The 72,089-nt window shown below is 40.9% G+C and overlaps 1 protein-coding gene across 5 annotated transcripts; it reads right to left on the reverse strand.

Annotated features, from left to right (window-relative positions):
- Nucleotides 1-27,615: 27,615 nt before the first annotated feature.
- FAM204A (family with sequence similarity 204 member A) lies at nt 27,616-55,831 on the reverse strand. 5 transcript variants are annotated; one of them, XM_042238942.1, is made up of 10 exons: nt 55,793-55,831; nt 55,256-55,477; nt 50,266-50,303; nt 49,574-49,812; nt 48,964-49,051; nt 48,807-48,837; nt 48,522-48,621; nt 40,146-40,235; nt 28,123-28,229; nt 27,616-27,817 (listed from the first exon to the last, which is right to left on the reverse strand). In XM_042238942.1, exons 4-10 carry the CDS (start codon nt 49,805-49,807, stop codon nt 27,766-27,768), a joined length of 702 nt encoding a protein of 233 aa, XP_042094876.1. In that variant the 5' UTR covers nt 49,808-49,812; nt 50,266-50,303; nt 55,256-55,477; nt 55,793-55,831; the 3' UTR covers nt 27,616-27,765. The 5 variants fall into 5 exon arrangements, with proteins under 5 accessions (XP_042094876.1, XP_042094877.1, XP_042094878.1 ...); XM_042238943.2 differs by lacking the exon at nt 55,256-55,477; XM_042238944.1 differs by lacking the exon at nt 50,266-50,303 and having other exon boundaries at nt 55,432-55,477.
- Between the last annotated feature and the right edge of the window lie 16,258 nt (nt 55,832-72,089).

Raw genomic sequence — 72,089 nt, forward strand, 5'->3', positions numbered from 1 at the left:
GGGATTGGCAGTCTCAAGTGCTGGTCCAGGCCCAGCCACCAATGTGCTCATGGGCACAACAGTTCCCCTCTCTGAACTTCTGTTTCCTCAGAGATAAAAAGAGAGATGTCCTGGATTTCCCTGGTGACCCAGCGGTTAAGGGGCTTCGCTGGTGGCTCAGATAGTAAAGAATCTGCGTGAAATGCTGGAGATGTGGGTTTGATCCCTGGGTTGGGAAGATCCCCTGGAGAAGAGGATGGCCACCCACTCTGGTATTCTAGGCTGGAGAATTCCATGGACAGAGGAGTCTGGGGGGCTATAGTCCATGGCATCGCAAAGAGTCATACATGACTGAGTGACTAACACTTTCTTTTCCAATGGTTAAGACTCTGTGCTGCCAATGCAGGGGGCGTGGGTTCGATCCCTAGTCAGGGAACTAGGATCCCACATGCCATGTGGCATGGCCAAAAGATGAAAAACAAACCAAACAAAAAGAAATAAATAAAATAATATAGTGTAAATTTTATTTTTTTACAGAAATTATAAAAACAAAGAAGAAGAGAGACGTCTCTCAGCTTGCTCAGAGTGGAGGGAACAAGCCACATGGCTCATTGAGAGAACACAGCATCCACTGAGGCAAGCTCTGTGAACGTGACCCCTCCCTCTTCTCTCTCCATTCTTCAACTCAGGGGGGCAGCAGTACACAGCTAACATTCAGTAACACTGTGTTCACTGAATTTATGTTCACATTTCCTTTCTACTTATGGCAAACGATGCTTTTTTTCATCTTTAGTAGGAACATCAAGATTCCTTTTAAAATGTGTGCTGTGTGTTAGTCACTCAGTCATGTCTGACTTTTGCAACCCTCTGAACTGTAGCCCCCCAGGCTTCTCTGTCCATGGAATTCTCCAGGCAAGAAGACTGGAGTGGATTGCCATTCCCTTCTCCAGAGGAATTTCCCAACCCAGGGATCGAACCCTGGTCTCCTGCCTCGCAGGCAGATTCTTTACCGTTTAATTAAACATAGTGATTAATTCAGAATGTTAGGTAAGTGACATTAGAAGCGGGACACAGATGTTGCAAACTAATGAGAGTCATTTAGGAGAGAGCAGTGTTTGGGAAACCTGGGTCAGATGGCTTCAGGGATCCTCCTGCTTTAAAGCAATAAAGGATGGTGGTTACAAACATGGGCTCTGGACTGCCTGAGTCTGAGTTCCTGGCCCTACCATTTACATGCGGATAAACCTGAGCAGATAACTTAATCTTTCTGTGCCTCATTTCTCTTATCTATGAAATTGGAATAAGAATGCATCTACTACTGCAAGAGACTGCTACACATCCCACTTTGAAGACAGCCTGGCTCCGTGAAAGTACTATGTTCTGTGCTTAGTCGCTCAGTCATGCCTGACTCTTTGCTATCCCATGGGCTGTAGCCTGCTAGGCTCTCTGTCCATGGGGATTCTCCAGGCAAGAATACTGGAGTGGGTTGACACGCCCTCCTCCAGGGGATCTTCCCAACCCAGGGATCAAAACCCAGGTATCCCACATTGTAGGTGGACTCCTTACCACCTGAGCTACCAGGGAAGTCACAATAAGCACTATGAAGTAGAAGTGAAAGTCGCTCAGTCATGCTCAACTCTTTGCGACCCCAAGGACTACGCAGTCCATGGAATTCTCCAGGCCAGAATACTGGAGTGGGTAGCCTTTACCTTCTCCAGGATATCTTCCCAACCCAGGAATTGAACCCCAGTCTGCCGCATTGCAGGCATATTCTTCACCAGCTGAGCTACAAGGGAAGTGCTGTACAAGTGCTTATTATTAGGCTCTTCTTATTATGACCTCCAGCAGTCCTTGGTTGGACCACAAGCTAAGGGCTTTTGGAAGAGAAAGGGCCCCAGTGACACGGGCCCCAGTGACCATGTCCATATTCAATGGCTTACCAGGGCTGCTTCTCGTACACACTCTGTCCTGTCCCTGAACATGAAACTCCAGTGTCCCTCCCTCCCTCTCTTGTCCTGTTGAAAAGCGAGTGAAGCCTTTCATAAATAAAGGGGGTGGAGCGGAGAGGCCATCTGGCTCCATCCTCAGTCTGCACAGAAGGAACAGTATAAAGGTACCCAGGTGTTATTTTTCTTCTCATCATTTATCCGAGATCCCCACAAGAGTCAGCTGTGAGCCACATGTTAAGTCATCTCCTGAGCCAAAAAGAAAGAAAGGATAGAAGGAATATGAAGTGAGAGCCGCAAAAATGGCAGCGTGCCCACTCACTGTCCTCTGAAGGCTATTCCCTCATGTCTCCACCCTGCTCTGAGCCACACTTTCTATTTCTTTGTGAGAAACCCTGTGGGTTTTCCTGTCCAAGCCTGGCACTGCAGTATCTTCTGAGGCACCAAAACCGGACTGAGAGCCCAGGAGGAGGTGGTCTAATGTTGCAGGTGGCCTCATACAGAGCCTCAACTGTCTCAATATACAACTGGTCTACCCCAGTTCTGTTCTGCTTTGGGAGCCTCAGAGGCAACCCCAGAAAATCCAGTTACTTTCTTCTGGTGCAAGTTCATAACCTCCTGGGGTCAAGTGTACAAGAGTGGGCCATTCTGAGCAGGTTGAATTTTTGTTTATAGTTTACAGCTCAATGTTCATTAAACACCTAAGTGAGGTACTCCCCACTCATCTGCACCCCCTGGCAGCAAAGAGCAGATAACTAGTAATAGACTGGCTTGCGAAGTTTATTTAAAAGGAAAGTTAATTGTGTTCCTTTCTAGGGAGGTGTGAAAATGCTTGGGCATCTTGGTTGTGGCATGTACTCCATAGCAGCAGGCATCCTGAGGATGGCACCAGGCAGTGAAACAGGGAGCCAACTGTCACCCTCACATTGTGCAGAGAGGCTCACTGGCTGGAGCATGATCTCTCCAGTAGGGCAGATGCTTCTGGATTCTGGAATTGCTATTCTTAGTACAGTAGCAAGCAAGACACCCCCACCTCTCTTAGCTCCCTCCTATTCTTGTTATTTCCACTCCCACTCCTACAAAATAATTGCAAACAAGCTGTAGTGATAAAATTTTGTATGCTTAAGGGGCAGGATAGTGCAATGCTTACAAAAGTGTGGCTTCTGAAGCCAGTCCATACTAAATGAATGACACTGGGTAAATTACTCCAAGTCTTAATGCCTTAGTTTCCTGGTCAATAAAATGAGGATAATAATACCTACCTCATAGGGTTGTTGGGAAGGTTAAACACATGTAAAGCATGTTCAACAGGGTCTATAACATAGCAAGACAGAATAAATGTTAGTAACTATTGTTTACTGGAAAAATTCTTCCACTAAGCAAGTATCTCATACACAGAGTGTAGTAGGCAGCCTCCAAGATGGCCCTCAAAGATTCTTGTCTCCTGGCATTCATGATTCTTGTATAGTTGTTTTCACAGGGAATAGAGCTGACTATGTAACCACTAGGACATTGAAGAAATGATGGAGTGTGACTTCTGAGAGTAGGTTGCCAATTTCATTGCACCTTCCACCTTGCACTCTCTTCCAACAGCCATCCTCTGAAGCCTGGAGGACCCACTTCCAAGATGGTTCATGCACAAAGCTGGCAAATTAATACTGGCTGTTTGTAGGAGGTCTAAGCTTCTCCCCCATGGACCTCCCTATAGGAATACTCGAGTGTCCTCACAGTGTGTCAGCTGGCAAGTGAACCAGAGTTAAGTGATCCAAGAGAGTGTGTATTCTTAATACTGTCATCTTATCTTACATTTAGCTTATTTTCAAAAGTCCATATTTTCTCCAGTTTTATTAAAGTACCAAACAGAAGCTATCTAAAAGTTTTGCTTCCTTTGGTAAGTGATTTTTTTTTTTTTTTCAAAAGAACGATGTTCTTCTGCATCTTCAGGCAAAGTTCCCTTCCTTTTCTTAAGCTGTAGGCTCATTTCTTTTTTTCTCAATCAATTGCCCCAAATTCTCTTCCTTCCTTCCTTCCTTCCTTCCTTCCTTCCTCCCTTCCTTTTCTTTCTTCCTTCTTCTCACTCCCCTTTTCTTTTTTTCTCTTCCTCATGCTCCTCCTTGTCCTTCTCCTTTCTTATCCAGGAATAAAGCAGGGCTCTATCTATGTTAGCTGTTTGTTTCTAACACAGTAGGTGGACTTGTCCTGACCCTTCATTTGGCAGCTCTTTTGCTTTCTGATAGACCTTTCTTTCAGAGCTTTTTGGAGGTTGGTATCAGTTCTGCAGTGTAACAGACCATCCAACTCTCAGTGGCTTAAAGTATCAATGATTTATAATTGCTCACGTCTTTGGGTCTTCTTGGATCTGGCTGATCTAGTCTGGGATCAGCTGCTGACTGCTTCAGACATCTTGATAACTCTCATTGTAGGTCTGTTGGCTGGTTGGGACAGCCACATTCCATATGTCTCTCATGGTCTGTTGATCTCCTGCCTAATGTAGGTATATTTCTCTTATAGTGACTGTAGAGGAACCAAACAACAGGCTCAGGATCAGAAAATACAAGCTCAGGATCAGAGCTGGCAAACTGTCCTTTCACCCATATATCACTAACCAATACAGGTCACATGGCTAAGCCCAGATTCGAGGAGCATGAAATGATATTCTGCCATTTTGCTTGTGGAGCTGGTGAGAGAACTACAAAGTCACTAAGAAAAGATGAACACAGAGAGAGGTAAGGAATTGGGGCCAATAGTATGATCACCCATGGTGGTTCAAGGATAAACAAGAGATCTCTTGACTTGGGGATCTGCCTTTAAGGATTCAACAGAAAAGACTGCAAAGAGATGGTCTGAGAGGAGGAAGGGTATGAAGGTGGAAGACCTCACTGAGGAGCAGCCCAGTCAATCTTATCTGTCTCTCTCCTTGTCCAGGTATTCATCCCATCCTCCAAGGAATTCTCAAATCAGTTATTATCACAGCCTCTCATAGAGCCAGCCTGGTTCCAACCTACTGATTCTTTCCCTTGGAGTCTTGCAAGGGAAAACCTTGCAATGTTAATTTCCAAACCAGTCCAACCAAGCCCATTAAACCCTTCCTTCTGCATATGGATCCACTCTTACACATCTGAGCACAATTTTTTGACTGTGACTTCCTAGAAACCTCATTGCTTTTAATTGCAAATACATGCTTCCCAACTGGTACAATGAGCAACTCCCTAATGGGCTTCACTGTGGCAACGAGGAGAACTTTTTGTGCAGAATAAAATTAGTTTCCCCAGAGAACAGAAAGTGGGGAGATCCACATTGCTGAATATTTACATGGCCAAATTACATATATCTGATGATGATGCTTCCTGAAACTCAGCCACCCAAAATGTAGATATAAATTAGAGTAGAATTGTGTATCTCTACTTTCTGTAAATAAATTGTACAGAAAGAGTGAGTCCTGGGACAAGAGCTTGGGAGCTTGGGTTCTGGTCTCAGTTCTGCAGCTAACTAGTGTGTCACCTCCATTGGTTCACTGCTTTCTGGGTCCTCTTTCCTTTGTTGAAGACATAACCTACGTCAGCTAACAGCTCTAGCCACTAAGCCATTCTCTATACTGTGGGATGGTATTATCACAACCACATGATCACAGTCTTTAAGGATTGATAAGTCTATGCAGTTGAACAGACCCCATTTCTTTATACTGCAGGCTATCTCATTGGTAATTATGAGTAACAGAAGGCAGCAACTAGACACTGTGTGGTCAGAAATGACAACCTAATGGAGAAAAGAAATAAAAGTACAGCTGTATGGGGATATTTAGTGAAGGTGTCAAAGTGCTGTATACATCCACCCCATGGACATCCCTGACATCACCATACAGATCTACAAATGATGATTATAGTGATTACTCTGATCCATTACCCAGTCTCAATTATGTTCAGTTAAATCTGGTTAAGAAGGAAGAGACATTTATCACTCATTTTAGGAATACTTCCATAATGTGTTTATTTTCAACACTAACTATTTTAGGCTACCTGGATAACCTATCTGTTTTATTTCATCTCCCAGTGATGCAAGATACATTGCCTCCTGTTAACTATGTCTTACACACAGAGTTAAAATTTACCCACATGTTTACTCAACAGGTAGAATGCCACCTCTGTGCAAAGCACAGTCAGTCCACGAGGGGTATACGAGGGCTAGTGGAGAATGGAAGCTGAGATCGATGGCCAACTTGAATTTCATGGAGGCAATAGCCCTTCTTCCATTGCTGTAATAGCTGTAATTCCTGAACAGCTCATGAACAGTGATAGGGGAGGGTCTTCTGGAAGAGGAGGGAAGGGGAAGGTCCAGGGATCCACGAGTGTGAAGGGGGCTTCCGGAGAGTGGGTTTGATGTGGTCAGAGGAGACGTAGATTATGAGTGATGTGAAAAGATATGTGAATGCTCTTGGCAATAAAAAATATTGACTTTTACTTATAGACTATGAGACGTCTTTAAAGGTATGAGATCAGAGCTGTGCATTAGGAAGAATGTTCTGGAAGCAATGTGCAGGCTATACTGGCATAGGGAAAGGTTGCGGACAGCAAGACCCAGTAAGTGGCTATTGAAATAGCTAAATTAAGAATGAATGAGGGGCTTCTCTGATGGTCCAGTGGCTATCTGAGCTTCCAGTGCAGGGGGCCCAGGTTCAATCCCTGGTCAGGAAACTAGATCCCACGTGCCCCAACTACAAAGTTCACAATCCACAACTAAAGATCCTGCATGAGATCCACGTGCTGCAACTAAGAGCTAGCACAGCCAAATAAATAAATATTCTAAAAAAAAAAAAAATGAATGAGAGTTTCCATGCAAAGATTGGTGCACAAATCTTTACAGCGGTTTTAGTCATGATAGCCCCAAACTAGAAACAATGCCCTTTAGCAGGAGGATAAACAACTGGTGGTATACCCACACAGTGGAAGACTACGTAGTAATACAAAAGAGTAAACCACTGTCTATGCATCAACAGGAATGAATCTCAAAATCATTATGCTGAGTGAAAAAAAAAAAAAGCCAAACCAAAAAAAGAGTAAATATTGCATGATTCTATTTTTATAAAGTTACAGAAAATACACACTAATCTATCATGATAAAAACACTATCCCCACGTGAGACACTGGAGGGAGGTTTGGACTGCAAATGGGGCACCAGGACTATTTGGGGGTGATGGAAATGTTTTGTATCTTAATTATGGTAGAAGTTTCTAGGTATATACTTCCGTTAAAACTAGTGAATTGCACATTTTATTTTTTAATTTTTTAAAAAAATTGATTGATTTGGCTGTGCCAGGTCTTAATTATGGCATTCAAGATCTTTAGCTATGGCATGAGGGGTCTAATTCCCTGACCAGGGATCAAACCCAGGACCCCTGCATTGGGAGCATAGAGCCTTGGCCACTGGACCCCTAGGGAAGTCTTTGAATTGGACATTTTAAATGGATGAAGCTTATTGTACATATATCACATTTCATGGAGCTGATTTTAAACAACTAAGAATTCTGGACAAGAACGGGTAGATGGAACATATCAACTTTTATTCCTTTCACCAGATAGTAGTAAAATCATTTTTCAAAGGATGTATCTACAAGGACAATAAATAGAAAAAGAGTCATTAGCAACCAAGTTAATAGAAGCTGAAAAGAATAAAGTAAACCTGAGATGATTAGATCCTTAAGGGGCCAATGGTGAGAGCCAAGACCCACTCAGTACACACAGGGTATAAGACATTATAATAACTCCAGTTGCCTCTGGACATGGGGGTGAACGGTGGTTGGACAAGTAAGGGGCACAGATGGAAAAATCTGTTTATAAGCATGTGGCTTTTATGATATCCTTCCCCACCCTGTCTGTGGAGAAGACAAACAGAATGTCTTTGGACTGAGAGATATTTGACATGGTGGTGGTGGTGTGGTTTTTGTACTGGGCAAGTCATACATGACTCTTTGTGATCCCCTGGACTGTAGCCCACTAGGCTCCCCTGTCCATGGGATTTTCCAGGCAAGATTACTGGAGTGGGTTGTCATCCCCTCCTCCAGGGGATCCTCCCAATCCAAGGATCACATCTCCTGTGTCTCCCGCATTGGCAGGCAGAGTCTTTACCGCTGCGCCAACTGGGAAGCCCACTGGACATGGTAGGGGGAGGGAAAACACACCAAACCAGGGGGATAAAGGGAGGTACACATGCCGGAAGCTGAGATGCCCACCCATTTAGTCATTTAGGTCCCGGAGTCTCGGTAGGCAAGCCTTCAACCTCTAAGGAAAGAAAGGTAGAGTCTTCAGAGAATTCGACTCATTTGGAAGGAAAGACCTAAAACACTGTCATTGAAATCACAGCCCAGTTGGGTCATCAACATGCTGTGCAAGTGGGTGGGACTTATACTATACCTGACCTGCAGCTTTGCCCCTGACCTATCCACTCCTGGATTTCTCTTAGTTACCCCAACAGCCTCAAGCCTCCAAGTGTGCCACTTCCCTGCCCCAGGGGGCCTCATGCAGACGGTCCCCTTGTGTGTCCCCTCGCTTCCATGGACTTGCCTTTTCAGAGCTGAATCCCACTCCCCTGACCTCAAGGATGTCTCACAGGTCCTCCTGGATCTTGATCCAGTCATGTCCATTCATTGTGGCCTCGCCTAGAATCAAGAGTTCCTTTACACCATTTACCCCAGTTTTTGTTTGTTCTTTTAGTTGCTAAGCCATGTCTGACTCTTATGACCCTATGGACTATAGCCCACCAAGCTCCTCTGTCCATGGGATTCCCCAGGCAAGAGTACTTGAGTGGCTTGCCATTTCCTTCTCCAGGGGATCTTCCCTGCCCAGGGATCAAACCTGCATCTCCCAAGTCTCCTGCATTGGCAGACAGGTTCTTTACCACTGAGCCACCAGGGAAACCCCTTACCCCAGTTTACTCTTAATCTATTTGAGTGAGTCTGATAACTTTTTTCTCCTGCACTGGACTGTAAGCTTGCAGAGGAAAGTGATGGCAAGAGGGAAGCCTACATTCTCTTTTCTTTTTTAATGTAAAGATAATTTTTTAAAGAGCAGTTTTAAGTTTCTAACAAAATTGAGAGGAAGATTCAGAGCTGTCCCATATGCCCTGACCCCACACCTGCATAGCCTTCTCCGTAATCAGTATTACTTCTCAGAGTGATACATTTGTTACCAGGATGGACCTAGACTGTCACATCCTAATCACCCAAAGCCCACCGCTGACCTTAGGGTTCACTCTCGGTGTTCATTCAAACGTATGACCCAGATCCGTCATTATATCATACAGAGTGCACTCACTGCCCCGCAGGTCTTCTGTGCTCCACATTTTCATCCCTTTTCGTGTCCCTCAGCCCCAGCCCTGGTAAACCCTGATTATTTTTATTGTCTCCAAATCTTGGCCTTTCCCAGAATGTCATATAGTTGGAATCATATGGTATGTATACTCTTCCAGTCCAGAAGAAGTTGTGTTTAGAACACTTGATACAGTCTGGAAGAATAACAGACATCTGAAAGGGGCAACGCGACCCAGCGCCTCTCTACAGTAGAGAAGCACTGTTGGTAGTGCCGGTGGCTTACTAGCAACAATAAGGTAATAATAATGGTGACTGCAATTTACTACCCATCATATTGTTTAGTTCTCATAACAGCCCCGATGAAGTAGGTATTATTACCCTCACTTACAGATAAACAACACAGGAAAGCTGCCCAAGGTCACACAGCTTAGGAGCAGGAGAACCAGGCTTGGGATCTAGTTAGCCGCATGTTTCACTCTCCCAGACCTTATACCCACTCTCATCTCCTTTATCCTGGATATGTATGGAAGTGAGAGAGCCAACTTTATAAACGCAGCTTTAAGTGTTTGAGCCCCCGTCTGTGGAATTCACCTTTTTCCCCCGAATCCCTTCCCAGATAGGTCCCCTGAGCCAAACAGTGAAACCACTGAAATTCAAAAAAAGACCCTCTGTGCATGGTCCATTGCAGGCTAACAGTAAATCTCCTAGTTCTGATTCTGTACCCTTTTTGCTGAGTACCTCCTCATCCTCTTTTGTAAAAGTCACAAATGTATCTCTAAAACTTGAATGCACATGAGTTTCTGAACCAAGACTCATATTGTCTTTCAGGTACTTTTCATTTTTATGTTCCAGAAATTGTTCTTTACATAAACAGGTGGTCTTTCCCTATCTCTCTGCTCAGATACTGTGAGTAATGTGATTTCAGTTGCCTGCAAAGCTGAGCAGAGCCAGAACTCCATTTCACCACCTTGAACAGCCATTCTTTGCTGATAAACTTGCTTCACAACAAGCTCTAGGTTGGGGTAGGTCAGAGCAGAGCACTGAGAGAATGAATCAAACTGAATCAATGTTAAAACCTGTGACCTTAAGGTTTACAACCTTCAGAGATTATCTTCTGTCTCCAGTGTTATTTTTGGCACTGGGAAACATGAGGTCAAGTGATGAAATGTTTGAGGGAAGAGGTTTTAGTCAACGGTCACTAATTTTAACATCTTACCCAAGAGTGATCTAACCTTTGCAAAAACCTTTACCTCAAATGCATTTTTAGTGTTAGGTCACACTGATAATTCTCTGTTGTCTTACCTTCCCTGTTTAAAAATATAAATTAAAACAATCTAGGAAGGCAGATAATGTTTAATGGGAAAGGGCAGAGCGATGAGCTAATGGTTGCCTAGCAACTACTAGACATTGTTTTGCCGCTTCACTCTAGAGAAGCCAAAATGGCGGCTCTAATCCTCCTCCAGCCCCCTGGACAGTGCAGGTATGAGCGACAGTTCCCTCCGGGCCCAAATCATTTTCTTCTTTGTCTTGAGCAGTAGATCATTCTCTTTTTTTAAGCTTCCAAATGGAGAAAATTCGCTGCCTGATTCGTGAATACGTGAAAGCCTATACTTTCATCCTAGAAAATCTATGCCTGAACTCTTCAGGTTCTTCCTTTGGGCAGTTTTACGTATTTTCATCCATTCCCCACGTCTCCCTTTGAGTTTCCCTGTCAATCAGTCACCAACCCTGGTGAAGTGTTTTTTGAGGTTAAACATGGCACTGGATGTGATGTGTTTTAGAAAGTCTTCTCCCGTTCAACTCTCCTTTCGGCTTCCAGAAACGTCCTGACTGCCCAGCTTTCTAAGGCCCAGAGAAGGCTGATAATTCTTTGACCGCTGGGTGTTCCCACAACTAGAGAATGGAAGGAGAGGGGAAATATAGAAAGTACATTAAGACTTCTCGGGATGATAAGCATGATCAGTGAGACTGAATGAACCTATTTTTACAAATAACATTTCCATGAGCTTATTCAAAGATCACAAGCCTATTTTAAGGAACCTAAAGTATTGAATTCCTTCAGCTTGGCTCCCCTAAATCACAAGTAGATGGGAAGTAGGTTTTATGTAGACTTGGCTTTTGCTGTGGTTCAGTTGCTAAGTCATGTCCAACTCTTTGTGACCACCCACCCCACCCCCTGCACCCTGCCATGGACTGCAGCATGCCCAGGCCTCCCTGTCCCTCTCTATCTCCTGGAGTTTGCTCAAATTCATGTCCATGGAGTCAGTGATACTATGTAACTATCTGAATCTCTGCCACCCCTTCGCCTTTTACCTTCAGTCTTCCTCTTCACTATGACACATCCATCTTGGGTCATCTTGGGTGGCCCTACACAGCATGGCTCATAGCATTATTTGAGTTATGCAAACCCCTTCACCATGACAAAGCTGTGATCCATGAAGGGTGCAGACTTGACTAGAAGGTTGAAATGGCCACTGTGTTATATAGGTTGTCCATAATAGCTTGTTGATTTGGAACAGAGGGGATGGGCTTTCTTGGCCTTCTTATCTTAGTGGACTGTGTCCTGCAGAACAGAAGTGTTTAAAAGGGGTCCTCTAAGTTGGATGGGTTTAGGAGAACCAAGAACCACTGGGCTCATGCCAGAATGCTGTGTATATGTTCACATGTGTGTTTTTTCACAGAGAGGGTCTTTCTGTGGCCTCCACAAGTTTAAAAGCCCAGCGGCAGAGAGGAAGTTGAGGAAATGAGCTTTGTCAAGAATTTTGGATTTCAGAAAAATGTACTGAGGACATTTTAGAGCAGAAATGTCTCCAAAGGAAGAGAAAATAGGAATTTATTAATTAGGGACTTCCCTGGCTGCCCAGTGGTTAAGACTTTGTATTTCTAGTGAAAGGGGTGTCGGTTCGATCCCTCGTCAGGGAACTAAGATCCCACATGCCACATGGCATGGACAAAAACCGTTTTTTCAGATTTTATTAATTATATAGTAGATACTTGGGTTTGTTCAGTCAGTCTTTTTTTTTTTTTTTTAATTGAACACCTGCTATGTGCCAGCCATTATAAAAAGTCTTTGGGACGCAGTCATGAAAGGGAATGGTCCACTAAACCACACTGTTGTAGCCAAGGGGAGTGAATAACATTGACTGAATATAAATTATGTGCTAGAGTTTTATGTACAGTAATAAAATCTTTACAAACAACCAACCATATAATTGGGAAAGGGGTAAGTTAAGGCTGTATATTGTCACCCTGAATATTTAACTTATATGCAGAGTACATCATGAGACATGCCAGGCTGGAGGAAGCACAAGCTGGAATCAAGATTGCCAGGAGAAATATCAATAACCTCAGATATGCAGATGACACCACCCTTATGGCAGAAAGTGAAGAGGAACTAAAGAGTCTCTGGATGAAAGTGAAAGAGGAGAGTAAAAAAGCTGGCTTAAAACTCAGCATTCAAAAAATGAAGATCATGGCATCCAGTCCCATCAATTCATGGCAAATAGATGGGGAAACAATGGAAACAGTGACAGACTTTATTTTCTTGGGCTCCAAAATCACTGCAGATGGTGACAGCAGCCATGATATTACAAGACTCTTGCTCCTTGGAAGGAAAGTTATGACCAACCTAGACAGCATGTTAAAAAGCAGAGACATTACTTTGCCAACAAAGGTCCATAGTAAAGCTATGGTTTTTCCAGTAGTCGTGTATAGATGTAATAGTTGGACCATAAAGAAAGCTGAGCCCAAAAGAATTGGTGCTTTTGAAATGTGGTGTTGGAGAAGACTTTTGAGAGTCTCTTGGACTGCAAGGCGATCCAACCAGCCCATCCTAAAGGAAATCAGTCCTGAATATTCATTAGAAGGACTGATGCTGAAGCTGAAGCTGCAATATTTTGGCCACCTGATACAAAGACCTGACTGACTGGAAAAGACCCTGATGCTGGGAAAGATTGAAGGCAGGAGGAGAAGGGGATGACAGAGGATGAGATGGCTGGATGGCATCATTACTAACATTACTTGACAAATAAGATATTGAGGCTTACAGAATTCCCATAGTGAGTAAGAGTCCAGAACCTAGATTCAAACCTGCTTTACCATCTTTCATGTCATCTTTACATAGACAATTTAACCCCTTTGGGTCATTAGGAAACTCTTTGAAGGCTGGAGTCACCAGGTATATTTTTGTTTATTATGAAATTTGGTACATAGGGGAATAACAGCAGCAACACTAACACATCTTCAGACAAACATTCATACAGTATCATCAAGAGCTCTGAAAGGGCTGAGATTTCACCCCACTTAAAGCCAGCAAGTCAGCTTGCTACTGTTTCATGGATGTTGGTATAGGATACTAGACTCCTGGGTCAGAGACCAAGGACAATTTACTACAGTAAATCCCCTGCATATGAATGAGTTCTGTTCTGAGAGTGTGTTCATAAGTCCAAGTTGTCCATAAGTCCAACAAAGTTAGCTTAGGTACCCAAATAATACAATCAGCTATATAGTACTGTACTGTAGTAGGTTTATAATACTTTCACACAAATAATATATAAAAAGAAAAAAAGTAAACATTTTTAATCTTATAGCACAGTACCTTGAAAAGCACAGTAGTACAGTATAATCACTGGCATCCAGGAGCTGGCAGTGAGTGAACAGGCAAGAAGAGTTACTGACTGGAGGAGGGATAAGAGGTGGGAGATGGTAGAGCTGAAGGGTCAACAGCAATAAGAGACAGAGGGCAAGCTGCAATCTCACTCACAACTGATGTTGATGGCATAAGTTCTGGTTTCTTGCTAGATTCAATTCTATCTATCCTGTTTTTTTAAAAAAGAAAATCCAGTATGTCTGAATAGTAGCTTTTTCTTCTCATCATAGAAGACACGGCAGCACTGGATTGCATTCTGTATGGCTGTTGCAACCTTCATGTACAGTTTTACGTTTGGGCCCTGTGTCTCAAAAATCTAACAGTGCCTCCTCAAGTCAAGAAAATCCCTTTGCCATTTCTTGCATCGTGAATCTCTTTGGTCCTTCAGTTACTTCTTCTTCCTCTTATCTCTCTTCATCCTTCCTCAAGGCCTTCAGTTTTATCAGATCTTCATTAGTAAATTGCACATTCACATCTTTGAAAGTCCACAACTTGAAGGTTCTTATGTAGGGGACTTATTGTACTCACAAGCAATAGCCACTGTCTCAGCACTTTTTGCACAGATTCCAATAGTGTGATACTAAGAGGGCGCAATGACCCTTGTCCCTGCATGGCTTTCATTAAAGAAGTTCCTTAGAGAACTGGATCTTTATAAAGAGAGTAAGCTTGGCTGCCTCAGCTCCAAACGAGGACACTTTTTTATTATACTGGACAGTAAGCATGGCTGCTTTTTGCCCCAGAGAGAGACATTATCTCAATCTTCTGAGGCTGCTTATACACAACGTGCATACATGTGTGGGCGTGCTCAGGCATGTAGGACACTTTGCAACTTTGTGGACTGTAGCCCACTAGGCTCCTCTGTCCATGAGATTTCTCAGGCAAGGATACTGGAGTGGGTTGCCATGTCCTTTTCCAGGGAATCTTCCTGACCCAGGGATCGAACCCATGTCTTGTGCATTGCAGGCAGATTCTTTACCTGCTGAGCCATCAGGGAATCCTATTTACATATAAACACTCTCACACAAATAGTTTGCAACAAAGGGTAGTTAGCACCATGCTTGCAAGATGGCAGTAATGCAAGAAACCCCCAGAGAACTGTTTGCCTACAAGGATACGATTTGCTATGTGTCAGGATCTTTAAACGATTTTAAACTATTTATTTATGTGTTTATTTATTTGGTTGCACCGGGCAGGACCTTATTCAGTTTGCAACATGCAAACTCAGTTGCAGCATGTGGGATCTAGTTCCCTGACCAGGGATTGAACCCGGAACTCCTGCGTTGGGAGTACAGAGGCTTAGCCACAGGACCACCAGAGAAGTCCCCTGAGCACTTTCATATCCATCATTTTCTTTAATCCTCACAGTCCTATAAGATAGGTACTATTCATATCTCCATTTTTCAGGAGGAGACCCAAGACATAGAGAGGTTGACCTGTTTGAGGCGACATAATTCATAGTGGGAGTGCTGATATTGAAATCTGGGCTCCTCCAGAGTCTGGGGGTAATGGCTTCACTATTTTAACATTTGCTGGTATCAGCCACACCCACTCTGGATGCTCTCCTTTTCTCCATAGCTTCTCACCACATGAGTACTCAAACTTGAGTATACATCAGCATCACCTGGAGGGTTTGTCATATCAGTGTCTGTCCTAGAACTTGAGAACATGCATTTCTCCACCTGCCAGGGGCTGCTGGCCCAGGAGCTCACCCTGGGAACCCCTGGGATGCTGTCTAGTTTGTTTGTGATCTGTGTTCCCCACAGGAGCTCCATGATTTTCAGGATTTGTCTGTTTTGCTCACTGCTGTATCCTCACTGCTTCCACTTGGACCTGGCACGTGACAAGCTCTCAATACATATTTACTGAAAGAATCAGGGAAGAACATACTAGTCCATTTCTTCTGGATTCTGTCATTTGCACGTTTGGAAAACACCCTACTGCCTCCTGGAGCAGTCAGTCCTTCCCGCCACAAGAATGGAGGCAAAGAAACCAGGACCGAGGTCCTGAAGAGGGCGGTAAGCTCCTGATCCACTGACGTCAGCTACAAAGCTTTTGACCTCGAGAGTTGTTGGAGCCACTTCTAGTAATATATGAATTTCATAAAAACTGCCTTCCAAGCTGCAGAGAAACATCTGAAGATTTTAATTAAACCCTCCGCCATGGGGAATGGAACTTTTATGCACACGGACTTCAGATTTTCTTTTCTTTTTAAGCACTGCTGGCAAGGAAGCGAGGACCAAGCGAGGATTCCAATTGAGTTCTTTGACACGGAACCTTCCTTTTTCTGGCCTTTTTTTTCTTTTTCCTTTAATGAAAGTGGCTTATGAGTAGAGCCAGTCTGTTTGGGGATATGAGCATTTATATTAATGGAATTAGACTCAGTATTTATACTGAGGTATCCCTCTCTCCCTATGGTTTGTGAGAAGTGAAAGAAAAGTGAAAGTGAAAGTCGCTCAGTCGTGTTCAACTCTTTGCAACCCCATGGACTGTAGTCCATGGAATTCTCCAGGCCAGAATACTGGAGTAGGTAGCCTTTCCCTTCTCCAGGGGAGCTTCCCAACCCAGGGATCGAACTCAGGTCTCCCGCATTGCAGGAAAATTCTTTACCAGTTGAGTCACAAGGGAAGCTCCATCTTGTGATAAGATGTGCAAATTTCATTGGCTTGTTTTCATCTCTTCCATCCCAACTTCCTACACGGGGAGGTTTACATTTCTAACAAGTGATTCTTCTGCTTGCTGGTAGTTCATGGATCATACCTTAAGAATCACTGGAAGAGGGAGAAAGAGCAAAGGCCTGGCCAGGGCCTTAACCCAGGCTCTTGTATGCTATAAAGAGGGTCTGCTTGCTCCCAGCCTCTCAGTTTCCTCCTCTATAAAAAATATATAACATGTATCCACTTCTTTAGAGAGATGTTTCCAAGAATATAATGAAAGTATAATGAAAAGCATTTTAACTTTTCAACCTGCTAGACTTTTATATGATGCACGTAAAATTAAGGTGTCTCTTTAAGGCAGGAGCATATACAGTACAGTAAGTCCCCTACATATGAACCTTCAAGGTGAGAACTTTAAAAGATGCAAACGTGCATTTCATCGACATCAGGCGTGAGTGAAATTGCAGCTTGCCCTCCGTCTCCTACTGCTGACGATCCTTCAGCTCTAGGAATGAATTTGTTTGTATGTAGGGGACAAACTGTAATGATTCTCAACATGTTTAAAAGTTTTTTTCACTACAACAGTAACAATAGTCCCAAGGCTTATATTCTCAATCAGCCATGATTATTTAATAAGGACATCAAGACTTCAAATGGTTTGACTGGAAGGACCAGGTATGTATACAATCACTCATCCAACCATCCACCCATCCACCATCCTTCGATCCACATAAAATATCGGCCTGTAATTCTGTGCCAGTCTAGCTGCATTAGAAACCACAGAGATCTTTAAAATCAAACAAAACAGCTCCGAGCCACATGCTCAGAGATTCAGTAGGTCTGGGTTGGACTCAGAAATCACACACTATAAGGGTACAGAGGATATGATCTCCATGCCCTGGAAAGAAATACCAAGGAAAACTCGGGAGGAGAGGATGGAAATGGGTGGGATTGGGGCAGGGGTGTGGTTCAGTGAAAATCCAAAGGCAGAAAGCACAGAGGCCCTTCCCAGACAGGTTTCCCCCAGAGCAAGAGAAGCGTTATATACTCTAAAATGTTACTATTCTAGATGTTGTAGATAGGTTTGTGTTTCCCAGAGTATTGTGAGTAAACATGTGGATTGTTAATAAGTGGTGGGTGGAAAAAAAAAAAAGATCACATTGTTCAACAAATTTGAGAAGCATTGTGATAAACACCAGCAGAGGGTTACTGACTTCTCAGAGGCCTTGAGGTGCCGATAAAGTCACAGCTGTCAAGGTCACAGTGGCAATAACATGCAATGGTTCCCAAATGCATTTGACCGCAGAAACCTGTTTTTCTTAACTGCCCAAGGTTCCACTGAACTTACTTTGGGAGCTCTCCTGTCTGTAACTATGTGTACATATCAAAATATGTACATACATTTATCTACCTATCTGAGTGCATATTTTAAGTCACTTCAGTTGTGTCCGACTCTGCGACCCTGTGGACTGTAGCCTGCCAGACTCCTCGGTCCATGGGGATTCTCCAGACAAGAATACTAGAGTGGGTTGCCATGCCCCCTCCAGGGAATCTTCCTGACCCAGGGATCAAACATGTGTCTCTTGTCTCCTGCACTGGCAGGCAGGTTCTTTACAACAAGCGCCACCTGGGAAGCTGGAAAAAGGATAGAAATTGAAATTATCTGCAACTATAAGATATATACCTATTTAAGCAAATGTCTTCTAGTAGTAGATGGTTTCAATTTTTTCCAGTGTCCAAACCCTTGTACAGCACCTGCTGTACTCACAGTTGCTCATGGGTGTGCTTGCAAGTGCTGAGCTTTTTTTTTTTTTTTTTTAATCTTTTTGCTGTGCCACAAGGCATGTGGGATCTTAGTTCCCTGACCAGTACCCCCTGCACTGGCAGCACAGAGTATTAACCACTAGACCGCCAGGGAAGTCCCTGATCATGAGTTTTCAAAACCTTTAAGCAGCTCAATTTTCACACATCTCAGGGACAGTTATTAAGGGGTTTCATTTATTACTGGAATCAATAGTCACTTCTGATTTCGAATCCAGCAGGCTTCTACCCACCACTACTAGGCATCTCTGTTTCTCATGTAATCAAGATATCAGACAAGTGAAAGGGAAAGTCACTCAGTCATGTTCAACTCTTTGTGACCCCATGGACTATACAGTCCATGGAATTTTCTAGGCCAGAATACTGGAGTGGGTAGCCTATCCCTTCTCCAGCAGATCTTTCTGACCCAGGAATCGAACCGGGGTCTCTTGCATTGCAGGCGGATTCTTTAACAACTGAGCTATCAGGGAAACCCTATCAGATAAGGGGCACATTCTTTAAACCCTTCTGACTTCAAGCCACCAGCCCACGCTGTTGGTTCAAATAACCTCCCCTGGGTAGAGCTGAGCCCACTGCCAGGATCAGGACTGACCTGCGTCCACACACACATCCACTCACTTTACTGTGCTTGTGTGTGTGTGTGTGTGTGTGTGTGTGTGTGTGTGTGTGCATGTGTATGTATGGGACTGGTGGGGTTTATCCATCCCCCAGCTGCTGCTACAGCCAACAGCAGTGCCAGGCTGCCCCTCTTTGACAGAAGTGCCCTCCAGCAAGGGAGGCCCCCTTGCCCAGGGAAGTGGTGCACCAGGAAAGACCCACAGCCCCCAGCTGACTGGGTTGAGGGTGTGAGGAGCCAGCTCCTTTGAAGTGAGTGGTTCACAGAGCCATGGCCTGACCAGCTCTTTCACTTCCTCATGGGCTTCACTCTCTCCCTCACAGGTGTTTCCAGAAACGCACACATTTATAAATTGCTTTCAGAAGACATCTGGGACATTACTTCTAGGAAACCTGATCTGAGGCACCACCTATTGTGATGCAGATTTAAATCTTGGATTTGACCCAGATCACCAGGCTTTCTGATGCCACTGTTACCTTGCTCAGTGGCTCAGTGGTGTTGTGTTGCTGTTGACACGCCATCTTTTAAATAAGCCTCTAGCTGTTTTCTTCAACAGCCTTCTCCTCTGACTTTCCAGAAGGAAATTCCATGGGTGTTTTGCTTGACACAGTGTGTCTAAGTATCATCTACATTACTAAATATGTTGTTGTTGTTGTTGTTCAGTTTCTAAGTCACGCCCAACTCTTTGCGACCCCATGAACTACAGCATGCCAGGCTTCCCTGCCCTTCTCCATCTCCTGGAATTTACTCAAACTCACATCCATTAAGTCAGTGATGCCATCCAACCATCTCATCCTCTGTTACCCCCTTCTCCTCTTGCCTTTAATCTTCCCCAGCATCAGGGTTATTATTAAATGTCTGATTTCACACAACTAAATTACTAAACTCTACCTATATTACCTGCTCTCTGCTACCTGCTTCACTCAACCCACATTACCATCCATGGGCACCCAACCCTACCATACCCCTGTGTAGTCAACGAATGTTGTCAAGTCTCCCCCCACCCCAAAACTTCCAGCAGTCACGCTCTCCCCACAATCCCCATAGCCTTGGTTTAGGGTCTCATCAGTTCCTCCCCAGGATACTGAAATACCCTAGCTGTCCTAGCTTCAGGCCTGACTCCTAAACCACCATCTCTCGTATGCCAACATGTACATTTCTTGTTTAATATATGCTGATGCATCCTCACTCCCTAGAGACCTAAGTCCAAGCACCCTCCCACGTCTCACGGTCCGTGTGGAGGTGGGTTCCAGCCACCCTCTCCAGCACCATCATTCTCCAGCTCCGCCGCCACCCTCCCACACAGCCCCACCACTTAATTCCCGTGCTTCCTTCTTCCTGGGATGATCTTGTCTCAGTGGGTCCCCGTATGAAGTCCCAGTCTTAACCTCTGTGATTTAAACTAAGCATCGCCTTTAATATGCTGTCTAGTCAAAGCTATGGTTTTTCCAGCAGTCATGTTTGGATGTGAGTTGGATCATAAAGAAAGCTGAGTGCCAAAGAATTGATGCTCTTAAACTGTGATGTTGGAGAAGACTCTTGAGAGTCCCTTGGACTGCAAGGAGATCCAACCAGTTCATCCTAAAGGAAATCAGTTCTGAATATTCACTGGAAGGACTGACACTGCAGCTGAAACTCCAAAACTTTGGCCACCTGCTGTGAAAAACTGACTCTGGAAAAAAACCCTGCTGCTGGGAAAGATTGGATGCAGGAGAAGGGGATGATAGAGGATGACACAGTTAGATGGCATCACCGACTCGATGGACATGAGTTCAAGCAAGCTCTGAGAGTTGGTGATGGAAGGGAAGCCTGGTGTGCTGCAGTCCATGGGGTTGCAAAGAGTCGGACATGACTGAACAACTGATCTGACCTGACTGAAGCATCACCTTTCTCATGACCTTGACTGACTTTTCAGGTGGCAACTACATTCTCATTTGGGCCTTGCTGAAATGTGACTCTACTTCAGCATTTCCCATACATCGTGGGAGATGCTTGAGACCTCTATCTACCATGCACATTACTTGTCAAAAATGAGAGGCTTTTTGATCAGCTCTGTCAAAATATCCAAGTACAATGCTTACATCAAGTCACAAGTAGTAGTTTGTGGTATTCAACATCATGTCTTACCATCACCTGGATACCACACATCAAGGTCACATGTGATGGTCATGGATGTGGCAGACACGGCTGTTTACTAAATGTATTTCCCCTCCTTCCAGGGAAAGTCTATGTTTTCCAGCCTCTGATGCAGTTAGGTGAAGTAATGAGGTTCTAGCTGGTACAGAGTGAGCAGAAGTAACCCATTCCCCTTCTAGGCCAGGCCCATAACCTCCTCGAATGTTCCTCTGTGGCTTCTTCCCCTCCTGTTGGCTGGGATGGTGACCCCCAGATTTATTAGGAAAAGAAAGTCAGAGAGCTGCTGTCAATCTGGATATCTGAACGACTGTGAGGAGGAGAGCCCCCCACCGATAGGGATGTCCCCCTTTGTCCTGTGAGCAGGAAATAGACTTCTACTGTTCGAGTCATTGTAGTTCAGGGGCATATTTACTGCAGTAGTTTACAGTTCCCTACCCTGGGCAGGCACTGTGACATAGCCATGGTAGAATGAAGGACGTGCTGATACAGCCTAAGAAAAACTAAGCTTAAAATTACAGAGCATTGTGCAATACAGCTGCATTCATTCCCAAGTTTCACCTCAGTGAGCCTCACCTCTGTGTGAGGCAACAAAATATGGTGAAAGTCAGGGTGTCCGTCCCTGTAAGGTGAGTGCTAAGCTACTGGATGACTGTAGCCAAGCTGACCAGTGAGACTTCACATCCTGCAGAGATAAGAAAGTGTGCCCATGTAATTAAAAATTTTACATCTAGGTTATTTATTACATGTAGGGTATTTCTTGGGCTTCCCTTGTGGCTCAGCTGGTAAAGAATCCACCTGCAATGCAGACCTGCGTTCAATCTCTGGGTTGGGAAGATCCCCTGGAGAAGGGAAAGGCTACCCACTCCAGTATTCTGGCCTGGAGAATTCCATGGACTGTATAGTCCATGGGGTCGTAAAGAGTCAGATACAACTGAGTGACTTTCACTTTCACTTTTCTTCCGGGTTATTTCTTGGGTTTTCCAGGCAAGAATACTGGACTGGGTAGCCATTTCCTCCTCCAGGGGATCTTCCCGACCCAGGGATTGAACCTGCGTTTCCTGCCTATGTGTCCTGCGGTGGCAGGCGGACTCTTTACCACTTGAACCACCTGGGAAGCCCCTTTGTATTAACAGCCTACCTGAATATCAAGTTGTCCAAAACACGCTTCCTAAACATTTCCCAGCAGACTGCGCACATTCACTTTTGCATCGGCATGAGTTAGCTTAGTGTCTAACAGGGTAGGTGTTCAGTGGATGTCTCTCAGATATTAAGTAGGAAGGAATCTGAAGCAACGCAAGGCTTCCTTGTTTCACTACTCCTTGTGACATCCATAATTACTTCTTCTAGTATCACTCACATTACAAATGAAAACTCTTTTTATTCTGGGCAGTTATAATTGTATACTATCCATCAAAAAATATAACGTTTATAGCTGAGGCATATTCAGCCTGAAGATGAAGTGATATATTAACTTCTTGATCAAATGCCAGAACTTACAGATGATTATGAAACAGACATCAATAATTACAGCTTGTACCATAGCTGTTGGTTTCTAAACCTTTCAGTTCAATGAACAAGTAATAACTGGACAGACACACCTTTCAGAAATTAGAGGTGGGAAAAGATTACCTCATTCCATACCTGTCACAGAGCAGGCCCCCTGCAGCAATTCAGCAAGAGGCGGCCCATGGGTCTTGGGCAGGGGTGTGGGCTGGGCCTTCTAGAATGATGTCAGAGAGGACACAGGAAGGACCCTGGGGCAGGAGCAGCCAGGGGCCAAGGCTGTTCTTGGACACTATACCTTCCCTTCCCTTCAGTCCCTTTTATTCTGTTTCCTTAAGAAACCTGGTCTGGACATAAAAGGTATGTACTTTTTTTTTTTTTTTCCCTAAATTCCATCCTACTCAGAAAATCTTATGCTTTCTTACTTGAATGTAAAAAGGAATTACTAATGCTAATAAAAAGATGATTCTCTCTCAGCTAATTCTTGATCTGAAAAGCACGTCTAAACACCCAGCATACTGCATGGCATTTAATGGATAGTCCTATCAAAGGCCTGTGGTTGTGTTCCAGGGATCAAGGTCACAAAAGCTAGAGTGGCCGGAAGCTCTCTGATAGCACTGCTGTGTTTGAAGAAATTCTAGCAAAATGAACACACGTCTCTAGAAGGCTCACGGTTCGGAGGAGATGAAGAAACAATACACTTCACTGAGACCCAAGGGCACAGATGGTTTGACTCCTGAGTTTCTCCACAGCATCATGATCTGCTACACACTTCCATGTTCTTAACTGGAGTTGAGAATCCTGCCCCCAGTCGCTCTTTGTGCTCATTACAGCTACAGCATTGAATGAGTGCGTGCGTACATGCATGTGTCTTTCACAGTGAGTAATATGGCGGGAGGACGAGACAATCAAGACTGAAGAATGCAGCTCTATTCATTTTATCAAAGTCTACAGAGCACCCCAACCTCAAAAATGGAAAAGCAGGTCTGTCTCAGAATGTTATCAAGGTCAAGAATACATACATAGATCAATAAAATAATCTTTTGACAGTTCACTGAAATTTACTCTATAAAGATTCCATTTCTTAGCAGTTTAAAAACCTGAAAATCTAGAAAGATGCTCTGATTATTTCATAATAAAAATTAACTCCTTGAACTGCACTGTCCTGGCTTTGACTTGGCCTTTTCAAAGTTCTTTTTTTTTTTTTGGATCTATTCTCATGATAGAAGGCATTGATGCCACAAATACTCATCTACATTTGGTCTTGGAAAAAGAGTTTCGTGCACATATTTTGTCCAAATATTACTATTTGTTTCATGGAAGTCAAGGCAAAGACTTTAGTAGAGTGTAAATTTTAAGCCAATGAATAAACAGTTGGCTTCAAAAAACATTAAATTGACATGCAGAGCATTTGCTGCTCTGCCAGATACTAAAAATAAAGCAACTTCTGCCAACATGGAAAAACTTGAATTATTTCAGTTGGTTCTGAAGTTAACCAGGTTTCACTAATTTTCCAAAATGGGGCCTGACTTAAGGTTGTTGTTTCCTCAAACCTTATCAACTGTCAGCAACTTTTTTAAGGATAAACCCGATAGTTTTTTATAGTTTAGTAGGACATACCTTTCTAAAAATGAGACACATTTACCCAACAGATGAAAACTTGAACATCTGAAAATTAATATTCATCTTTGAAGAATTAAGTTCAGGGCTCCCCTGGTGGCTCTGCTGCTGCTGCTGCTGCTGCTAAGTCGCGTCAGTCGTGGCCGACTCTGTGCGACCCCAGAGACGGCAGCCCGCCAGGCTCCCCCGTCCCTGGGATTCTCCAGGCAAGAACACTGGAGTGGGTTGCCATTTCCTTCTCCAATGCATGAAAGTGAAAAGTGAAAGTGAAGTTGCTCAGTCGTGTCTGACCTTCAGCGACCCCATGGACTGTAGCCCACCAGGCTCCTCCGTCCATGGGACTTTCCAGGCAAGAGTACTGGAGTGGGGTGCCATCGCCTTCTCCGCCCCTGGTGGCTCAGTGGTAAAGAATCCGTCTGCCAGTGCAACAGACCCAGGTCCAATCCTGGCCTAGGAAGATCCCACATGCCTCGGAGCACCTAAGCCCGTGAGCCACAACTACCCAGCCCATGCTCCAGAGGCCCTGCTCTACAACGAGAAGCCACTGCAACGAGAAGCCCACGCACAGCAGTCGGGGCAGCTCCTGCTTGCCAAATAAACAAACAGATAAAATATATAAGTAAGAATTAAGTTCAAACTTGTCTTATCAGAGTGAAGAATAAGCTAAGTTACTATAATATTTACAAGATAACATTTTAGACAAAAGGCATCAGGGAACTCGGTACATTTTAAAGATGAAGTTTTAAGCTGTTAGCCAAAGTTCAGGTAACATTTTATTCCTGTCCTTGGCCTGCTCCTTCCTTAGCTGTCTCTCAAAAAAAAAATAAGCGCATTTAAAATATGGAGTTTGAGATTTATGATCAGTTGCAGAAACCTGTTTAACTACTGATTTACAGTTTGGGCCATGGTATTTAGGTCTGTCATCAGAACTAATTATAGCAAACCTGAGATTATATATTCAAACTCTCCTTTTGGTGAAAGAAATGAGAATGTTCTGCGGAAAATCAGAAACATCCTGAGGGCTTCCAAAGAGGAATGCATTATCAACTTTACTTCTCAGAACCAGGGCTGCGAAGCCCAAAATTATTGTTCTTTAGTAAGGTGTTTTAGCCTGAAGTACTCAAACAGTAAATCACAGTTACATTAATGGCATACCCATGGCCTGAAACATATTAATCTCAGTTAACAATAACTGACATTTACATTACTAATCTAATTCAGGCATTCTGATGGTAGTAAATGCACATGTTAAAGCTTCAGGAACTGAAATTATTACTGATCCAAAGAGAATCCTTATTTCACTGTCACCAGATGGAGAGGACAAATGACTACACTTTTGGGGCAATCTAGGTTTTCTAAGAATAATGTCTCCATTTTAATGCTTTAATGAGGAAAATTCAAATTAAAGCAGATGAAAAATAAAGTGGTCCCAAGTGATATGCCAGCAGGGCTAACCCAAGAAAACCAGTGCCTTCCTCTTCCTCAAACCCTCTTCCCCTCCCGCTCCTTCTTCTGCTGGATGATCTTGGACTCTCACAAGCCAGGACTCGAAGAGAAAGGGACTTCTGCAACATGGCTCCTCTTATCCAATGAATCCCCTGAGACCTGATTCCACCATAATGCCGTCCACTCAGGGAAAATGTCCTCATCCATGTGGGACTCCTGAGTGGAAGGAATGAGCGACCGCTGGCCCCAGGGCAGGTGGAAGAAGGGTTTAGACAGCTGGACTTTGGGTCAGGGGCTCCCAAACCAGACCCTAAAGGTGACCACTCTGGCCAGGCCTCACCATGAGAAGAGAGGGGAAATGTGCCCACAGGGGTCATGAAATGTGCTAAGGAGGTAGCTAAGCGGGAAAAGGTGAGCAGACAATGCAGGGAGACGACTGTCTTGGAGCCCTGTATGTGAGAACGTTTTCCATGTTTCAGACAAAACCAATGGATTGTGCAGTGGATATTTCCCCCATGATGAATCTTCTTTTTAGAGGAAAATCTCCTATAGTCTAAGTTTGCATTCACCTGCTAGGAGCCTGAAGTAAGATGTTATAGGTAAAGGCTATATGATTATATCTATAAAACTCAACAGGGAATACTGTCTTAAAATATAAGAGTTTCCAATGTTTGGTCTGAATATTTTTCACAATGAAGTCCGTAAGTAGGGGCACAATTTCCTAAAATCTCACTTTCTCTACTGTACTAATTTTCATCATCTAAGTGGAAGCAAGATATGATTTTTGTTCTTTCAAATAGCAACAAGTTGCTCACTTATTCCAGAATAGGAAGAAAACATTAAATATTTCACCATAAATTAGCAAAATTTGGTTACTATTTGTAAGTCTAAAAGTAACAAAATAATACCATCACCATGATTCATTTTCTATGTTCCTGAATTTATACTACCAACCGAGAGAAAGTTTTTATCAGATGGTTAGAAAACTTCTGATGAAGTAGCAGGAAGGGACAAGATGGAAACCACAGTATGCAGTTCTTTACCTCGACTGGGCACCAAGAGGCAGCTGCCAAAATAACCCAGGCCTGCCCCCCACCGCCCGCCCACAAAAAAAATCACAGCATCCAGCTGTGGGCTTGTCCACCAGCTTGAGACAATTTCTCAAAGCCCTTTCTAGTTGGGACTCTGAAACACATCTGTAGTGAAAACCACTTAGAAGGGCGCCAATCTTCTTTCTCCTTATGCAATCATTCAGTGCTTCCCAGAGCAATGGGGAAGAGGAGTGAAAACAATCAAATCATGTTTGTTCTTAGAAGGTTCAAAGTTACAATGTCTTGAGTTATAACTGTCTAGTACCATTATATCAATTTCTCCAAGAACCATCTCATAATTTAAAGAATGACACAGCTGAGAGAGATATTTAAGAAGACATTTCCAGGCAGAGGACCTGAATTTAAATCATTCTCCAAATACTGTTAGATTCTGTCCTTTTTTAAAATGGTGTTATTTAACCTGAAGGTACACAAAGATTAATCAACTGCCTTTATTATGTTACTATGAAATATCAACTCTGCTGCCTACAATAAAGAACCGATAATTACTTTTGTAACATTAAGATAAAGACATTTGTAAACACAGGCTCTTTCTTGCACTTACGACTAATCCATCATAAACAAATGCCCATCTTAAAAACAACTCCAGAGTGAGTGCAGTCACACTGAGTGCAGATAAGAAAGTACAAGGAGCTCACCGGCTAGGCTCCAGCAAACGGAGGAAGAGCAAAACTGATTTTATGCTGGAGGTCTACACAAATAAATAGATAAAACCCTTTCTCCCCCCCCACCCCCCCACTATATACGCTTAGATTACTTGCACAAATAACGGGATGGTCCATTTCACTCACTTCAATGGGACGGACTCTTTAGAAAAAGACTGAAAAACGATTTGATAATCAACTCCCAGATTTTATGCTGATTTTTTCTATTTCCATCAATTTTCTGACATAGTTAACATAAGCAGGAAAATCTTTTGTAGTAAATTGACCAACTGAAGACTCGAGTGAAGCCTCAAAGGTCTTGAAGAACTCTGGCAAGTCACATATATCCCATGTTGCTTTTGGTTTCCCACCTCTTCTTTGCTTCAAATCTAAAATGAAGAACATGAAAATCTTGATTCATTTCTAAATACTTCACTGAAGTAACATGTTTACTAAGTGCCAAAGCAAAATAAACTTAAAGAAGTTTTCGCACACTCCATCAGTTACAAAATAAATATCAAATAGGATGAAGACACGTCTATATTTATAATCTGATAAACACGCAGCAAAGATCCAAAGAATAAAATAAATAACAAGTATGCACAAACTGGATTCACAAAATGTATCACAGGATTTCTGTAATTGCTATGAAGTTGGTAGAATCACTAATTTAAAAAAAATCCTTAAAACTCACCCCCAGGCAAGTTTCTTCTTTTTTCGTGCAACCTGTGAATTTTCAGCCTCCTTTTTGGCTTTCACAAAGTTGTGGCAGGCAATAGCTTTGGCAATTTTTACACCAAGCTAAGAATTACAAACAAGAAAAAGTGACAATAAATATTCTAGCTGATACAAGAATTACAATGATACAGATACTCGAGAATTTTGGGTTAAGAATGCCAGGTCAGCCTTACTTTACACGTGCTAAGAATGGAAATTCTTAATGCTTGGGCCTCTGAAACCGCCAAAGTGCCACCACAAATCAAAGACGCAGTCTCTTTTCTCCTCTGCTCCCTCAGCCCTTCACCCCAGCTGTGCCAGTCTCCCGGATGGAGCTCCTTCCCACACCAAGGCCCCTTGAGGGCCCACCAGGCCTGTGGATGAAGATCTTGAAGCGCTTTCAGCATTTCAGTAGGACAGACAGGAATTTACCCTGATAAGGCGGTGCAGGCTGACACAGACATCCAGTGTCTTTGCTTTGGGCTAGAATTATAGCAACTCCGTATGGGCGCACCCGTTATCTCATGCTGATCAGAAGCTCGGATTGGCAGTCATAGATGTGATTAATAAAACACGGGAAAGCTAATTACTACTTGATAAACACACTTTGTGTGATGGGCAATCGCTTTTCACTCACTGACAGAAAAACCAGGACCACAGCGTTCCCTGCCAGCAGCCCCCTTCCCACTCCTCCCACTCATCTGCCCCAGTCCTAAAGGTCCCAGCAGAACAAAGCGTCCTCTCGGCCCCGCCCCCCAAGACTCCTCGAACTCAACCCAACACCATCTTCGTTTCTGTATTTCTCCAGCCCTTCAGCTTCTACACCACAGCCTACGGTTCTGACACTGGACTCTCCACAGCCCTCTGGCCACAGAGCTGTTCCTCAGTGAGTGTCTCCAGGACAGGCATGGGGCTCTTCTGTTTTTAGCGGGCTCCAATTTTAAAAACGCCAGCCTACATGGAAGGCTCAAAAGTATGTTAAAACAACAAAGGCTACAAAATACTCTTCCTGGTGTTTCTTTCCTTTCCTCTCCCTGACCGCAGCCTACTGCGTTTCAGCAGCCAGCAGACTTGTGGACGAGAGGAAAGGACCCAGAAGCCACTCTCTGGCCAAAGTATTAGAGCCCAAGGTTTGGGGACCTGCTTGCCAACAGTGAGGCACGGCAGGTGGTTTAGGGGCTCACGTGTAAGGAGAGACGCTGACCTAGGAAAGTGAGGTTTGGCTTGCCTGCCATTCCTTTCAGCTCACCTTGGAGAACAGCTTCTTTCAGGATGAAAGAAACAAGCGGTCATCAAGCACTGTCCAGGGTTTACAAACGAGAACAAAAACAGATCCGATTTTTCAGTCCAGGAACAAATACACATAAAGAAGGTAAGCAGATGGAAGCAATGTGACAGTCAAGCCAGTGTGCTGAGGTGGTCGAAACCCAAAGGAAAGCCACTGAAGGAAGGAGGGTTTGTGGCTGGGAGCCCACCTGGGACAACAGACCAACCCAGAGTCTTCTGGACATGCAAGCCAACACTGCCACCACTACCATCATCACCATCTTTTCTCACAAGGAGGGCATTCATGCAACCAATATCATGAGGGCACAAACGCATTATTTTGCCAGGCACTGTTGCGGGTGCTGCAGACACGGCTCTGAACAAGAGGGCTGGGGTGGAGGGAGCTAGGCAGAAGGGGCTGTCAGTTACATCTGATGGCTTCAATCCCTGCCCTGTTCTCTTGGCTCTTTTCACTTTCAGTTCTTCACCACAGAACAGTTCATTTAAGTCAACTAAGAAAAGGTTAAGAATCAAAGGGCTGTAGCGTCCTCATCGAAAGAGAAAACAAAGCTCAGAATGCTGTGGCATCATTCATCATGAAGATGGATTTCCTATCGACTAAAACGCCATCCGTTTGTCATAAATGTAAAAAAAAAAATCAAGTTAGTGCCTGTTGGGTTAGGCTAGTCAAAACCGAAGTATCCGACACATCTCCGAATCTCACTGGCTGAACTTTTGTTTCTGCTTCACTCCATGTCAGCTGTAGACTGGCCAGGCTCTCCCTCTGGTGCTGCCCGCATCTCAACATGCGGCTTTCAAGCCTCAGTTGCGGAGAAGAGCTGGCTGGAGGGGCTCACGCTGGCTCTTCGGTGCCTTCGGTGCCTTAGTCCAGAAGCGACACACAGCGTCTCTGCTCACAGCCCTCTGGTCAGAGCACAGTTCCACCTGGTGAAGGGGTGCTGGGGGACGCACAGGGAGCAGGAAGCGCACCTAAGGAACTGCCTACTCTCAGGACACACAGCTCGCCACTTCTGTTTAAGAGGTACGCCGAGTCTCCCCACATTCGTGCAGGACAGTCTCCTCGCCTACCTCCAAAAGGTGGAACACGGAATTCAGTATTTGTCTGTCTAATTATATTCCTACGTATTAGACAGCAAATACAAATCTGATGTATGATGGCTTTGCTGAGGTCACCCCACCTCAGCTAGTTTATCTTCTATTTAAACTGAGCCTATACTTTTGAGTATGAAACAAAAATGACCTGAACTATACAGCTGCTATGTACCATTAACCATGAGACAGAATTATTTCCTGAAACTGTCGTAAATTAGGGTGTAGTTTATATTTGTAGCTTATTGAAACTTCCCAATATGGGTTTTCTGGATTTGGAGGAGACAAACCAAGACCAACTCAGTATATCTGGATGCCGACTGTGGTCATCTGATTCACGTGGAACTCTTTCCAGCATAGTCACATACTCTTAGAAGGGAAATTTTCTAGCAACATGAAGGCCAAACCCAGCACAATCAGCATCACAGATAAGACTGAGAGCACACACACCACGTAAGACACAGAATAAACTTCTTAAAAATAATTCATGACAATGTAAGAAACACATGTTTACATGAGAGGGCTCCATCGTTTTGTAGACGAAGTGAGCAGCGTAAGCGATTAGGTACAGAGGCAATACTTTCAAACAGACTTGTTTGTAGGGAAGTCTGTTTTCTGACTGTATTTTGCCTGGGGTTAGGCTCAATGAAACATTCTTTACCTGATAAACATTAAACAAGCCTGGTCTATGTATTTAACTGAAAGGAGATTTTAGCTTGTAAGGATGATGAAAAGTCCTATCGATGCTGGGGCCTTTGCATGCTTAAGATGAATGTGTTTCACTTACTCCCAAGGAGAAAAGAAAAAAGAACAGAAATATTTCGAAATCTGAAAGGATCATAAGATCTTCTATAGAAAAGACAGTTGAGAAGAAACATGTTTTCCCAGGCAAGAAGACTAAGCCAAGCTCCAGAAGAAAAAGAATACCACGCTATGTTTCAATATTACAAACAAACAATATATGTCCCCAAGAATCCCCCTTTCGCTTCTCTAAAAAGAGAAAAAGCATCTTTGGGCCCAATGTAAACATCACAAAAGCTTGGTCAATGGTTTTTATATTAAAAAACGGTTTCGGGTCATCAGATAACTAGAGCAAAACCATGTGGGAAGAAATTTTTTTTAAGAATAAAAATATATACAGAATTTCTTCTATGTGTCATCAAAGTATCAGCATTTTCCATATAGAACATCCAATATTTTGCTGCATTTTAATTAAGGTGTCTAAACATTATCACAAAGAACTGCAAATTGGTCAGAGCAAGCGGTAAGGAAAATTAAGCTCTAAAGGCTTTTTATCACCATATTTCAGGAACCAAGGGTGTAAAATGTTCTAATTTGGGATATATTAAAAGCCATAAAAGGTCTTTCAAAAAGATTAATGGTACTTTGCTTGGATTTAAGATAAGGGCTTTAGCTGGTTGGAAAAGCAGGGCCCTGGCTGGACCCTTGAGGCATTCATCTTTACAGCCACTTGGAAGATTTGTAAAAGCGTCTGCATAACCTCAAGCAAATGCACGGCGACATTTTTTTAATTCCTTTCAATTTTACAGGTTGAGCATGTGTAAATCATATTGGGTTGTAAAACAGATATAATGGCACATCGTGTAACATAGTCAAGATTTTTAAAAGACAAACTTGCAAAATAAAGTTAGTTTTTCTCGCTAAACCTTGCCCTGCTAAAGTTTGCTGATAATCATTTAAAGAATCTGATTCAAACAGCTTCATCTAGCATCACTGTAAACTTCTTATCCATTTCATAAAATATTTTATTCATCTTCAAATTACTAGCTTGTAACAGATTTATGAAGTTTCCCTCCCTTTTGCACACTTTCAAGGCACTTATTTAAAAATACCAATTATCATACTTTAACTTTTTATGGAATAATAGGTCTCTATGAAAAATATTTATGCCATTCTCTTTTGTTCTTTAATTAAATGAAAACAGATGTTTTCTGAAGTAAAGCGGAACCATTACTGGAGTACTTAAAGTGTTAAGGTCTTTAATTTTTATATCAGTTTGGTCGACAATTCCTGATTGTCTTTACTCAAGCTCAACATTAATGTCAAGCAAGTTACCTAGGAGACGAAAGAGATCAAAGAGACAAAAACCCCTCCAATGTCTGATTAATCAAGCCTGCAAACAGCTTATTTCTTTTCGCCTGCATGCAAGTATGAAAATGAGATTCTGGGAGCCGAACATTGTGCAGATTTGTTCATTCTTATCAGAACAAAGCCAGCGGCAGCTTATTTCATGGATCATTGGCACTGTCATCAGTGCTACACAGAACGGGTGACAGCTCCTCATTTTGAGGCTTGAACAAAATTAGCAAAAAGTCGGCACAAATTAGCCTCTCATCTTTTTGGTAATATGACATTATTCATTTACTTTTTATCCAATTTTTAATTTTTTCCTTGTCAGCTATCCCTTTCTAGTGTCTCTTGCATGGCATCATAAAATGCCTTCTTAAAAACAAGCAGAGAAATAGCCAAAGTTGAAATAACATGCAAAGTTCAAACAGCAAAGAAGAAAAAGCACTTCCAAGGACCAATGATGCTTTATTTTTTTTTCTTTTTAATAACTTTCAAAACTTTACAAAAATACTGATTAACAGCTTAGAATACCATGAAGTTAAGTTTTATGAAATCGACAATATATTTCAATAAACAATATGACGTGGCTAATGTGCTTTATTCAAAGCACAGGTTAGCAGGGCAGGTGCTACAGTGAAGTCAGGATGTCTTCAGTGGGACTGGGACATTTCCACGGACATACCTGAGAGCCGAAGCTCTGAGGACAGCAAATAAGCTACGGCATATCCAGTCACTTAAATACTGACTTTAAATCAAGTCTTCTTCCCTCTGTCAGAAAGAACAGCCTAATTTCACTGTCACCTTAAAACGGGCATGCACACGTTTCCATGTTTGTGTACTACATATATCTACGCTGTGTGCACAACCGCACAAACACCTGTTATTTATTTTAACACCTATAACTTCAAATCAGTTAAAGCCAAATGGTTTTTACTTCACGGCATAACCCAACAAACCCTGTTTTTAAAATATAAGATATATTTGTATAGACATATTACATATACTGTATATTTACATGTATAAATATGTGATTCACCTTGCAATTTATATTTTAAAAAATGTATTTAGCCCATGACGTATGAGAAGATATATTTTGATTCATATCCTCAACTGTGATTTCATAGTGAAATAGTTTATGTAACACCTGGTTTAATGATGACTATTAAGGCTTCAAATTATATGTAGATTACAGTATTCCAAAGCGGGGAGAAAAGACGTTATACCATTGAAATTATTCCTGGATAGAGACATTTATATTCAAGCAACTTATCCCATTCATAAGGGAAAAAAATTAACCATAAGCTGTTAGATGCTTTACACAGTCCCCATCAGAAAGACAGTTTTTCTTTTTTTTAAAGAACTGTAGTACTGTTTTCAGCAATTTCTTTATCTCTGTTCTTCTAAGTAAGAAAGCTTATTAACAAGCTTTGAACTTAAAATCACATTTACAATAATGTGCCATCAACAGTTTTATAAGCTAATTAGAAAAAGATTAATTAATGACTGGCTGCTAATAAAATGGCAATCATGAAGAAAGAAACCAAGGGTGCTAAGCTTCAACTACCACCAATTAAGAGCTAATTACAAACAAATTATATATGTGTTTTGCTGTGGGCTTTAATTTACTAAAATGGTTTTAATTAAAAGAGAAAACATGCTGATTAATTGAACTGCAGAAAAAATCTACAGTATAAACTGTGCTTTGTCTGTCTCTTTAATTAGACTTGTAACATCTGAAATCTTTTTTTAAGGTTTGTTAAAAGCACCATAAACATAATTAAAAGAGAGCATAAGAAACACCATTCTAGGTGATCACCCAATCATACCCCAGAGGTTAAAAGAAAATGTCCTCAGTGCAATGAGATCTAAAAAGCACACCTAAAAGCTTGAGAGGAAAACCCATCACTCAGTACCATGTTTATTTTTCTCGTATTAAAATGCTCCAACTTCAAGGATGTACACCATTTTTGATAGGAAAGAACGTATCTTTCAGCTCCACGTAAAGGAATTCAACTAGGCCTTCCCTCACCTGGACAGGCAGAGCTTATTTTCCATACACTGTGCTGCCTGTTAATCTATATGAAATAACTGAATTACTTTTAAGAACTAAGGAGAACAAGGTTTCAAAGAATTAAAATTGCCATTGAAAAGCCCCCCGGACTACGCACAGACTACAAAATGACACAAAGAGGAACGTTTAAATTAAAAACCACTGAGAAATGACCAAAGTTAATGGAAGTGAGTCATTGCCACATGATCCTTAAGGGAGGCACACACCCCTCCCGCCATGGCAGGCAGCTTCCCCAGGTGGCTGATCACAACCGACCAGCAAGAGCCTGTTCAGTGAGGACTTCTTTTCCCCAGGGTCCTAGATTCCCTCCCAGTGCTAATCAGTGAAATATACTGCAGAGAAAATGGTCCTATACTCTGCTGTCAAAATGGAAAGACCAAAAGAAAGTAAAAGTAAGGGTGGGAGGTAGGGTAGTAAAATTTCAAAGAGGGACATAAAATACATTTTGCCAGACAGTTTGCAGGCATTAGATGACTTTGAAACTACGTATTCATATACACTCCTTGAATTGACAACAAAGGAAATCTCCTTTCTGTAAAAATAAGATGTTGAAATGGAGATATTCAATTTTAAATTCTTAGTATGTACCAATGGGTACTGCTTAATGTATTTGTACTTTGTTTACCCTATCTTCAGTGACTAGAAATCATAATAATTAAGAAAATAGAAAGCACCTGCAGGCCTTCTTAGAGTCACAGGTTCTAGTGATAAACTCGGATAACAGCTAATTGGAATATATGTTCAGCTTCATATCTGAACAAATCACCTTACCTCTGGAATCATGGTTGTTAAGAGAGTTCTAAAAGTAGTCACAAAAACAAGAAAATAATTTTGCCCTCTGAATTAGAGAATCAAGAGTTTAGAACCACAAGACTTTCTTCACTATAATATCCCTCAACTCAGCTCTTTTTTTTTTTGTATGTGATGCAAGCAAACAACTTTCCTAAAATATCAGAGCTCTGGAAACAGCACTGATAGAAGCAACTTCAAACTTAATCAGGTTTGGCAGCATCTCCATCTCAAAAATTGAAACAAATCTGTCAGTTCTGAACTCTGGATATGCAAATACTCCAGGTACTTTGATAGCTACATCTGTCAAAACTGTTCTGTTAGGGGAGGTTATTTTGGGGGGAGGGGGGTGAACTGAAGCTCTTATTCCATCAAGACAACGCAGTGTGTACATCAACATGAAATTAATAATCAAAATGAAAGGATGAATTACAGCCAGAATCCTCTCGAGGAAACTACAGCCCAACAATGAATTGTAATGGAAAAATTCTGAGTGCCAGAACAAGTGCTGTAGCATAGGAAATATTTCTTCTTACACATTAACATAAAATACAAAAACTAACTCCTCAAATGTATATATATATCCCTCTCCAACAAGAACGCCTTAAGATTTTTCTAGGAAATGGTTCTAAAAATAGAACTTCAGCAACAAATTAATAATCTGCCCCAAATTTAGAGAGTATTTAATGTATTTAGCTAGGAAAGAATACAACTCAATCAATTCAAATACTGGTTTTTTAAAAAGACCATTCCTACCTTGCCCTATTTAAATATTAACAAACTATGACTATTTCAACATTATTAACTTCACCTATGTTTTGGAATCCAAAAACCTAAGTAACCTATTTAAGAAATTTAATAAAGCTAGAATTAGATTTTCAGTTTAATTCATACTGCCAATGAAATATTTATCATTACCTATAATAAGAACACTATCAAAGTGAGACACTTTCTTTTTTATCATTTGTACTTGTGACACCTTGATTAGATTCTAAACAAATACTGTGTTTAACAGTACTAAAGGCTGAAGTTATAAGTTGGTGCAAAAAGCTTTAAGATATGAAACATTTTATGTCATTACTCCAACTGAAGGCTATTGACCTTAGCAAAGATAGTAGCAGATTATAAACAAAATATTTCAGATATGAATATTAATAACTTGCGATTATTTTTTAAATTACTGTAAGTTACATAAAATAGTTGAACATTACAACCTGAAGTATGTACTGATGTTTCCAAGGAATTATGTTTAGTTGGTGTTGTCAAAGATCATCCTATTTGAATCACTTACAGAAAAGGTAACCTTCAGGGGCATGAGCTATATACAAAGCTCAAACAAAATTCACTGGCAACCTCTCCTCCCCACTCATTTTCGCTCTAACATGGTACAGCTATAATTGAAAGCAATATATTTTCTAGTTAATGTAGGTGTGACTCATTCAATGGTAGAAATTCACTGTCTGCTGCCAAACCAAGTTGATTTTTATGTACAGCAGGCTAACATGAAGATGCCTAGAGACAAAGTCTGTTTTCAAAATGTGAGATTCAACTGAAATGCTGCTTACTTTATTAAATCTAGGCTTAGCACTTAATTTTAAATACTTGTTTCTACTGGTTTCTACAAATTGGTATGATCTGGACTGTAACAAAGTGTGTCAAAAAAGATAAGAACCAAAGGATGGCATTTTTGAGGATCACTATCAATAAATGGAATGTTCTTCCAGTTCAGGCCTGAGGTTAAGAAGCTATAAATGTGCTCAAACATGTGTGTGAATGTGCATGTGTGTGTACACATACATAAATAGTAATTTTTTAAGAGCTATTTTTTTTTCAAATTAGAACATTTTCATCAGTATGACACAAACCCAAGTGTATTTTTCCACTTTCATCTCTCCTCCAAGATTGTTAACAACAAAGAAGGATTTAATTGATAGGATGGACTTTCCCAAAGCAACCACATTACAATATGGCAAAGCCAAATTTGACAGCACAATCTCAGTTTCCAACATGTAAACTTAAGCCATCCCCCACACCAGCTTACACCCATCTTTAATGTCATCATTAATTTAAGGGTATATGATTCTAGAAAGATACGTGCGTGCTGTGTCATAATGCTCGTGCACTGACAGCTTTATTTTGACCCAACAGTTCGTTTTGTTTTGTTCTGTTCTGTTTTGAGGAACTGTTTTCAAGGCCCATTCTCAGACATGGGTTCTACTTCTGGCTTCACTCTTCTCAATACTGATACTGCCCTGTTGGTTTCACAGGCTTATAAATGTTAAACATCAAAAATTAGTTTCACTTATTACAGTTGGAAAAGGCTTTAAGAACTCTGAGATCTGTGCCTCTGAGCAAAGGCTTTATCAGCACATCCCACTCACTGCTTCTTGAAAAAAGAAAACGGTACTGATTAAAAACCAGTATACCTGATTTCCAAAAGGACACCTACCACGCATATATACCTTTAATTCATAAAGGGTTTCTGCCCCAAACTCACGATTACTTACTTCTCAAAATCTCATCTTTCATATCCACAGTGATTGGCACAAAGGAGATAAACATGAAAAACTTAAACCTCAAACTAAACTATTTATTCAAGAATTACATCTCGATTACTTCAGTTATTCTTCCACGGGTGTTTAATTAACATGTAATCAGTATCTCTTCCGTGTCTCTGTGTGGCCAGTAAACACTTTCCAGAAGTCTTTCCACTTATACAAGGAAAAGAGGAGGGCCCAGATTACTCTTTTTCCTTTTAACCAGAAGTCGTTAACTCCACACTAGATAAATTTTCTTTCACTAGAACAAAGCGTTATGCTGGTACGGAAGTAAAAAGAACTCTTGAGAAAATGCTTACTATCCTTACAAGTGCTGAAAATGGGGTATATTTCTAAAGCAATCTCATTTGTCATAAAGCATGACAGGAAAGAATAACCTAAATGGTTATTATCATTTATTTATATAAATATTTTTATTATATTATATATATGATAATATCATTATAATTATTTATTATTATTATTAAAATGGAAAATACCTAGTCAGTAGTATGCAATTCCCATTTCAAAAATAGCAGTACGACAAATCAAAACATAGAAATAGAAATTCAATACCCTCAAAGGAAACACACAGGTCTGAGGCCTCAGAGGCTCTACTTCTGCTGGCTCTGACATGTGGCCGCCTGCTCACAGGTGACCACTGATGACACAGACAAGGAGGGACTGAACATGCAACCCTGGTGGACACAAGGCCCCATGACCCCAGCCCTCCCAGCACATCACTTAGGGAAAATAGATCCATCACATAGGCAAACTATATCCCAGCTGTCCAGGTTACTGGGAGCTTTAACATAGACACATAACAGATTCTAGAATCCAGTATCTCACTGAAGACAAATTTCAGATCTGATTTGCCAGGTAAAGATGAAAAGTACACTCAAATAATGTTTTCAAGATCTTAATTATAATAGTAATTGCCTCAAGCTGTAAAACAATCAGCAATGACTGCTAAAATAGGTAGGTAAGGAATAGTGAGAAAAAGGTAAAGAATAGTGAGAAAAAGAATATTCACCGAGTCTCAAATCATCTCTCACCTCTCTGAGACACGTATTAGTTTACACAGGGAAGAATAATGTTTGACAGAATAAACCTGGAGACACCACCTTAAGCAAATAATCAAAGGAACGTCATCAATAAAGAAGACAAATGCATTCTGATATCCTGCACTGAGGATACTTCTGTGATTTTCCCACCAATACACGCATGACATGAATCTAATCATGAAGAAGCGCCAGACAAAGCAAACTTGACAGACATCCTACAAAATCATCAGCTACTCTTCAAAACTACCGAGGTCCTGAGAAACACAGACAGGCTGAGGAAACACTCCAGATTAAAGAAGGCTAAAAAGACACAACAACAAAACTCAGCGCCTGAGACCAGAAAAAAGAAAACTTTTCTATTATAAAGGCAATCACTGACATATTTGGCAAATCTAAATAAGGTACATAAATCAGAAAAGAACGATCAAGCAAATATTGACTGTTAACATTTCAGGTGTCTGAGTGAAGGGCAAACAGAAATTGTTTTCCAAATTTTGCAACCTTCTCCCAGACGGTGCAAGTGAGAATCCTCTGGATGCCTTGGTACTTGGGAAAAGAATATTCAATATACCTATTAGCTTTATACTACAGTCTTTAGGTTAAAAAAAGGCTGAGACTTCTTTAGGGCTGAGGGAACTATTTAGAATATGCAGTAAGAAACCATTCTGGGGAGAAAGGGTTAGGAACACACTGAGAGATGTGTCCCCAGAATACACGGCTGTCCTCAGGGAGAGTTAAACTGAGTTAAAGATGAAAATGGAAAAAGAAAGCTAGCCTTTTCAGTACACCTGGCAGAAAAAAGCTCTGAACTGGATGAAATCTAGAGGCTGAAGATCAACCGTGGATTATTTCCAGCATTGATTTATATAAGAATAATTTATTAACATTAAAGACAAAAATAAAACCCAGTATTTCAAAATAAATGGGAGATTAAGAGGGAAGAAAATGGACAGAAAAGAAAATCTTAGATCAAATATTTGAACACTGCACTTACTCGTGATCATGCAAAGAACGTACACTCATTTCAGAAGATTTGAAAGCACAGCAGAGCATCATGGTGGGGCCAACTCACCTCGCGAGTGGCTAGCTGGTTGCTGAGTTCCTCGGCCTTCTCAATGTTCCACTCTTCCACAGCTTGGTCTATCCTCTTTTCAAGTCCCGACTAGAAAGAAAAGAAATCTCAAACTTAGAGGCAGGAAAGAAAGGCAAACCCTTGCTAGCAAAGACTATGTCACAGGACCACACCAAACACAGTATGTACTTAGATACTTCATTCTCACAATGACTGCATTCGGTAGTTGCTACCACTCCCATTTACTGATGAGAAAGTGAATCAGCAATACGAAATGACTTATCCAGGGTCAGATTAATTGAATTAAGAAGAAGGAGATGCAAATCCACATTTCTGTGATTCTAAGGACTACACTTTCCCTTGATAACAATATGTTAATAAGTTAGAGATTATGGCATGCTTATTATAGAGTACATCCTTTCTCACTGTAAGAAAACTCATTTAATCCATATAACAATTTGACGAAATAAAACTGTTATCCTGTTTTGAACACAAGGAAATAGAAGCTTGGACTCATCAATTTATCCAAGTCAGAGTCTGTTAAGTGTTCAGCCATCACACGAATCTATTAATAGATTTGCCCAGAGCCCATATTCTAAACCACCCTTTTCCTCTGCCTCTTTCTCCACTGCCCATACTTTCATTCACCAGCCCCTCCTAGTCTCTGACTATGGGTATTAAGTTGGATATTAAACACAGGAGGAAAGTTATATTTTACTTTCTTATGGAAATGCTATTTATTACCTGAAGATACTTCATGAAGTCATAATTAAAATTTTCATGGGATTACCAAACAGACTAGGTAGGATATATCATATCCTATGAAAAGATACTTGTTAGACTTAAATAACTGAGTTTTAGTTTGTAGAAATAGTTACCAAAGAAAACACAAACTTTTTAAAGAGACAGTCTAATATATATTTCTTAGAAGTTTATCCCAATGGTTTATCTAGTGTATCTTCCTCATTTTTGGTTAATAGACTTCTCCCACTTAACCTAATAAAAGAAGTCCAAGCAATGTCTCTTCCATCAGAGCACTGCTTGATTATAAGAGAAAATTCACTCCCATGGAGCCTTTGTTGAAACAAGACTTTAAGAATGCCCATGCATAATGTGCCTAAAAAGATTACTACGGAAGCAAAGACCAAGGAGGCTATCACTGATGACGTCTGTGTTAAGTGAAGACTGTTCCTTCTCACAATCCTTCACCCCACCCAGGCCTGGGGGACGATGTGGTTTTTTCCTTGCTCTGGACTGGCGCTTCAGAGTGTCATTCAGTAGCCTCTCAGAGGATCTGAGCCCAGGCCATGCTGCCCGACTGTCTTTTTTCTACCCTGATCTTGTGATCACCCACCAGTCTCCAGAAATTTCTCTTTTTTGTATTGCTGCAGAATTCCTCTCTTGATGATCCAAACAACATCCCGGACTCACTCTTTCAACATCCTTCATCTTCAGGGGCCACTAAATAATACCCCCCCCCCCCAAACCTACACTCGAGGCCAGGGACTCTACAAGTGTGGTCTATGTTCCAGTTCAAGTCTGCAAATGATGCCAGTCTGTGAACTGAGCTTGTGCCAAAATGCAAATCAACTACATGACTATGCATAGGTTTGCCTAGGTGATTTTTTTATTAGAAGAGGATGGGTAAGGAACGATGAGGACAATCAGACTTCTTCAAAGAAAGAAGGCGTATACTGGGTTACACTCAGGCACAAGTTCTTCATCTCCTGGAACCCTTGAATACACTTGCTCTAGGCCACATAAGAGCTTTACAATGTAGAATTCTCTCCAAACACAAGATTCAGCCCTTCCACTTACCTCGAGTCCTCAGAGAAAGTGAACCTGTCGGGGCTTCATTTGGACCCCATACTCTAGCACCATCATATTTATTTTCATAGTCCTTCAGCCCCTTCCTGAGTCTCCTCTCCTCCCTTTCGGGCCTGCAACTCATGAATAACCTTTTCAAACTAGACTCTAAGCCTTAAGTTCTCAAAGTTTGAGTCTGAACCAGCAGCATCGGCACTATTTGAGCACTTGTTAAAAATTCAAATTTGAATCAGAAAACTCTGGGGGTGAGGCCTAGAAATCCATCAACTTAACTCCCTTTGGTTACCATGGAGACACAGCTTACAGTGAAAGTCCCCAAAATGGAAAACCAGAACATTCCCCTTTTTTGGAAACATATGAACTTCTGAGCTGATTGCTATAATTTTCACTGAAAAATAAATGAGCTAAAATTACAAACCTTTCTACTATCAATGAACTCCCATTCCCCGAGGCATTCCAACCAGCCTCTAATACAGCGGGAAGAGCACTGGGCCAGAAGTCAGAGAAGGTGATCACAGCACCGGGCAAAGGAGGTACTTAACCCATAAGCTTCAGTTTCCTTAGAGAAAATCAGAATCGGCATGGACGACCAAAATTCTCCCCTAGAAATGAAATTCTAGAATTCCCCTTACATGTTCAACTTTGCTTTTAGCTCTTTTAGAAGTTTTTTTTTTTTAATATCAATAAAAGTTTCACTAGATATGACTGCTTTTTTCTCCCCCTTTTCTCCTTTCTTTTCTTTTTAAGCAATTTATTTAAGTAAAATAAAATAGCTCCTTTGGCTTTGAAAAATTTCTGCTTCCATACACACACCCAGATTCTGCTTCTATACGAAGATATAACATTCCAAATATTTTAAAAATTCTTAAATAGTAATAATAATAAAAACCCTGAGGTTAAACATTTCTACCACCTTAAGACCAAAAGCTAACAACAGTTTAAAAGAACACAGTTGCTGAGGTCAAATCTGGATTCAAATTCCAGCTCCTCTACCTACTGGCCAAGAAACCCTGAGTTTTGTTTCCAAACCTCTATAGGCTGCAGATCTCTCACCTGTAAAATGAGAATATTACCACATTCCTTGCAGAGTTACAGGAAAGGCAAAGAATACCTAGCAAAGTTTTTAGAACATAGCAGTCACTCAATAAACAAGGTATTCACATTGTATCTATCAGGATACCATTAAAACAAAGAGAAGGTTCACCTCTATATAACTACAGACTTCATTACAGTTAGTCAAGGGCTCAGACACAAGTATAAGACCCAAGATTTCAACTTTGAGTCAGTCAGTCATCTCACGAACTAAGATCTGAGTAGTAATGCTTCCTACAGGTCGTAAGTTGGACCCCGGAGTAACCTTTACCAGAAACATCTAGGGCATCTTCACGCCACAGGAGCGGCAGGAGGCACAGCAGCACTGCTGGCCCTCTGCAAGGCCTCCGTCAGTCAGTCAGTCCAGTCGCTCAGTCGTGTCCAACTCTTTGCGACCCCATGGACTGCAGCACGCCAGGCCTCCCTGTCCATCACCAACTCACGGAGTCTACTCAAACTTGTGTCCACTGAGTCGGTATGCCATCCAACCATCTCATCCTCTGTCGTCCCCTTCTCCTCCCGCCTTCAATCTTTCCCAGGATCAAGGTCTTTTCAAATGAGTCAGCTCTTCGCATCAGGTTGCCAAAGTATTGGAATATCAACTTCAACATCAATCCTTCCAATGAATATTCAGGACTGATGGGGACAGGACTGATGATAAGGCCTCAGTGTGCTCCTAAGATGCCTCTGGCAGGACTCAGAATTTAGCTTAAGATATATCTCAGTACAGACAAACTTACTGATGGCAATTTGGTCACGGTGGAAAATCATCTAAGGCCAGTATCTGACAGGTTCCCATGAAGGCAATAAGTGACCGCTAACCAACAGTTTTGTTGCAGATGGCAAGGCAGTAGTACTCTAAGTATCTAAGAAACTTATGGGTACTAGGCTTAACATTAAGGATTAACCATCCGTACGTGTGCAGTAAAATCTCTTTTAATATGCCGATTAAAACTATTTAGGTCAAACTGTAACATAATGCATTTCTACAGACATTTTGCTACTGAATATTCAATCAGATAATACATTCAACTGTTAAACCTTAATATAAATGAAGTGTCCACTCAAGTTTGCTGTTCTATGATCAGATCTAAATATCTAGGGAAAAAATTAGGTAATCTCTCCACAAAGGAGGAAGAAAAAAAAGAATTAAGTGTTGTTACTTTTACATATAAATCACAGCCACTTAAACTATTTGAATCAAGTCAGAAAGAACCCCTGGAGAAGAAAATGGCAACCCACTCCAGTCTTCTTGCCTGGAAAATCCCATGGTTAAAGAAGCCTGGTGGGTTACAGTCCACGGGGTCACAAAAAAAAAAAAAAAAAAAGATGGACACGACTTAGCAAATAAACAACAAAGTAAAACTAAGTTGGACTATCTCTTCAGAACAATCTAGATTTGGGACCATTTTCCTTTTCAACCTGCTCTGTTTTCTTAGACAAATCATGCTGGGCTTCAGTTGTTTCATCTGTATAATGAGAATAATAGCTGGTGGGTATTAACCCATCCAACAGGGATCACATAAAGATCAAGAGAGAACACTCGGTACCTGATACCAGGGGAACATTGGGTACCTCTACATTCCCACCACCAGCCACCTGACTCCCTCCCAGTCCAGGCAGCCAGCCTGTGATCTGTGTACTGGATCTTCATGTGAGAGCCTAGTAAGAAAAAGTATTCTTCTAAAAAAACAAGTTTGAAAATAGCTACACAGTACAACAGCAGCTTCCTCTCATAAACAAAAATCATCAAAGACCTTGTGCAGTTACTCTACAAATTATTAAACGTACTTTTGGTTTTTCTTGCCAAAAAGTACCCATTAAGAATACATAAAACTACTCCCAAAGATGACTGCTAACCAATCAAATTGATGCAACTAAAGAATACTTAAGGCATTTATAATGAAATTAATGAGTAAAATTTATTCTAAAGAAATTCCCAAATAGATTCAACATTAATTATGTTGCGATTATAGAAGTTTTGTAAGACCCAGAACTGCTGCCAGAAACACAATTATAGCTGTATTTAATACAAGAACACTTTAAAACAGCTCTATATATTAGGAAGATTATATTTTAAAATACAAGCCTCTCTGCATTGTCAGGGAAGCAGGTAACAGCAGTGTTATAAATACACATCCTTGGTTGAGCAAGTTTCAATAGTCTGGAAGTGTTCCAAAAAAAAGAGGGGGGAAAGAAAAGAATAAAAAAGATGGATCACACAATAGACTTACGAAGTTCGTTTTGTTTTACCATTCTTGAGAGTTGAGTAACTGAGGTAAAAGGGGACTAAAAAGGGTTGAGAAATAAAATAATGGAGCAGAAATCCATGCTGGTTTTGTCCAAACTGCATCAGGGATTTTCATGATCCTCTCAAGTTTCTCAGGCAGTAGCTATCATCTGGTGGACTGACATTTATTCTTCACTTTTATCTTGGTGGCTCCAATGTGGACATCTTTTACTCTCTATTTACTCTGTTGGCTTCACAGTGGAGACTCTGGCATGATAGCCCAAGGGGGCATGGAAAACAGTGATCCCAAACCAAAGAATAAGTGTGAACCAGCTGGCATGCAATTAAGCTGAACTACCAAGAGAATACGAAATCATCTGGCTTCACTGAATCCTTCCTTTCCTCTTATGCTTACACTTACTAACAGAATATTAAGTGCTGGCAACATCCTGGGAGATACTAGCCTGGCCAGCATCAGTTTCCTTGTTCAGGAGATGCCATGACTTTCTTCGTCAGGTGTCACACATACAGAAGAACACTGCTGTTAAGAAAACCCAAACTTCTGAAACAGATCAGTGAGTATATATAAAAGGATTTATAGCAGTCTTCCCTTAAACAGAAATTTCTTTTTAAAATGGAGCTTATCATTTTTTTTCTAGAATACATCTAATATACAATGTGAAACAGAATACAAGCTCTTAAAACTGAGCTGTACAAAAGTCTTTGCACAAGGAATCCTAGTATCCTTTATTAAAGCTACTCCTCACGAATTCCAAACTTTAGACAAAGAATAACTTAGCCATACCTTGCCAATTATCAAGAAGCTACAATTTCATACATGTAGGGAAATAATACTCTAATACAGATAGACTATAAAAAATACTCTCATAATTTCTACATTTTGGAAAGGCTAAAAGACTGAATTTTATAGCTTTAACTTCACTAAGAAACAATCTAGATATTCTAAAGTAAATACAGGATTCCTTGGTGGCTCAGAAGGTAAAGAATCTGCCTGCAATGCAGGAGACCCAGGTTCAATCCCTAGGTCAGCAAGATCCCCTGGAGAAGGGAATGGCAACCCTTTCTTGCCTGGAAAATCCCATGGACAGAGAAACCTGGCAGGCTACAGTCCATGGAGTTGCAAAGAATCAGACATGACTGAGTGACTTACAGTATAGTTACGAGAAAACGTAACAAATATTGTAAACAACTGAAGCTCAAAGACCATCTAATTCACAAGCACAACTTTAAAAGATATTTCTGATGAGAACCAGTATTTCACCATTTCTGGGAATTCCCAGGTGATCCAGAGGTTAGGACTCGGCGCTTTCACTGCAGGGGCCCAGGTCTGATCCCTGGTTAGGGAACTAAGAGCCTGCATGCATGCAGCGTGGCCGTAAAATTTAAAAAAAAAAGTTTTTTTGAATTAATCATTTTTTTCCCTCAAAATAACAATCTAGTCAGCAGTTAGGACTCTAAAGCAGGTGGGCCAGAGATGGCCTGGGGACCACTGCTGTCAGCATGAGCCTCCCACCTCATGCTTTGGAACAGGTTTGCTGCAGTCAAGAGCATCCTCTCCACAAGATCCCTCCTCCCAGCCCACCAGAATCACAGTGGTCAAGAGCATAGCAATCATGTTAAAATGCTTATCAGCCTCTTGGACGGTGAAGCTGGAGAACTGAGAATGGTGGAATAAAGTCTGGGTTTTAGTTTCAGCTCTAACCAGTGATTTCCGTAAGAAATTTAGCATTTCTGTACCTGCTTGAACATTTGGGAAAAGGAGATTGCTCAACATCTCTAACTATTTGCAGTACAAGGTAATCCTGGTACCAATTCTCCAGTGTTCCACGGACTAGGTGACAAGAATTCTTGGCAAAGTTGGAATCAACGGTTCACAGGTAAAAACTCTGTTGTCAGTTCTTTAATGCATGTGCCCTCAATGAGGCACCCAATTTTAAACCCCAATGATCGGTTTAAAATCAAGCCGTTTTTCACAAGAAATACTGATGAACCAGAAAACAGTAACGATCTCTACCTGCATAATAACAGTATACAGCAATGATCCTGTCCGTATATGCAAGACACAATATCCTTGGGCTTTAACCAGGAAGCCTCTGTACCTCCATTCTGGCCCAGAGCTCAATTCCCATGCTCCTGAAGTCTGTCAACATTCCCCTGGATAAATGTGTAAGTTACTCATTCATTCCAGCCTCTATCAAATATTAACACCATCTATAGACTGGCAACTGCCAAGCATGTGCCTAGAGACTCAGACTCTCCTCCAAGCTCCAGCCTCATTTTACCAATGGTCTACTCTACTCTGCTTACTGATACCACCCATGCACCAAAATGAACTTTGGATAGGCCTCGCTCTAAATCTTCTCCCCTGCAAAGCTTTCTCATCGTTGTAATCAAGGTGACTATTCACACCACTGCTTAAGTAAAACCCTGAATGGTTCTCTCCCATCCTCCTGAAATTCCAATCTCCCCACCACCTCACAACCGATGCAGAGGCAAATACCGTCCGTTCTACTTCTACAGTGCACCTCAGATCCAGCCTCTTGTCTACCTTCAGCAGCACCATTCTCACTCTAGCTCCCATCATCTCATGTCTGGCTGAGTCTCTTAACTGTTCTCATCTGCTTTTGCTGCTCCAAGGTCCATCTTCAATGTAAGATGCAATCTTTTCACGTCACTCCCTTCACATAAATCCCTTGAATGGTTCTCAATTGCATTGTGATGAAAACCCAGTTTCTTAATGCATCCTTTAAGGTCCTGCACAGTTTGGGCTCTGCCTGCCTGCTTCTTCAGTTTTATCTGGGACCATTTACCCTCCTCCTCGCTGACTCCATCCAGCCAAGCTGACCTTCTCACTGCTACTCACATGTCCATGATGGCTCTTCCTCCCCAGCAGGATCTTTACCCAGGTTATCACCTCTACACTAGTGAGCCTTACATAGATGGTTCCTTGCCATCCTTCGGTCTTAATGAGACAGGCCTTTCCAGACCACTCAGCTAAGGCCTCCATATTAATTTCTTCACAATACCCTGTTTCTTTTTTAACAGTTTTAAAAAATGATTTGTAACTATATATTTACTTGTTTATCTAGCATCCTGCACACATTAACTTCTTCACTGAATGAATTATTAAGGAGAAATACCTTAGGCAAGACTAATTACAAACTGTTCCCACTGGTGAATAGAAGATGCAATTAAAAAGATCTTACCTTTTCAACTTTTTTCCTTTTAACAGGGGGGTCAAATCTCTCATTGACTCCAAAATACTGGGTAAGCTCCTTCCACTGGGTTTCACTTGAAGACTGTTCACTGTAGAAAAACAGACAATAACTTATGTTTCACACAAAATGTACTCATTATTACATCTACCGTTTTTAATTCATTACTACAATTATATTACATCAACTACTTCTTAGGTTTCAGAGGTAATTCAACAATTTGTAAAAGTTCTGCAATACTGTCTAGGACAGACAGATATTTTAAATTCCACCTACCTATGAGATTCTTCTTCATTCTTCAATTTACCTGAAAAGAATTCACAAAGTGTCAATACCTAAGAATTTGGTTATTTCAAAATGATGGTTATTAAAAATTGTTAAGTCCAACTGGTCACAATTTAATACTATTGACAATTAACCTGAATTAAAACACCTTTTCTGGAGCGTTTTCTTTTTTTCTTTTCGGATCTAGAAGCTGAAGTTTTCTGTTCAGAATGCTTTTTATGCAATTCTTGAAATTTCTACATAAAAGCAAAAAAAAAAAAAAAAGAGCAAATATGTCTTGAGGCATAGTATACATCTGAAAAATAACATGTTAATAAAAACTATATTCTTAACATTTATAGAAACACAAATATAATGAAAGTAGTTTAGTTCTTCTTAAGATACTCTATTATCTGAGACTTTTACAACCTGAATTATCTTCATTTATTTCCAAACAAGTCAATCTGATAATTTTAGGGGTAAAAGTCAATGACTCATAGACTTTGCAACAAAGAGATTAAGACTGAAACTCCTTGTGTATTGTGTTAAGCAAAGTAGTTAATCCTACTGTTTTTTTTAATTCCTCTTTTTATGAAAAACAAAACAAAAATGAATGTAAGTACCTGAGTGACCGAATGAGTTGGCCACAGACCCAGAGAGTAATAAAACCATTCAGAATCAATCTTCCCTACCCGTTACCACCAAGAACACACACATTCTGACCCTGGCAGAGACACACAGGCACAGACTTCAATAAGAACATATGAGAGAAAACCTACATTCCACATATTTAAGGGGATTCCAGAGGGACACTCTTCATATGCATTTATATTTGCTTCTGCTTCAGTGTTTGGTCCATCTGTAGGAATATCTACGATCTCTGTCTTTTTAAAGGTCCCATCTTCTTCACCCTCTTGTAAGTTAAGTTCAGAGCTCTCTAATGTGGTATCATCGTCAGAATTCAATTCAACATCACTTTCATTTAGGCCAGGAGGTAGCAGCCCACTCCACATCTTTTCTGCTCGAGGGAAAAAAAAAAAATGAATTAAGATATATAAGGTAGACATGGAAAGAATTTTAAGACCATTAAAAGAACCAGGAATCTAATAATTATAGCAATGGTTTGGGAAAAGTCCATTTATACTTTTTAAAAATTGGTATAAGGCAGGATACACTCTCCATATCAAAATAATTTAAATATTTTGCTTATATAAATTTTTTGGAAGTGTAAGATAGTTTAAGTAAGTCTGCTACGAGACACACCTACAGCTGAATGACTTAATGACAACAAAACCTTGATCCTCTAATACGTGAATAATTTTGTCCAAAAAAAAGAGGAAATTCAGTAAAAGCATTCATAGTTCAAGAATGTTAAAAGCCTAACAATATATACTGCAGGTAATTTAAGAATTGTAAAACTATACTTCAAGCTGTAACAATTAGGAAATAAAAATAAAATTGGATTTCTCACCTGTATTTGAACATATAAAACTTCAGAGGACTTATTATCTATGGAGGAGGAAAACAATTATACAAAGGAAAATGTTTAAGCTGTGCAAGCAGTTTGAGAAAAGTATGGTGGTAATAAGGATGTCCCAGTTTTACACTTGACACTGCTTGTTAAAGTAATACTAAATGGAGCATAATCTTTACAAATTAACAAAATGTATAGCTTTTTAAAGTAAAAATACTGTATTCGGAAAACAAGTTCAGGGTGATTTTTATCATTAGTAATACAGCCCATTGGTAGAGAGAATCATTAACTATTGTTAAGTCTAATAAAAATAATTTTTAAAAATTGAAGTTGTAATCCTTTTCTAAAATTATAATTGAGTACATTTCATTCTTAATCTCCATGGCACAGTCTAGTTTAGTATACATAATAAGCCAAAACTAGTTCCTAGAACAGAGAAGCTAGTTCTGCTCATGATTTACCGTCAACTGAAGGAATAAAACAGAAGGGTGGAAATCTTTTTCCGATATCTTTCTGTCCTCTATTGTGTTAAAACCACCAGCATTGTCTCTGAGACAAAGTATCACGGCATTTTGCATACTCTGAACAATGGATTCCTGATAACTTTTAAGGACCTCCTCCCAAATCCAAAGAATCAGCTCTCACTTCTCACAGTTTGGGTCCAGTCTCGATCAGCTGCTGGCTCTCTGAAAAACACCCTCACCAAAACACTGTCACGGCTTTTTCAGAGGAAGATTTCTAACATCAAACTACTCTAACTGTAATTCTGAGGAAGTCATTTTTAACACCTCTGACCCTGTTTTTTCATCTGTAATACGGGGCTAATTACCCTGCACACAGGGTTATTCTCAGAATGAAATGAGGTAAGCTACTGAAACATTCTACACGGTGTTCAGGAGGTTCTGGGGACTTGATCAATGACCGGTTCTTTTTGCCGTTATCGTTTATTTCTGTGGCCATGTACTGCATTTTTATCATTTCTATTATGGGTGGCAGCATCTATATAAGGTATTTTTCAAATTTCTAATGTTTGAGGTGCATTCACTTAGTAATTGATACAAGTCATTTAACTCCCTGATTTCCACAGTCTGACATGAACTTTCAATTAAAAATGTTGATGTTTGGTTTTCTGAATGGAGCAATAAAATCAGAAGCAAATTACCAGGAAGATAACAGAACCTAGGCTTCAAGGCTCATCTTTTGCATCAGTTCTTCAAAAGCACTATACCTGATTTTGTATTTTGAATCTGTATTCCTTTTTTTAAAGAAGAGGACTCAAATCACATAAATTCCAAGCCCTATAAAACCTGCTATGTGTGTGCGTGCTTAGTTGCTCAGTCACGTCCAACTCTGCAACCCCACGGACTGGAGCCCATCAGGCTCCTCTGTCCATGTGACTTTTGAGGCAGCTGGACTGCCTGAAGTTCAGACTTTTCTGGAGTGGGTTGCCATTTCCTCCTCCAGGGGGATCTTCCCCACCCAGGGATCAAACCCACCTCACCTTCACTGTAGGCAGATGCTTTTACCACTGAGCCACTGGGGAAACCTGAATCCATCCCTAAATCTGGACTGAGGATTTTAAAAGTTGGAGTGGAGGTAGTACTGAGATACTGTTAGCACAAAAGATATGACATATAACATGCCAATATAGAAAAACAGGTGTGGAGCTATTAATAAAAACATTTCTACTATTCCGCGAAGCAGGAGGAAGGCTGTGATAATCCGCTCTACCAGGACTTTGCCACTGGCATATAATACACCTTCAGACTCACTATCCATTTCAGGACTTTAGGATGGTAACAAGTTTCAGAGTTAGCCTTCTCCTCCCTGTCCACAGCATCTTCTGCATGTCCACTGTGTGCCAGGCACTCTTCAAGACATAGAAACAGCAGTATATAGAATGGGCAAAAAAGCCTAACCTCATGGAACCAACATTCTTATACAAATGGCAAGCTTCTGTCCATCAGCAGCCAAGTACCACTCAGCCCAGACTTCAACTGCGGCAGCTCAGATGGGCACAGTTCTTCCACTGGGCCACTGCTGCAGTATCTTCACAGGGTGAGTCTATGCTCTCCGGGCACCCCAAGAGGCTTCACCTTGGGAAGCAGGGCTCGTAGCTGGGGAGAGGGCATGCCTTTCTTCATCAGCCCTTAATCATTTTTGATCACTTTTGGACTTCCTCAACTCCATCTATGTTTAATAAGTTCTTGCTGCTGTGGCATTAAGAACTGTCCTCAGCAGGCTGTTGGCTAGTATATCTTCCTGTGTGTGCCCATGGTGGGGGAAAAACTAAAATAAATTTTAAAAAGTGGACTCTATGTCCAAATCCGTAAAAGAAGGCGAAGATCAAATAAGACGTGTTTCTGAACTTAATCCCTAAGTATCTTTGAAGCGATGTGCCATTCTCCTGTGACCGTGACATACACACACACACAAACAGCAGGACAACTTGGTGGCCGCTGACACACACACAGAGTCGACTGAGCAGCCTGCAAAGTGAGGCTGCCCACCTGAGCAGCAGCTCTGACTGCAAATCAGCCGATGTGGAGTGGCTGCTTTGTGACTTGTTTTGGGCTTAGGTTCAAAACCAGTGTCTTCCTAGTCAAAGCATATGCATGTTATTTACACACTTCCAGTTGTACTACAGTACCAGTTGGTCCCATTAGGCCCCCTGTTACTTTTGTTTGGGTTGCTCTGGATTCTGATTCTCTAGTTCTTTGAAGCATCTCTCATCTCATACCTTTCAGGGTGCATTCTTTCATTTTAAAGCAGAGAACCCTTCAAATGTGGGCATTGCTCAGCCATTCTCAAAAAACGTCACATACCAGAGACCAAGAAACAAGTGTTTTAGTGTAGATTATAGTTAAGTCTATATAACAGTCCATGTGTTGATATATTAACTTTCATGTTTTCAGCCTGTAAGTCAAATACTTTAACCATTTAGCCCCAAAGAAGATGTGAAATCATTCAGAATCCCCCTATTCGCTGTGATTTTGAAAATCAGCTTCTCCATTTCACATACTCTGTACTGCTGGAGTGAAGATTCTTCCCAATCCACAGTTATTATACAAAGAAAAATTCAGTGTATGCTATGCAGTCCAGGGTTGACATGATTTATGATGAACAAAAATATTTATGTCACATCCTGTCTGAATGGCTGGGCTTTCTTTTGCCCTTGGAAACTAAGCGCAGCTACTGCTTAGCACACCTGGGCAGGTATGAGTGTATCTAGAAGAACATGACACAGCTCAGCAGTTCCTCACTAAGGGTTTTTCAAAGTTTTATGAAGACAGTAATGGAGATTTTTAAGCTAATTTCAATACTCAAATAGCCCAACCTATTTCATTTTCCCTCAAACAATATCATGCACCTTTAGGTTAGGAAACTAAAATTCAATGAAACATTATTCTTCACCACATTTTCATTCATCTGATTGGTAGCTAAAGGCCTGAGTTTTACTAAAAAGGAAAAAACACAAATTAATGGGTATAGTTTAGTAGACGCAATATTTCAAAATACAGCATCCATGGAGATATCAAATTACAATAAATGGGATTCTAGGTTGTGAAAGGATTGGGAGCCAGTGTTAGAGCAGGGGAAAAAAAACAGTTTTAGAAGTCAGAAGATGGGTTTCTAGTCCTGAACAACATAACTGTGGAAAAGCCACTGCATCTGTCTGGGTCTTCACCCTTAACCTAAACCATGAAGGGTGTGATCAAATCTCTGAGACGTCTTGAGGCTCTAATATGCCTTTTTATGGATCTCAATATTGTGTGTGCCCAAATGCCCAGAATCACTCATTCTTTGATGTAACACTCCATTCTCTCTCAGTCAGAACAATACTAATTAAACCCCAACACCCTAGAAGATAAGGTCTCTCTCCTAACCCAGCCACCACAGCCAAGCTTGCTAGTTTTCAGTAAGACCCTGCACTTCAGAGAAAATACCTAAAAGATGCTCTGGAGAAAGGGAAAGAGACCCCACTGTGACAGAAGAAACAGAACCAAAAAGAAAAACAAACCAGGTCATCGCTATAAACGGCATACAAACAATGCGACAGGCACTGTTTACCCTTTACCCTCACAATGACCCTTCCACTAGGAATTATTATCTAAACCCCTTTTACAGATGCAGTAACCGACTCATCCAATGGTTGGTGATCCACTAATCTTAGAAAAATAGAACTCTGTAACTCAAAACTCTATAGAGTGCAGAGTTTAAGTAGTATTATATTCTTGGTGACAGAGATTTGAGAGTGGGTCTGAAGAATGTCCCCAGCCTGTAATTCTGTTAAAATTTGATCAAGAAGAAATTTTTTCTCACTTTTTAAGGGCAGAAAGCTATATAAAAATGTTATACCAAACTGAATACAGGCCTGGGTAATAATATCACATTTTCTGAAGTCCAGGTAACAGCTTATAATCAAAACTCAACCTAAGCAGTTTATGGGTAAATGTCCCCTGACGCTCATATTCCAGACTTCCAATTCCATTTTTACTGAATGAAGCTGCCTTATTTCCCAAATTTTGTATTCAAGTAGAAATAATCACAGAAAACTGAAAATCTCTGATCTGAACTTAAATCTCACAGAAATCGTAAACCACCGCCTACCAATCTGAAGATCCTGTTAAATAACTTACACAATAATCAGTTTTTGTGACTGGGCATTAATTACTTAACTGAAATACTTCTAAGCATGTTATCATCAACATTAATGCCCTGTTCACGTTTACGAAATAAATGTGCTCCGTTTTCTCAAAAAGGTACACAAAGTACAACGGAATCTCAGGCCTGACTTCGGATTTAAGTTACCAATCCGATTACCCAGATAAACTAGCAGGATTTTGCACGTATGCATATGTCAAAGCGAGTGTCTTGTTCAGCCTAGGGCTAGAAAACACTCCCCGAGAGTCAAGAAAGGTTCACAGGTAGCCAATAATACTTCGAGGTCCATTTTAAAATTGGATGTCTCCGTGAGAATACTTACAGGGTGCAAGACTGCAAGAGGGGCGGCTCTAGAAACGTACACCTTGCGCTGCACGGCTGAACCACACGGAACTCTGCAGGCTCTCCTGCAGCTGGGCCACACTCCGATGCCCAAATGGGAAGAATCCCCTCCCGGCACAGAACCAAGCTCCACAGATTCTGCTGTAGGATGTTTACCTTGCTGACTCTCCCATCAACTGCAGCTCGTTTCCGGGTACGGCAACTGTAAACAAGAGCCCGTTTCCCGGGTCGAAAGCCTTATCCTGTCTCACTCCGGCCGGGGTGGGACGCAGAACCCCTCTCCCACCAACAGAACGGGGACTCCGCCGCGACGCCGCGTCAGAGCAAGGCGGAGGCCGGTTCAGCCGACGCTCCCACGGGCCCGGTCAAAGGCTTTGCGGGCCTGACCAAAGGTTTTACGGCTCAGCCGAGAGGCTGTGAGGCCGCCCGCACTTGCTCTCTCGATCCTGGCACCCTGCCTTCCCTGGGTCCGTCTCCCTGGAGCCCAAGAACCCGCTTCACAATCAGCCGTACTCACCAGTCCGGACGGAGCCGCCCGGCAGCCATCTTAAGACCTGCCAACATAGCGCCTTCTCATTGGCTCCGACATCTCTGCCAATGGGCTGGGGCCGTTCTGGCCTGGGTCGCCATGGTAACCGGTCGCGCTCGGTTCTCCTTTTAAATAAACGAAAAAGAGCGATTCGTTTCTTTCTGCTTCTTTTTCCCCCCCTCTGCTTTTCTCTCGGCATTTTCTCCTTTCTTCTAGACGTCTTAAAAACTTTTTTCTTTTTCCATCCCCTGCCGTATTCTGTGCCCTGTGGTGAGAAAAGTTCTTGGCATAAACCTTAAACTGAGTTCATTTCCCAAAGACCGAGACTCGCAGCAGAAGCTCTCTAGATCCTTCTGGGAACGTTTCCATTCATTCAAACTTCCCCCCGTTGGCTTCGTTACTTTCCCACCCCCTGCCCGTACATAGTTTTTTGAGCAGGCACCGTGCCAGCCTCTGTTGAGAGCAAAATGGTCTCTACTGCTGCTCTCGTGGCGCTTAGCATCTGCTGATGGTGGCAGCTGCTGCTGATGGTGGCAGCTGCTACAGACTGGCTGTGTGGCCTTGGCCAAAAGCTCATTGAGTTCCTTTTCCCTGGCAGCCACTGACTTAGGCTCTGAGAAGGGGGTTGGGAGGAACATAGAAAATAAGCAAGCGGAAAAGAAATAACCAAAAAAAACTATGAGGAAAATAAAACAGCATAGGACCATGATGGGAGTGGGACTATTTTAGAAATGCTTTCATATTCTGAAATAATGTTCTGTAATAAAAATACATTTCTGTTTTCTAATGTTGTAAGGATCATGTAACAAAACATATATAAACCCCTTAAGGCATTACCTGGCCCCCATTCATTTCCAGTCTTTCAGCTATTTGTTGTTATTGTCACTAACCTTATCAATAATGCCTTTGAAGCGTTCCAAAAATGTGTAGAAATTGCATATGGCACTCGATAACATGTCATGATTTAGTATAAACAGATGTTTAATTCTTAACTCTCCGCTACCTAACCCCCATTGTTTTCCAGAAGATGTGCTAGGTGTATGGAGTAGTTTTCTATGCCCCCCAAATGATAGCAAAATCTGGATTGAAAGCTTGGGTCACAAAGACCCTTTCTTATATTCACATTCTCTGATTCTAAAATAGAAGCAGGGCTGAATGATTTAAGGATCTGTATGAAACTCTCCAGGGCAAGTGTGTCCAGCCTCTCAATAGTGTTTCCCCTGCATCCAGATACCTAAACAAGCAGTTAAAGAAACAGTGTGTCCCAAAATTCTGTTGCAGCTGTTACATTAAGCCTCCTAATTGCTATCTTAGTCTGCTGGAGTTGCCATAATAAAATATTACAAATTAAGTAGTTTTGTTGTTATTTAGTCACTAAGTCCTGTCTGACTCTTTTGTGACCCCGTGGATTGTAGCCTGCCAGACTCCTCTGTCCATGGGATGTTCCAGGCAAGGATCCTGGAGTGGGTTGCCATTTCTTTCTCCAGGGGATCTTCCTGACCCAGAGATGGAAACCTCATCTCCTGCATTGGCAGGTGGATTCTTTACAAGTGAGCCAACAGGGAAGCCTATATAGCTTACACAACAAAAATTTATATCTCATAGTTCTGGAGGTTGGGCCATCTCAGATCAAGGTGCTAGCAAAGTAGATTTCATTCTGAGACCTCTTCTCTTGGCTTGGAGGCAGCATTCATCTTGCTGTGTGCTCATAAAATCTCTGTGCACTGTGTGAGGAGAGGAAAAGGGAGAAAAAAAGCTCTCTGGTGTTTCTTCTTAAGAAGACACTAATCCTATTGGATCAGGGCCCTACCCTTGTGACCTCATTTGACCTTAATCAGTTCTTTAACCACCCCATCTCCAAATACAGCCACCCAGAGTTTAGCATTTTAGTGTTTGAATTTTAGGAGTACAGGAACAATCAATCCATAACAAATGCTGAGAGGGAAGAACTGGGACAAAGGATAGGAAGGAAGTATTGTCGGCCTGTTTAAGAACTGTCTGGATTATTTCTATATAAATTATATCACAGAATAGTCATTATTTACTGAATATAAATCTGCAAAGGATAAATGGGGAATATAAGTACTCCAAAGACTTATAACCACCAGATTTCATATCAAAGATTTTTGGAAAGTCCTACTCCCAAAATACATAGTTTAGAATGTTCTCAATGTTAATTTGAGAATGCTCAAATATCTGATTAACTTACTCTTGTGACATTATTGGATTTCTATAATACATGTAAATAGCTCAGACTTTTCTTCTGGTTTTGGTTGTAAGACTTTCAGTCTCTGAATATTATTATTTTGCCAGTTTTCTAAAGGAGATGTCAGTCATTTGATTTATTTTAATCAATAAATTTACCTTCCCTCCAACAAATTCCTGCTTTGGAAACCTGCCAAACCATGCATTTTGTGAATGAAATACTTGTTTTTGTGAGATTTCTATGAAATATAGAATTATTGAATTCCTTTGACTAAATCATATTAAATGTGATTCAGCTAGATAATTGTGCTTGAACTGTGTTACATCTGGCACTAATTTCAAACATGTAAGTTTCATTTAAATTTTCAAACATCTTAAAAATCATAAAGGAATTTTTCTTTGCTAAGAAATATTATAGTTTATGAATTGTTTTTCCTTCTATTTAGTAATATTTGGAGAAGGAAATGGCAACCCACTCCAGTATCCTTGCCTGAAAAATCTCATGGACAGAGGAGCCTGGTGGGCTGCAGTCCATGGGGTCGCAAAGAGTCGGGCATGAACGAGCGACTAACACTTACTTACTTACTTATCCTAAGCATAGAGATTACAAGTCACACTCATGTTATGAAAGATTAATTGTGGAGGTCTTTTTTTGGTAGCTGCTAAATCTCTGATGAAAATTTTCCCCAATATATTGAAGTCCCTTAAATATGTCTCAGTTGGAAAAAATAAATGCAACTTTGTTGAATATTTGATAAATGTACTTCTTGCTGAAACTGAGAAAGAGAACAGTTCCTTCCATCTGTATAAAATGCCTTACTTTCTGCATTGAAGAAAAATTAGGCTAATGACTTATGCAGAAAAATAGAATCAAGGGAGTTCTGAACTTAGATATTGTATGACAATTTCTCTGTCTGGATTTTTTAAACTTGCAAATTGAAGCATCTCTAGGTAATGTTAATCTTCCAAGAATATATTGAACAACTAACACTATGACATTAGCAACAGTTGACATTTGAGGAAAGGAAATTTCTGTAATATAGAATGTTGCCAAAGAAAAGTACTGTTTGTTTATTCATCATGCCTTACTTTTAGATTCTTTTGGTCCAACTGGTTGTACATAGGAAGATAGGAGAGGAAACATTTCCGGATGCTTGCTATTATGTAACTAATGTCATAGAAACCCAAGAGGTGGTTATTATTGTATCCACTTGACAGACAAAAGAAATTAAGGCTTCAAGAGTTTAAGAAACTGATCTAATGTCACAAATATAGTCATAGGTCACAATCAGTTCAGTTCAGTTCAGTTCAGTCACTCAGTCGAGTCCGACTCTTTGCAACCCCATGAACCACAGCACGTCAGGCCTCCCTGTCCATCACCAACTCCTGGAGTCTACCCAAACCCATGTCCATTGAGTTGGTGATGCCATCCAACCATCTCATCCTCTGTCGTCCCCTTCTCCTCCTGTCTTCAATCCTTCCCAGCATCAGGGTCTTTTCAAGTGAGTCAGCTCTTCGCATGAGGTGGCCAAAGTATTGGATTTTCCGCTTCAGCATCAGTCCTTCCAATGAACACCCAAGACTGATCTCCTTTAGGATGGCTGGTTGGATCTCCATGCAGTCCAAGGGACTCTCAAGAGTCTTCTCCAACACCATAGTTCAAAAGCATCAATTCTTTGGCACTCAGCTTTCTTCACAGTCCAACTCTCACATCCATACATGACCACTGGAAAACCCATAGCCTTGACTAGATGGACCTTTGTTGGCAAAGTAATGTCTCTGCTTTTCAATATGCTACCTAGGTTGGTTATAAATTTCCTTCCAAGGAGTAAGTGTCTTTTAATTTCATGGCTGCAATCACCATCTGCAGTGATTTTGGAGCCCCCCAAAATAAAGTCTGACACTGTTTCCACTGTTTCCCCATCTATTTCCCATGAAGTGATGGGACCAGATGCCATGATCTCTGTTTTCTGAATGTTGAGCTTTAAGTCAACTTTTCACTCTCTTTTTTCACTTTCATCAGAGACTCTTTAGTTCTTCTTTGCTTTCTGCCATAAGTGTGGTGTTATCCGCATATCTGAGGTTATTGATATTTCTCCCAGCAATCTTGATTCCAGCTTGTGCTTCTTCCAGCCCAGCGTTTCTCATGATGTACTCTGCATATAAGTTAAATAAGCAGGGTGACAATATACAGCCTTGACGTACTCCTTTTCCTATTTGGAACCAGTCTATTGTTGTATGTCCAGTTCTAACTGTTGCTTCCTGACCTGCATACAGGTTTCTAAAGAGGCACAATAATAACATGCAAAACTAAGATTGGAAAGTTTCGCCGGCCTCTGAAGTTCCTGCTCTTTCCACTGTTGCACACTGCCCCTTTCACAGTGAAGTTCCTGGTAAATCCCAACACAGCGCAGTCAATAAAGCATAGACATCATTACTACCCAGTGGGATGTGTACTGGGTGGGAACTCATGGAAAGATGGGCTTCAGGAGCAAAATGGGTCTTCTCTCTACATCTTTCTCGGTAGGTAGTGAGTGATCAAATCCCATCCTATTATCAAATCCCATCCTATTCAACAATTCATTGATTGCTGCATTGAAATCTATGTTATTCTCCCTTTTCCTAATACCTTCATCTTCCAAAACAGCCCATTGTCTGCTTAATCTCTCTAAATGAAGAAACACATGTAAAGCTTTTAACATTCATCTTGGAATGTAGTTAATAGTCAGTAAACACCAGTTTCCTCCCTTTACATGTAAAAACTAGGGAGTATGTGTGTGCATGTTTGAGGGGAGGGGAAGTGAATAGGCAGAGCACAGAGGATTTTTAGGGCAGAGAAAATACGCTATATGACACCATAATGATACCATAAGCATTTGTGCAAACTCGTAGAGTGTACCACACCAACAGCAAACTGTCATGTACACTACGGACTTTGGGTGATTATGATATATCACTATGGGTTCATCAGTGGTGACAAATGTAACATGCTGGTGGGGAATATCTGTCATGGCGTGGGGGGAGGGCGATTCCTATATGGAAGAATCTCTGTACCTTGCTTCAATTTTGCTGTGAACGTAAAACTGCTCTGAAAATACTGTTTAAAAATCATCAGAGAATAAGATTACTCGTGAAAACTACATGAAATCCAAAGTTTAGTGACCATAAAGTTCTATGGGAACACATACACAAGAAAACCAAGTATATAAATGTTGACAGATTTTGCCAGATTAATCTGTCAGCATCTTTCTGGTCCTTACTTTGGACCTAATGCTTAGCATTTTGCTAAGGCTTGAAGAGAATACAAATGAAGTATGTAAACTGTCCTGTCAAGAAGTCTTTAGTGCAAGAATTGTAATGTAGTTTTAAATGACGCATTTTGTACCTTAATTACTAAAATTATGAGGTCCATAACATAAATAGAAATTACACAAGTCCCAAAGAGGAATTTTTTTGACTGCTTTGTATAATGTGTGGGATCCTAGTTCCTCGACTAGGGATCAAACTCGGGACCACTGGAGTGGAAGCACAGAGTCTTAACCATAGGACCGCAGGGAAGACCCGCAGAATGGAATTTGGCATGTGCTATCTCTTTTTCCTGGAAGGCTTGTCTCTTTATAGCTGGTGAGCTCAGAACCTATATCAAAATATTATCTCCTCAGTTAAATCTTTTCTGACATACAGTTCATGGCTTTCTTTTCTGTGCCTTTATAATAACTGATGCATAGCACAGCTAGGGCTTTATCACACTGAAATGCAACCAGTGGTCATAGCTGAGTCCAACCTTGATGAACTGTGAGCTCCTTTGAAGGCAAAGAGCTTGTCCTGGCACAGATATCCAGTAAGTGTTTGTGGAGAAGACAGATGGATGATGGAAGTGATGTCAAGGCATGAGATGAAGAGAAGCAGGGAAGGTGTGAAACCAATCTAGAATGGCAAGAATGCTGTGGTTTAGGTCAGACACAAGAAACCAACTTGGGTCAGCATCTTAGGGGACTCCCCTACGGCAAACACAATTTCTACCTTGATACAGAGGAGGGAATCAATGGATTCTGATCAAGGGAATAATTAGAAGAAGCAGGTACTCCAACGAGATTAATATTATAGTCTTGGGAATAAGAAAGATGATTTTGGAAGTAGGTGAGCCAACATGAAAGAGGTCTAGCTAGAAGACCATCGTGGGATAAATGATAAGCATCTGGATAACAGTAATGGTAATGAGATAAGGAATCTGATCGTCAAGGGTAGTTCATTCATTTATTCCCTTTCATTCTCGTGTTCATGCTTTTGCTCTTTTACTGCTCTCTCCTTTCTACCCATTCCTATTCTGCATTCAGTTTTATGAATTCAACACAGTCTTCGAGGATCCCTTTCATTCAGGAGCTCCTGTAGTCAAATCTGACTTTGAAATAACCTGCTCAAGCAAACATACTTGGTATATGCCACCTCTCACCTCCCTTCCACCTTCAGTACCTCATCCTCAGTTTGTTCCAAGAAATAGCGAAACTGTCCCAGGTAAGCAGTGGTCATGTAGGTGGCCTGCTTGGAGGCTGGCCAACACATATCCTCTAGTGCAGAGAATGGAAAAAGGATGCTCTGTCTCCCCTTCAATCTTTACAGTTCACAAGATGGAAATTCCAGCTAATCTCTTACTCATAGACACAGGTACCCCATTTGGAAACTTCTTTTCCAGTTTTAACCCAGTAATATTGGTGTCTTATTCTCCATCATCTTTTTTGTGATGCATAAAACACCACTACCCACCACACTCATCCTAACTGCCAAGCACAAGGTGATGATGTGCTGGTGAGAAAAAAGAAAGCTGGAAGTTTAAAGTGTGGGAACTAATTACGGAACTAGCTTCTCACCTTGGGTGTGTCGAAAAGAGCCTTCAGAAAGCTCTCCAGAGTTTCCATCATTCAGAGTAAGCAAGAATCATTTCTTATTCAGTATTATTGTTTATTTTGTTTGGTTTTTATTGCCATGTGGCTTCATTTTCTATGGCCTGGGAACTGAATTGGCATTTAGGATATTGTCTGTCTCTAGTGAAATCGCTTTTCTGAACTTCTTGTAACTATTTGGAAACAAACACTTGAAACCATGTATTTGCTAAATTGAGGCCATCCTGAGTGATCTGTCTCATACAATTTTACCCTTGTTAGGTTTTAACTTGGACATTTTTTTAAATTACTTTCTATCATTAAACTGTGGGTAAATTTACTTATTTAATTCCAGTTAAGAAAAGCTCATTTTCAACAAGGACCTAACGTATAGCACAGGAAACTCGACTCAAAACATTTGGCTGACTTCTCTGGTGGCACGGTAGATAGGAATCCGCCTGCCAATGCAGGGGACACAGGTTCAAGCCCTGGTCCGAGAAGACTCCGCATGCCACAGAGCAACTAAGCCCATGTGCCGCAACCACTGGGCCACACTCTAGAGCCTGCGCACACAAGTGCTGAGCCAAGTGCTGCAATCACTGAAGTTTGCGTGCCTAGAGCCTGCGCCCGGCAACCAAAGAAGCCGCCACAGTGAGAAGCCCGAGCACTACAATGAAGAGTAACCCCTGCTCCCTGCAGCTAGAGAAAGCACGTGCAGAGCAATGAAGACCCAGCAGAGCCAAGAAGAAATACATTAAAAAAAAATATTTTGTAATAACCTGTAAGGGAAAGGAATCCGAAAAAAAAGAATACATAGAAAGATGTATAGAGATAGATATAATCTCTGAATCACTGTGCTGTATCCCTGAAACTGACAGAACACTATAAATCAACTATACTTGAATCAAAAAGAAAGGAAAGCACATTTTACTCCATGGTTATGTTCTCAGCCCATCCAACCAAATCAGTAACTGAGTCACACAGACTCTGCCATCCTGCCTTCCAGCTCTGAGCCTGACCATCCCCAGAGCAGTGTCTTCCCTCTTTCCAAGTGCATTTCCTAGGTCCCTTTCTAGAATTTCATTTAAACTTATATATTGGCTTTTTATTTTTACCTCTTCATTTTATATTTTGGTGGTCACTCTAGGGGTTACAGTATTCATCCTTAACTATTCACAGATGACTTAAAGTTAGTATTTTAACAGTTCATGAAAAATATAGAAACCGTGGAGTTGTACAGGTACATCTGCTGTTCTGGACACAACCTCGATATTGTCACAGATGCTAGAGCTACACACATTGTGAATCCCACGATCCAGTGTTTGTTTTAAACCATAAATGTGTTTTAAAGGAATAAAGAGGTGGAATTTGTTTTTTACATCTACCTACATATTTACTATTTCTGATGCTCTTCACGCCATTTATGGATGTGAATTTATATCTGCTTTCATTTACTTTCATTCTGAAGAATTTCCTTTAGCGTGTTCTCTTAGAGTACGTTTGCTAGAAATGGATTTTCTTAATTTTCTTCTACCTGAAAATATCATTCTTTTTCTAAGTCAAGTTCATTGAGGTAGAATTTAAGTTCAATAAAAATTACTCCTTACTGGTTTTTAAAGTATCTTTGATATTAATTCCTCATTTGAATGCTTTCTTCTCTGCAATCACCCTCTGTGTTTTTTCAGTCTTTTAACTTTATCGAGGCTTTCAATGGCTTTGTCAAAGATCTCTCTTGGTAAATGTCCCACTGCACTTGAAAATATGTGGGTTATTTTCAAATATCTTTTAATATTTATTTTAAACATAATTCTACAGTGATGAGGGAACAGACTCTGACTGCTTTCAATATCTTTAGACCGTGATATCTTTGCACCTTGCTTGATGTTCCTGGATATGTCCCACTGTCTCCTGGTTTATGTCTATGGGAACTTGAATTTGTGTCCTACTGTTGTGTGAAAATTGTATAAATCCTAATGGTGTAGAATTGGATCATAGTACTTTTCAGGTCTAGTATATCCTTCCACTTTTTTGTCTATTCATTCTATTAATTTTTGAGAGTTTGATATTGAAACTGCAACTAAAAACCATACTTTATCTACTTAAAAATAATTGTAATATACAGTGGAGCTACCAATATATGTAATTTTGTTCTGTATTTTCCAAGTCTCCTGTAAATGTGTTATCATACTGTCATAATTTAAAAAATAAAAAAAGAAAGGAAAAAAGATTTCTATTTCTATTGCCCCTGATAGTGTACATTCTATGAAATCTGCAAATGCATATATTCATGTAACCAATTGATACTGCAATCGATACATGAAATTTTGCCATCTGCTCAAGTTCCCTCGTGCCTCTTTGAAGTTATTTCTTCCACCCACAGCTCTTGCAAACCACTGAGATGCTTTCTGTCCTCATGGTTTTGCCCTTTTCAGAATGAAGTTATACAAGTAAAATCTAGTTGCGTGTAGTCTTTTGAGTCTGGCCTTTCTCATGTAATGTAATGCATTTGAGGATCATTCATGTTGAATCCATCAGCAGTTTGTTCATTTTTACTGCCAGGTAGTATGCAGTTACGTAGCTAAAACACAGTTCATTTACCCATTCACCAGATGAAGCATATTTAAAATGGTTTTCATCTTTACCAATTCTGAATTACAAACAAAGAATACTGAAAACACTGATGTAGGTTTTTGTGTGAATGAAGGTTTCCATTCCCCTGGAGTCAATACCTAGGAGCGGGATTGCTGAGTTATATGGTAATTTGTGTTTAACTATATAAGTAGCCACCAACTGTTTTCCAAAGTGGTTGCACCACTATTTAGTCTCATCAGACATGGGTGAAAGCTTCAGTTGCTCCAAATTCTTGCCAGAGACACGAAAAAGAATTTTAGCCACTCAAATAAATGTCTAGAGTTCTCTCTTTATGGTAATAATTTTAATTTCCCTAATGTCTAATGAGGTCTGTGGTTGTGTCTTTATTTTCTTAAGTGTCCCTCAAAGCACAGAAATTTCCTCACGTGCTTATAAGATTGCTTCTTTCCCTTTGGTTTTCAGCAGTTGGATTATAATGTTTCTAGATGCACATTTTAGATTTTATATGCTTTGCTAAGGGCTCACTGAACTTCTTGAACCAAAAAATTTATGTCTTTAAACAAATTTGGATAGTTTCAGCCATTATTTCTTCAAACACTTTTTATATTCCCCTCTCTCATTCCATTTCTCAAATATTTGACGTTTTGATATTGATCTACAACACCCCGAGGCTCTGATCATTTATTACAAATGTTTTCCTCTGTTCTTCAGATTGTATGACTTATAATGATTAATCTTCAAGTTCTCTGAATCTCTTTTGTCATACTGCTGTTAAGCTATGTAGTAAATTTTTCATTATATGTATTTTGTTTCTCAGTTCCATCATTTCTATTCAGTTCTTTTTATGTAATTTATATATCTTGACTGAGATTTTCTAGTCTCCTCACTCATTATAGTATAGTACTCTCCTTTCAAGTCTTAGCATAACTATTTAAAAGTTTTTATTTTTCAATTCCATCACTGGGGGCATTCCAGGTTAGTCTCCATTGACTTTTCTTTTTTTTTTCCAAATGTTTCATATTTTCCCGTAGACAATGAAAAATTTTGGATTTCATCCTGGAAACTGTGAATGACACATTGTAGAAACACTAGATTCTCTTATGTTCCTCTAAAGAACATCGTTTTGTTGTTATTGTTGTTGCTTTTGCTTCGTTTCAAAGCAGGCAGTTAACTGGCTAAGCTCAAAGTACAAGCTCTGTCTCCCTGTGATAGGTGACAGTTAAAATCTAAATTCAGTTATTTTAGTGTTAGCTGGGCTGCTAGGAATCTGTCCTTAACTTGCATAGTTCAAGGATCATCCAAAGAGTGTTGTTGTTGTTGCTGCTTAGTTGCTAAGTCACGTCTGACTCTTTTTTGCAACCCATGGACTGCAGCCACCAGGCTCCTCTGTCCATGGGATTTCCCACGCAAGAATACTGGAGTGGGTTGCCATTTTCTTCTCTGAGGGATCTTCCCAATCCAGGGATCGATCTCATGTCTCCTGCATTGGCAGGCAAGTTCTTTGCCACTGAGCCACCAGAGAAGCCCTGTCCAAAGATCAAGGCATAGTTTATAAATAGAATAGAGAGGGCTTACCCTCTCTTCTTTTTGAGACACCTTTTTACTTTTTAGCAGTTGTGATTGACCCAAACTCTTTCCCCAGTAAGACTGTATTTCCAATCTATTTCTAGCCTTTAAGCATAAAGCTGGCTATGACCTTCTCTCAGGCTAACTGGAAAACAATGATAAACTCATCCTATTGAGTCCGCTTCTTCTGGGTATCTGAACTCTCCAGTGTCTGACTACTTTCTTTCACTCTCCAATGTCCTCAAGAAATAAGTTTGCTTCTTCCAGAGTCTAGAGTTGCCATCAGTAGAATGGTGGGCCACAGAGGACCTTACTTGGCCTTGGAAATGCAAGCATTTCTAATTCAGATAGGTGCGTATCTTCGTAAACATTCTTATGTTTTTCATGGAATCTTATTGCTGTTTGTTGTTGTTAGAGTCTATTCATTTTTTTATTATTATCTATTTATTTTACTTTACAATATTGTATTGGTCTTGCCATACTTCAACATGAATCCACCACAGGTTACAGTTTTTAAGATAAAGATTTAGGGGCTTCCCTGGTGACTCAGATAGTAAAGAATCCACCTGCAATGCAGGAGACTCAAGTTTGACACCTGAATCGGAAAGATTCCCTGGAGAAGGGAATGGCTACCCACTCCAGTATTCTTGCCTGGAGAATTCCATGGATAGAGGAGCCTGGTAGGCTACAGTCCACTGGGTCACAAAGAGTTGGACACGACTGAGAGACTAGCACTTTCACTTTACTACTTTTTATATTAAGCACCACTCTAAAATCACTGCTGATGATGATTGCAGCCATGAAATTAAAAGACGCCTACTCCTTGGAAGGAAATTTATGACCAACCTAGATAGCATATTGAAAAGCAGAGACATTACTTTGCCAACAAAGGTCTGTCTAGTCAAGGCTATGGTTTTTCCAGTGGTCATGTATGGATGTGAGAGTTGGACTGTGAAGAAAGCTGAGTGCCGAAGAATTGATGCTTTTGAACTGTGGTGTTGGAGAAGACTCTTGAGAGTCCCTTGGACTGCAAGGAGATCCAACCAGTCCATCTTCAAGGAGATCAGTCCTAATTTCATGGCTGCAATCACCATCTGCAGTGATTTTGGAGCCCAAAAAACAAAGTCTTCAAGAAAATTAGAGATATCAAGGGAACATTTCATGTAAAGATGGGCTCAATAAAGGACAGAAATGATATGAACCTAACAGAAGGAGAAGATATTAAGAAGAGATGGCAAGAATACACAGAAGAACTGTACAAAAAGATCTTCATGACTCAGATAATCACGATGGTGTGAATACTCACCTAGAGCCAGACATCCTGGAATGTAAAGTCAAGTGGGCCTTAGCAAGCATCACTACGAACAAAGCTAGTGGAGGTGATAGCATTCCAGTTGAGCTATTTCAAATCCTGAAAGATGATGCTGTGAATGTGCTGCACTCAATATGCCAACAAATTTGGAAAACTCAGCAGTGGTCACAGGACTGCAAAAGGTCAGTTTTCATTCCAATCCCAGAGAAAGGCAATGCCAAAGAATGCTCAAATTTTCCTTATGTATATAGAATATCTTCTTGTTGAGAAAATTTTTTCTATACAAGAACACTTAGTTAATAACAGGTATTTTTCATTAAAAATGCTACTAGAAAAAAAAAACTTACAATTCTTTCAAAAATTCAGGAACCTACTTTCTTACATTTTTAAAATGAAGCTTTAATGCAATTTATTCAATATTGATTTAATACCTACTAGATACTGTGGAAGATATTAACTATTTTAGAATGAAAGGGAAGGACGATTAAATGAGAAAGATAAGAACATGGTCCCTGCCACCCAAAAATCCAAAATCTTGTTGGCGAGACAGACAGATATAAATAACCCTGGCATATAAAGCAGACAACAATAAGTGCTATTTCAAAAACAGAATAAAGTGTCATGATTGCAGTAAATAGGAAGCAATGAAATCAGATTGAAATTCCAGGACAGTTTCTTGGTAGAGGTAGGATATACACTGGCCTTGAAAAAAAAGGGGGGGGAAGTAGGAGGATAAAAAGAATTTAATAGGCATATCTGGTAGGGAAATTCATTCTAGGAAAGTCTGGGAAATTATAGGTCTTGTTTGGGGAAAAGTAGCATGGTTTAGTGATAAGATCTTGGACTTTGAAGTCACAAAGTCACATATGCTAAGTTGCTCATTAGTGTCCAACTCTTTGAGACCCTATAAACTGTAGCCGACCAGGCTCTGCTGTCCATGGGATTCTCCAGGCAAGGATACTGGAATGGATTGCCATTTCCTCCTCCAGGAGATCTTCTTGACCCAGGGATCGAACCTGTGTCTCTTATATCTGCACTTCAGGGAGGTTCTTTACCACTAGTGCCTCCTGGAAAGCCTAAATATACGCATGGCTCTGCTCAACTCCTTAAATTTCCCTGAGTCTCAGTTTCACCACCAGAAAAAAAAAGGGGAGGAAGTCAAATAGAGATCAAATTCTGCTAAGTCAGTTCAGTCGTGTCGAACTCTGTGCGACCCCATAGATGGCAGCCCACCAGGCTCCGCCGTCCCTGGGATTCTCCAAGCAAGAACACTGGAGTGGGTTGCCATTTCCTTCTTTAATGCATGAAAGTGAAAATTGAAAGTGAAGTAGCTCAGTCGTGTCTGACTCTTCACAACCCCGTGGACTGCAGCCCACCAGGCTCCTCTGTCCATGGGATTTTCCAGGCAAGAGTATTGGAGTAGGGTGCCATTGCCTTCTCCAGATCAAATTATGGAGAGGCTTAAAAGACAGGGTGTAGAAGCACGTAGACTGAAGTTGGGGAAGCCTTTTAGGAAGCTATAACAATAATCTGGGTAAAAAATGCTTGCAAGACTAAACCTAAAAACAAAAGACTGTATTTTCTCTTTCAGCCACAGGCTTTGTAAGAAATTGAAAATGAGGATACAAATATAAACAACTTGGCAATAGATTCTACGGAGGAAAGAAAGAGTGAAAACTCAGGGAATTTAGTGGAAACTCGGGGAACTTAATGGAAACCAGATTGTAGTTTACAGTAATGTCGTTAGTATGACATATATGTAGGGTTCCTTTTTGCAATATAGAGGCAATTATCTGATGTGTATATTAATATAATATGTAAACTATTTTTAAATGGGACTTTAAAGAGATTGAAAGAATAATTTTCAAAGTTTTCCAGTTTTTTAATTAAAAAGAAACTCAAGGATCTTTCTTCATAATTTCGCTTAATAATAGAATTTCTACATTTTCTTTTCTCTTCTTTCTGGTTCATTGAAGTCTTATTAGCATATATGTCATATTTCAGATATACTAAATTTTTCTTTTTAGTAACAACCCTCTTACTAGCACCTCCATAGCATTTCATTAGAATGTTTGCCAAATAATACTGTTGTGGTTTCCTGTTATTGTTTATTTGTTTTGGATAGTGGAAAAATATTTACGTAAAGAAAACAGGATTTATGATTCATAAACCTGGAAACTCTCAGTATTTAAATGCAAACAAACTGACATTCATATTTAGCTAAGTGACTATAAGAGGCGATTTAATATTTAGAAAATTGTGCTGCGACCTCAAATACGTGTATGTCTTTTGCCTTTGAGTGAATGAGTGCAGTTGCTCAGCTGTTTCTGAAGAGGCACAAAGTACACAAAGGACCTAAAAGTCCAACCCGAGTCTCTTGTGTCTCCTGCATTGGCAGGAGGATTCTTTACCACTAGCACAACCTGGGAAGCCCTCTTGCCTTTATTGGCACCAAAAATAACAATTCATTAATGTGCACTTGCCGGGTACAAAATGCTTTGCTAATCATAGCATATGCACAATCTCAATTTTCATGACAGTAAGACGAGATACTTCTATCACCCTTATTTTATAGTAAAGGAAATAAAAGTTCAGAAAGGCTATGTGTCCTCGATCACATAGCTAGCAAGTGGTAGAATCTAGATCTGCCATCTGCCAAGATCACCTGCTTCCCAAACCCGTGTGTTTCTTCTATGCCACCTTGCCTACCCCAGGAAGAAGAGGCAGAAGATCTACTAAATGCACCGAGTACTTCCCAAAGGCAGTACCATTCCAACCGCTTCTACACATATTAACCAATTATATCATCACCACATTCATGAGAGAGATTTCATTTTTATCCTCATTCTGTATAAGAGTAAATTATTCCCCCCCGCCCCAAAAAAGAGAATTCTAAGTTGTCACACAGACCAAAAAAGGAACTGGCATTCAACATCCTCGTGGCATTCAACAATTCAGCAGCTAAAATATCTTTAATCCCCAAGAACCTGGATCCAAGTCACACCATTCTATGGTCACTGGAAATGTTTACCTGGCACCTAAATATTTTTTTTACCAGGATTCATTCCAATCAAAATGAAGATGATCCTGAGAGAGAAAACCTAGGAAGCACTATTAGCCACTGCCCTGCATTGTGACTAAATGACCAGCTGATATCGAGACAGGAGGACTTAACAAGGGGAGGGGAGATGAGGAGGTCGCAGGGCACACAGGGAGAAGGGCAGGGTCGACTGGAAGGAGGAAGGAGGGAAACACTTCTGGGGATGGTTGAGGCGTAGAATCCCAACCCTGCCCACGTCATGCTTCTCAGAGCTTGGTCACTGTAGAACCACGCCTGCACTTGAGATTCAAGAATGCAGATGAGACAATGAGGTGAACATACTGTCATCCAGAGAAGATGCTCAAAGGACATCTGGTTTTTATTAACAAAACATACAGCACCTTCTGTGAGATGAGATGCTAAGAGCTGTACGTCTGGCTCTGCCAAATATTAACTCGGGTTAATTGCAGGCTGCCCAATCTATCATGGGCATGACATTTTCAAACTTTCAAGTGATAGATTAAATGGTTTCTCTAGGTTGATGTTCCTCCCATTGCGTATGTCACATGTGACGTGCCATCCTCACTCCCCGGGTGTTTACCACTGTGAGTGACCCTCAGGCCAAAAGAGAAGCACAAACAGTGGGGAAGGGCTCAGCAGCGTCTCACTCATACTACATCCAGGCGTCGT

Source organism: Ovis aries, chromosome 22 (assembly GCF_016772045.2).
Source record: "Ovis aries strain OAR_USU_Benz2616 breed Rambouillet chromosome 22, ARS-UI_Ramb_v3.0, whole genome shotgun sequence".
Classification (NCBI taxonomy): Eukaryota; Metazoa; Chordata; class Mammalia; order Artiodactyla; family Bovidae; genus Ovis; species Ovis aries.

Excerpts from the sequence above, each read along its gene's own strand:
- FAM204A (XM_027960672.2), bottom strand. The coding sequence starts at position 49,807 with ATGTGGAGTGGGCTGCTACCTCCTGGCCTAAATGAAAGTGATGTTGAA. Across the intron at positions 48,622-48,806 it reads AATGAAGAAGAATCTCATAG|TGAACAGTCTTCAAGTGAAA; the intron begins GTAGGTGGAATT and ends GTTTTTCTACAG. Across the intron at positions 28,230-40,145 it reads ACCAGCTAGCCACTCGCGAG|CTTGGTGTAAAAATTGCCAA; the intron begins GTGAGTTGGCCC and ends TGTAATTCTTAG.